Source organism: Rousettus aegyptiacus, unplaced genomic scaffold (assembly GCF_014176215.1).
Source record: "Rousettus aegyptiacus isolate mRouAeg1 unplaced genomic scaffold, mRouAeg1.p scaffold_m13_p_8, whole genome shotgun sequence".
NCBI lineage: Eukaryota > Metazoa > Chordata > Mammalia > Chiroptera > Pteropodidae > Rousettus > Rousettus aegyptiacus.
The window spans coordinates 33705838-33777926 of NW_023416311.1; the positions used below are offsets into that span (position 1 = coordinate 33705838).

The following is a 72089-nucleotide window of genomic DNA, read 5'->3' on the forward strand; positions in this document are numbered from 1 at the left end:
TGCTGGTACTGCTGGAGTTAAGAGTCTGTCAGCATCTCCTGTCTGACCTCTTTATTTGTGGATTTATAACTCAGCTGTTTAAATTTGCCCTGAGCCAGAACTTAATACAGAGTTAACCTGAGTAATATAAGCGTGCCTTTACATGTGTGTCAAAGTCATATATTTTTTTCCTCTTTACAATAAGTTCATTAAAAATACATGTGCATGACAACTTAGCTGTTTCAGAGCTCTGTCAAAAAAATTGGTAAATTCGTTCTGGAGCCGATTGACTTTCACCTGCATAAATAATAGAACTTAAAAAATCCTTTCCTTTAGAAAGGAAACTGTAACTCCAAAATCCAGGAAATTGGAGACTTTTTTAAAATAAAAAATAAATTTAAAAAAAAGAAAATGAAACATTGACTTCTTAGAACTTGAAAATGAGCTCTTATTCATCTAGTGTTTCACTATGTCTGTTTTCCAAAAGAACACTTTGAAATTTGGTGTAATGACATTAAATAACCACAATTGAGACAAACATTCTATAAGAGACTATTATGGGTTGCCTCTAATGTGGTAATAGATGTCATTTTAAAAATGCAACTGTATTGTCTGGATGAAAGACAGTGACTCTTAACACATTGGTTACAGACAATTGAATATTACAGCCGTCTTTCCTCCTGACTTGCTGTCAATTTATGGAATTCAACCAGTGTTGAGTTTGCATGGAATTCTTATGGGATCAAAAAAAAAAGAAAAAAAAAAGCTACTACCATTCAGGTAACTGTCATGCCCACTATGAAAAAGAAAATAAATAGGAGATAAATTTATATGATTAAAGATGTTTCTGTCCTCGGTGTGAGGAAGAAAAAAGAACCTTTATATGTAAGCATACTTCTGAAATCTGGCAGGTGTCTCTGAGCTCAAGACCATATTCAACTTCTCAAAGTCCCAGTGATATTTTCTGTAAAATGGGATTCTAATACCTTGCAGAGTAATTATGAAAGGCACGACTATAAAGATAATCAAAATTCATCCACTTCATCATTTATTTTCTGCCTCCAAGAAATATAATTCATTTGTCCAGAGTTAAGTTCTTAATTTGCACCCTGCACTGTTCTGGATGCTATAGAAGTAACAGTTTTATCCTGCAACCTGCTGAATGTAATTGCATTAAATCTACGTGTTAATGTAAGATGAGCCGATATATTTACATCATTAAGCAACACCACTCACTCCATTTGTGAGCTAAGTAAGGTTTGGCTCCCCATCTATTCAGGTTTTTTTTTATTTCTTAGAGTTTTGTCACTTTCTGTACAGAAGTTCCACATATTCTTAGAAAAACGATTCATGGAAAATTTATGGGTATTATTTTTATTATCAATGGAATTTCCTTTTTGTCACTATATTTTCTAATTACATAATGTTTATGTAATGGCCCTCTAGACATGGACATTTACCTTGTATTCGGGCACTAATGAGCCTTAAAAAATATAAAACTATTTCAGCTAATTATTTTGACATTTCTAGGTAATAATTATCTCTTATAGTAGTTGTACCATTTATTTTTATTTCATGTCTTATCATGTAGGTCAGAACTTCCAGAATATAACAAGAAATAGTGATAATGACCATTCTTGTAATAGTCCAGCTTAAAATAATGCTATTGGTTAGGAATAGATTCTTACGTTAAAGACAAATTCTAAAATCCTATTAGATTTGTGTCTAGACATTACCATTATATAACACGAGGTATTCCTGAATCTCAGAACACAGGCCCCTAAATACTTGCTATCCTAGAAGAAAAGTGGCTTCGCTACTTTCTCCTAAAAGGCCTTCCCATTTCCTGGCCAAGGTGAGAATTTTCAGTCTTTTGTGGGGAAACTCTAATCTCTGCTTCCATTGAGCAGATGAGATAGGCTTCCTCAGTCCCACATTTTCAAGCTCTGGGGTCTTCTATGTTGATTCACACCAGACATGGCACCCTGTCCCAGCAGGTCTCTACTGGCCCATCCAGGGTCCTTCTCACAGTCTCTCCTCTGGAAGAGCAAAGAGCTTACATTCCCTGCTGAAATACTGGGGCCTCACACACATCTTCCAAAGTCATTTTTGGATGAGTCCAGTCTAAATATATATTGTAAAAGAAAATAGTCTCTACTATAAAGATATACACACTTTGAAATACTAAAAATAACATTTCAAGGTTCATCTCTGCTTTCGGGTTGATGATGATGTCAAAGAACAGTGGGGGAATATATGTTATACGTTTACATGTATAATATGTCTTGTAGCTCTCTCTTTCCTCTTCCATCTACATGTTCTTCTTCCCCTGGCAAATATCACCATTTAATACACCACATAATTTATTTATTATAGCATTGTCTCTCTCTCCCATCTAGATTGTGATCTCTACCAGGATAGCAATTATATCTGTCTTGTTCCCAAGTATCTAGAAAAATTCTTGACATAAAATAGCCATTTAATACACATTTTTAAAATTAATGAATGAAAAAAAAATCATATTCTGATACTTTTGCTAAAGCAAAGAACTATTATAAAAAGAAATTAATGTTTTCATATTTAAAAGCAGAAAATTAATAGCAATTTTCAAATTATTCTCTCCAACTTTAAAAGGTAATATTTCACCTCTTCAGACATCTGTTGTCCTAATTTTAAAAAGTATGTCGTAGGTCATTAACCAGTAATACACAATGAGAGAAGTACTTAAAAAAAGAAGAAAAATCTAAGTAAAAAGACAGAAGTATCATCCCTAACCACCACATATTATGAGGAGATGGCCCTAGAGGCAGAAACCATTCATTTTTGGCACAGAATGATATCAGAAATGTAATGAATGCCTCATAAATGTTTACAAATACATGGGTGAGCAAATAAATGAACAAATAAATACGCAAATGAATAGCGTTTTAATGATTTAAAGCAGTCATCTATGAGAATGTTGATGCAAATCCTGGAGAGCCGATGTCTTCCCCCTAAGAAGTAAATCTTTTAAAGGTAGTTTAGGATTGGAGGTCAGGAGATAACTTTGATTAATGAAATCATTCTATGAAATTCAAATTACTCTGGAGTTATACTAATCATACTCTGAGCCTGCATCCTAATAATACCTAATAGAAGAAAGACACAAAACCAAACCCAGAGTTTCACACCCATCAAACATACCAGCCATTCCTACATGGCCAACATTTCCCTCTCCATCTCCCACTTCAGCACTCTTGAACTTGAATATAGGGTATGTGTGAATCAAGGAAAAACACAAGCATTAAAAATCTTCCAAATGTATTCATGTATATTCAAGAGCCTCTGTTCTTTTAGGCAAAGAATCCCACCTCTTTTGCTCAGTGCCCACCCTTACATTAAGGCATCAGATGAAGGCTGCTTTGTGATTGCGATTCTGGATTCCTGGCATTTACTACACAGTTAATTGTAGCTCCCAGTTATCTTTCCTGATAAAGAGATGCAGCAGTTCCTCACTGATGTGATCTTGTGCTGTGCGCAAATTGGTGTGTGGAAACAGATTATAGCTTTGCGCTGCTGTAGCATTTTATTAGATGAAAGCCAAAATTCAGAAGGAATTTTTTCAGCCCTGGTTTTTCTTAGTATTACTTCAACCTTAATTTTTCAACTTATCACAAATCAGTGCTTGCAGGGAAGGAGTATGAATCTTCAGTGATCTGCTCTTTTGGCTAATTTTCCGGGGACTATCCTAAAGGCTTTGATATTTCACAGGAATACACATTTCATCAGATGAAGTCTTTGTGTCCTACATACACATACATGGATTCTACAACAATTTTACAGCTTTTTCAGGAACCAGTTTCAAGGACATTTAAGGGGGAATCTGGGTTAAGAGAATATGAGCTTAACAAGAGGTTTCCTACTGCAATCTAATACCAAAACAGTGGTTTTTGGAGTAGGTCCTCAGAAAAGAAGCATCAGTATCACCTGGAAAATTGTTAAAAATGCAAATTCTCAGGCCCCACACCAGGCCTTCTGAGTCAGAAACTTGAAAAGTGGACTCAACAATCAATGTCTTAATAAGCCATCCAGGTGATTCTAAAACAAGGTCAAGTTTAAAAACCAAAGGTTCAACTAGGTCATTGAGATGTTGACTCTCAAACTTCAGTGCATCAGAATTTGTACCCTTTAAGAAAAACTGCAGAAAATTTAATCATATAATTCTTTGCACTCTGTTGTAGCATTACTCTAGTGTTATACTTTATATGTAAAACAAACAAAACATAATAGGATCTTTAAACTCAGTGGAGTTCCATGGTCTCAGAAATATTAAAATTATAAAACTAAATGGAAAACATCAAGAGTTTTAAAATGTCAGGCAGACCTGCTTCTGAAGCTCTACTTTGAAAGAAATTTTGGGTAAATTAGGTAATCTGGTAATCTTCTGTAAATTTGTATAAGACAAGACATAGATATGTACTTCCATTTTTTTGCCAGGCAGTTTGTATTGGAGAGGTTCATCTACCTCTGAATAGCAGAAAGGACTACAAAGAATACCATATTAGACAGAAATTGAAAAGAAAACCCTCATTGCCATTCTATCACTAACCTCCCCTGGAATCAGTTTCTCCTCTATAAAAATTTATTTAACAAATACGCATTGATTCAAACATGTGTAAAACACCGAACTATATGCTATTAGAGAGACATAGATGAATTAGACATCGTTTCTAAAGAACGACATGCATGCAAATAGCTAAAGTATATGGGAAAAGTGAGACCACCACTGAGAAAAGCACCATAAATACTATGAAATGATAGTTTCCGTCACTGTATCTTAATGATTCTTCCCTTTGACTGATCTTCCCTTTGAAATCTCTTTTAACATCCTTTATTATCCTATAGTCTGTGTCCTTCTCAACCCTCATCACTTTATTCCATAATTTCTACAGTAACCTCACACCATCCTAGAGGCCTGCTATCTTCTTTCTAAGACATCCCACAGTCTGTTACCAGACTCATCTTCCTAAAATGTTTTATCCTCCCGTCGCAAACTCGCCTCTCTTTAACAGTTCCTGCCTAAACTGTTCCACCTGGCACTCAGGCATCCTCATCTGCCTTTCTCTCCCATCCACCACGACCTGCCTTCCTCCCCAATGCTACCTCTCGGTGCTACTTGACCTGGCTCTTCTCTGTTTCACGACACACTCCTTGCATCAACACTAAGCCCTTACCAACATTCCACCAGCCTCTTTGAGGATTTTACTCTCCCTTCCACCCATCCACATTTGGTACATCACTCAAGACCACCTCCTAAGGGTTTCTCAGTTCTCTAATCACAGTGTTTTTTCTCTTGCTCTGAATTTCTACCACCTGTATCAACAAGTTAATCACAGAGTCCTTGTTTTTCAGTTTTTAGAGCCTACAGACGTCTCTCCTTTGAGGAAATGGATTAGGTCTTTTACTTTTGAATTTCTTTCTTCCTGCTGTGCCCCTTGCCCCACTCCCAGTCTCTCTCTCTCTCTCTCTCTCTCTCTCTCTCTCTCTCTCTCTCTCTCTCTCTCTCTCTCTCACACACACACACACACACACACACACACACACACTGTTGCTCATATACACAGTGCAGGGAATGCAGGAGAAACTCAGGAAATGTCTGATGAATGAGTAAAGTAAGGCAGTAGATATCTGTTGCTTTCTTTTTGCCAGACTGGCATGCATTCACCCTTCTGATTTTCATGCTCTCTTCCCTTGTGATTTTGGTGCTGCTAAGAAATGTAGTCCAGGCCTGGCTAACTGGAATTCTGAATCCCCTCATCAGCCATGATCATTCAAGGATGATTAAGTGGCTCAAGTCAGGTCAAGCAGAACCAATGAGATTCAGCTTGACGCCTTTGTATAACTACAGGATTTTTAAAAATTGCTATTCCTGAAGATAATTAGATATTTATCTGAAAATGCTGACAGGCATCTTAGCAGAGAAAGGCTGCCTCAGAAACATACCTAAAGGAAAGAAGAGTAAAGCTATGGAAAAAGACAGATTTCTAACACTATTGACCACCTGTGTTCAATTGTGTCTGTAGTCAGTGCCCTCGACTTTCCATAAGCCTATAAAAGCCTTGTTTTTCTTAAGCTAGTTTGATTTGGTTTTAATCATATACTGTCAATAGAGACTAATTTGAATAAAAATAATAAAAGCTGACACAAATTGAGAATATTCACATTACACTAAGTATTTACAGCAAAAAAAAAAATGTATTTTATCTTTTGATAAAGACCCTTTCTAAATAATTGTGGTGAGTCAATTGCAGTGGATGATTTTTTCTGGTTGAAATAAGATATTGACAGCAAACTTTATATACTAGACAGTACCACTGATCTCTCATTATAGATTTTCTAATCCTACAGTGTGGAAAAGTGTTGGAGAAGATGTCATAAACTACATCTGTAGCTACTGACCTACAGAGTGTATTATAGCACTTGTGTCTGCCAATCACAACATCTTTACTCCATGTAATAAAGCCATTTAATTCATAAAATATTTGTTTGAGTATGCCTTATGGAATATATGAATATCTCTATAGCTCAATTTTTCTGAATATAATTAATTAATTACACGGAAGTTAATACACTTATTTTTCTTTTTAAAATGTCACCAGAAATATTTTTTTTAAATAGAATTACAAAAGTTATACATTTTTTTCAGAATATAGTTGAAATAAGTCTGGATGTGAATATGATTTAGGATCATCTCATGTAAAAACCGGAGGCAAGCAGTTTCATAAAAGATTGACAACTAGAACTAGTACATGCACACGGATACAAATTTATAAAATTTATAGGGGGCATTTGGTTAACAGGGATGCTTGAATTCTTGCTACGTTTATTGCTGTAATTGCTTTTAGACTTAGGTTCTATTTATCTTTTAAAATGTGATTAGTTTATACATGCAGAAATGTAGCATAAGTGAGAAGTCACACTAAAAATGAAAGCAAATAAGGGCTATGAATTGGATTTTAAATTCACAAAATAAAGTATTTTTGCAGAGAAAAAAATCTTGGTAAAATGTCTTTAGTCCATGCTCAGTGAATTATTAGAGTTTTGGTTTTAACTCTTTTTAACCGAATGGCTTGCTAACTGAAAAAAAAAATTTCCTGTTTGTCTTATTAAAATTATTTTGTTTGTCCACTAAAAGTTTGTTGTCACATACACCATTAACTTTTAAACTCAGGGTCAGTGCACTTGTCCTTACTCAAGAAAAAACAGTTTCTGATTCTTGAGGAGGCCTAAACCTGGGTAACCCCAAATCAACATGTTAAATCAAAATTTCATCACAGGCAGACACCCATACACAGACTTGCAAAAGGACAAGGAAATAGAAAGAAAATAAAAACTAAAGCAAGAAGGGAATTTAAAAAAAAAAAAAAAAAAAAGAGGAGGAAGGGGAGAGATAAAGAACAGAGAACATCTTGCTATGAGAAGATAAAGAACCCATGCCTTGTCACATTCTTCCATGGGCTAAAAATGCAGTTCCTTTTCCTTGCCCATCTGTGTTTCTTTAGTTTCTTTGGTGTCCGGTTAAAACAAGTTTCATTCAAAACAATCACAATGACCTTTGAAAACCAGGCTGTTATATACTTTATGTTAACAAGCCTGAGGCCAAACATAAATTTAAATTCCTTCACCGTTAGAAAAGAAAAAGCACCTAGTTCTACTAGGGAAAGCTGAAAAACATTTGATCCCCAAATGTTTTCAAAAGGGCCAGATTTCTTCATTCCAGGCAGGCTGGGAAGAGACAATGGAATCTTTTCTGAATCATGATCATGCACTGGCTGTGAAATGTAATTTTAGCGCAAGCCACAAAGAAATAATTGAGGACGTGTTTGCAGTGAGGATCAGTGACTCTGAAATTTCTCAAAAACTTAAAATGCAAAATGACATTAGCCCATATGCAGTTCCAGACGTGGCGGGTCACTCAGAGGTGCTGAAGCAACAGAATTTGGACGTGCTAGCTGAGTACGTGGAGGAATCCAAAAGGACGGCTGTCATTTTGTCAAAGCCAGGAAAATAATGGCAGAAGAAAACCACAGCCACAGATCAGAGAAGAGCAGCGAAGGGAGGCAGGCACATGGGAGCCAGAGCCTACATCTGCCCTGAAGATCTGCTGCTGGAACATTAATGAATAGAACCAAGCAAATGTTTGGTCTACAGGATTGAACCATGAGGGTTATCTTGTTTAATGGTCCTCTAGCTGAAAAGTCAGGTGCCTTACATAGTACTGATCATAAGAATGGGAGCAAAGCAGTTATGCTTGAACTTCACTCAAGAGAAAAAAAATGTGTTTTATCTCTGAGCTCAGATAGAACTTACAAATATTTATTTGTATTGCATCATCTCTCTCAAATTCTCATTGTGCTAGAATAGAATAAATGTTAGCTGAGCGTAACCAGTCCATGAAATGTACACAGAGTTTATAGCACAGCAGATATGCAAAGTCTGGCTAAGGTGATGACTAAGATGTCCTTTGATTTTTCAAGCCAAAAAAAAGTTAGAATTAAAAACATCAAAGGATCTAATGTCAGTAACAGAACTTACAAATGGTTTCATTTAAATTTTACTGAATGTGTTTCGTGCTATGCTAGAAACTATGGGGGGCACGAGGAAATCAAAGAGCTTGATTTTTCTGGGGATGCAAGATACATATAAAAAGTAAACAGTGAAGCAATCATTCAAACCACAATTCGAATGATATCACAAAACTGAAATTAATGCCAAGTGTCTGTAAGTCATTGCCTTGGAGCTCCTGTCACTGTGCAGTCACCATACTCTACCGGATTCCTACCTACTTGGACATGTGACTCTTTATAAGCCTTGAAACTTCCTCAGTTTTGAGTTTGCATCTTAAAAATGGGCATTGGTCTTGAGATCCCCTCCTCTAAAATATCTATGGATCTTTGATGATTTCCAAGAGTCTGTATGGATACTTCTACATTCAATCGACCTTTTTTCCTCTCCAAATAGGAAAGCAACCAAAGCTAAAATATTGACAGCCAAGGGCAAACCAGTGTTGGTGGAGATAAAGGAGCAAAATGAACCTTCCTTTAATAGGATAACCTGTTTATGTCAGGTCAATCGATGTCTCTACTTTTACAAGTGAAAATTTCAATATGTAGAATATATAAAGTCTACCTCTAGCCTTTTAACCTCAGAATCTCTATAATTCATTAAAGTGATTAATACTTGAACTAGAATGTAAAGTCAAGAAATACAATTCCTGATTAAATAAAACAGAAAATATAGAAATTGTTTCAACTACAATGTAAAAAAAAAATAGTTTCTAATCTACTATACCCTTCAGGTTTCAAAATGTATGAATGATTATTGTCAGTGGCAACTATGTATATCTTGAACAAGACTCCATCATTTATAAACAGAAACTAGAGCACTATTATTCAGTAGTAATTCTGTTAGGTTAGTTTTTTTTATTTTTATTTCAGGACTAATCCTATGTCATTTCAAATTTAGACAGTATTTTTAAATCATCATATTGACTCCACTAGAGTAATCTCTCTCTTACATTAATTGCTTTCTATTTGACTTAATACATTTGGAGTGCCTATTTTCTTTTTCTCACTTGGGCTTATAATAATCATAATAATATTGCATGTGTAATGCTGTGAGATGAGATGCTCGCATTTATTTATATTGCACCTCCTCTCTTGAATTGCCTTTGTGCTTGGGCATAACCAGCCCATGAAATGTGCACAAGGACGTTTTATTTTGGAACAGAGTAGCACACTAAGGTTCAGAAAATTAAGGGGACATAACGAAGTGACTCAGCCAATCTTGTTTTCTAGGACATTGCTCTAAATATTGGAACATATTAACTTTGGGCTGACATAGCAAATTACCAGAATCTAATATCACATTTTAACTTTTTAAATACTTACTATTGGCAAATAATTTGCAGAAGAGGCATAGGACTTTAACCCTAAGACATAACTTTGTCTTTTCATACCAATTATTCACTTCTTAGTATAATTTGTCTTTAACCAGGGAGCATCTTCAGCTATAGTACTTTCATTGATAAAGCTGATTGCTAAATGTATTCCATATCCTGAAATACACCCTGGAATTTCCGCATGATATTGAAGAATTAGAATATGCACATAGCTACATTCGGTGAGCGCAGTTTTCACTTTAAAAGTTCATATCAAGAAAGAAAAGAAAGAAAAATAGCTAAAAGGGAGTTTGTGGTAAGAGGAAAAAAGGAATGAAGACAGGAAGAAAGGAAGGGAAAGGGGAAGGGAGAAAGGGAAGGAAAGTTCGCATCCAGGCAAAAAGAAATAGTATCTTAAATTCTTCACTTTCACCATAACTAACAGTCTTCAAAGTCATTAGATTACATTAGAACATCTTACAAAGCCTGCTGATTCTACCTTTTTATGTATCTTTCATTGTTTTATGCAATACCTGTAAGCATCTCTGGAGTAATTTTAAGTAGTACATGTGAACTATGTCATTGGGAATATATGAGTGATATATATAGGAGTCATTGAATTGTCTCCAGGAGATTTATAACAACTGTAAACTCACAAATGATCTACAAGATTTGGAATAGATATGGTTTTCAGTTGCTAGATTTCTAAAAGGTACAGCAAAACTCAAATATTCAGAATCAAAAGGCTTTGTTGTATATTTAGCCATCGAAATATGATGATTAATTTTATGTGTCAGCTTAATGAGGCCACAGGATGCCCAGATATCTGGTTAAACATTCTTTCTAGGTGTTGTGTCTGTGAGGGTGTTTCTGGATGAGGTTGGCATTTGAATTTGTGAACAGTATAAAGCAGATGGCCTTCTCCAGTGAGGATAGGGATCATCCATCCAATCTACTGAGAGCCTGCATAGAAGAGTAAGGCAGAGGAAGGATGAATTCATTCTCAGCTGACCATTTGACTTGGGATGTGGGTGGTCTCCTGGTTCTCAGGCCTTCCGACTGGAACTGGAATCTACACTGTCAGCTCTCTAGCTCTCAGGCCTTCCAGTCATACCACCAGCTTCCCTGGGTGTCCAGCTTGCAAATGGCAGATTGTGGTACTTCTCAACTTCTGGAGAACTCTAATATAAGACATAAGAGAAGTCTAGATAAATCAAAGCTATGTCATGGAGCTCCACTGTTTGCCCAGATGATGAAACCGGTCTTACAGGGTGGAAAGATATTCGCCTCCTAATAGCTAGGGACCTTCCCAACCAGGATGCATGTAATTTGTACATTTGGTAAACTCACTGTTGAGAAAATATTAAGCATTGTGCTAGCCACTAAGGATAACAAGAAAAAGGCAGGGAACCTTGCCATTTTCCCTCAAGGAACCTACTGTCTAAGATGACCCACTCTCTGCTTTAATCAAAGATAACGGAGGAAGTATTTATTTCATCATTTAAGAAGCAGTTATTAGATGCCAGCTATAGTAAAGGCTCTGTGCCCTATGTTGTACATAGAGTAGTGAATAAGGCAGACTTGGCTTTCGCTCTCATAGAGGTTACACTAAGGAAAAATAGACAAAAAATATTTAATCACTAATTGTTATATATGTTGAAAGGGAATAGAAGGGTACTAAAGGAGGATATGTAGAAAGATGGCGCCTTAATTGAGGAAGAGGGGAATGGCGAGCTATCTAAAGAACAAGTTAAAGTTGATTCAAGAAAGAAGAGAAGATATGAGAGAGAATATTCCAGCCAGAATGAAAAGCATTTGTAAAAGCTATGAGGCAGAAAGTGAAAGATCAAGGTGTTTGAACGAAAGAGAGGAAAAGGGGAATTACATGAGATAAAGATGGAGAGAGTAATGAGTCCAGACTATGCAGAGCCTCATGGGCCATGTTAAGGATTTCTGTCTTGATCCTAAGGATTTCTGTCTCTGAAGGATTTTAATCAGGAGACTGATGAGGCTAGATTTGTATTACTACAAAATTTCCCTGCTCATCTGTGAAGAATGAATTGGAGGTAAGAGGTACAAAGCTATTATAGAAGTCCAGGTAATAGTGATATGATGGAGGAGATGGCCAAAAAAAATTGACAAATTCAAGAGATATTTAGGAGGGAAAAATGGATAAAAATGAGTAAAAGGAGGTGAGGGAAAGTCTGGTACCAAGGATTACTTCCAGGCTCCTGGCTTGAACACAGAATGGTTGTTGGGCCCCTTCACTAATGGAGAGAAATAGGAGAAGACCAATATAGGAACAAAGTGAGTTACGGCAAGGCAGGGAGTGGGCGATATTGAAGATGACTTCAAAGTGTTAATGTGGGCAACTATTGAGCATTTAGTAGAAGTAAAGGCTTCATGAATGTGTGCTTATGCCTTTGGGGTGAGGGTGCATTTTCAATCATTGTCAAATATCACAATACTGTTTTAAATTTGTGCGTTTTCATTACTCTGGCATATATCAACAATCTATGATAAGTATAACCTAATTAGTAGCATGGCAATATTTGCCATTCTTGTTTACTCTCCCTTTTCACCTCTCCCTGATTTGCTTCCCAACAATTTGTGTCCTCACTTTATCTGGATGACAATATGGAAAGAGATAGACAATGAGATCCAACTCTGTGGTTCAAATCCTAGTGCCACCATTTGCTAGTTAAATGATTGTGACGAGTTGACTAAAATGTCTATATTCATTATATTACCTTATATTTATTATATTATAAATGTTAGTTATAGTATTATACATCTATAACAATACCTACTGCAGAAGTTTTTGTGACAGTTTAATAGGAAAATTATCTAAAAGTACCTAATCTATGTTAGATGCACAAAAAAAATTTTAAAGGCCACTACCCTATAGTGGCAGAGTGTCCTTGCCCCTATCCTAACACCCTCTCATCCGGCAAACCTAGATGGTAGATGTAGCTCTCCTGCCCTACCCTTTGGGGAGAATAGAAAAGACGTGCCATTCTAATTGGAGCTTCGCATGCATCTCACTCATAGAGAGGCCTCCCACTTCCTCCTCCCACTACCTGCCCTGTCCCCTCTCCAAAGAATATGGCATCCTCCCCCTCAGGACAACTACTGAGACCAAGAATTTTATCTTTATATCTTCTTTATTTCCACTTATTCTCCTTAAACTCAAAAAGAGGAGCTCTTTTTACACACAGAGAGACATAGTGCCAACAGGAGAGGCATATAAGAGTCTTCTCAGGTTCCATCTACATGAGTGGAAGGTAAGCCCCTTACTGTAATACTTTCATTTTCAGAAGTGTGCAGACCCGGAAATACTGTGCTGGCCTTGGGTGCCCCAAAATCTAGCTTTTGACTGAAACATTTGAGTAGTTGTTTCTAAGGACATAGCGTTAGCTTCAGCTGCCAATTTTAGAATTAAACGGCTTACATTACTACAAAATTTTAGCAGAACATGTTTTCCAAAATAAATGTCATTAAATCTACACTCCCACCAACTGATTAGAGACTTGAACTCAGAAAATATGGCAAAAACAGCAGAGCAGCAAAAGTAAGAAAAACACATGCTCACTTCATATGGTAAAAATGACTCTTCCCTTCCTCTCCAGAAAGCACATTGACTTGGCGAATGAGCAAAGTGAATTCTGTTTCCCCTGAATTCAAGAAAATCCAAAAAGGTATCCATTTGTTTCTAGTTTAAGTCGCATTAGATATTATTGAATTGACATTATTACAACTTAAGTTTACATGTTTAAATTAACAATGAGTGTCTCTTTATTTTTTATTAATATTTAAAAATAACATGATCTGAAATCTCAAAGAAGACAGCTTTGGCAAGTCAGGGCAGTAGTATGCCTTAAGTATCATCTTTTGGACCAAAGGGTCCTATCTATCTTCAGAGAGGTTATCGTTATACTTCTGAGAGTTAATGAGCCATGAAGTGATCATTTAAGAGCTTGTGTCACAGCAGTGGCCATATGAGTTTGTCATTATGATGACAAGTCATAGAAAATCATCTCAATTTGTTCCTTGTACTTTTAGAAGTGAGAGGAAAAAAACTTTATACCTATTCCTACCCATTATCTCCATCTGAGATACAAGCAGTATCTGATCAAACATATGGCACCTAAACAGTAATTTAATTAAATGTGAACAAAGCCTTTTCATGTACCATATTTAAATTTTGAAATGTAGCCCAGTTTTCCTTCTATTTAAAATACATGAAACAACATGCAAAAAAAAGTCACGTAGTTAATGACAGATGCGATTATGACAGGTAAAGTGCTCTTGCCACAAAATCTGGCCGGACTCCATCAATATAGGTAGGCTAATTTGAGTACACTCCACCTTGGCACTCTATTGTGTTAAGTATTTTTGTCCTGACCAACCTATCATTTTAATAAAATTGCAAGCACAGCTTCGCTGTGATTTCATCCAACTCTAGCATCTGAAATGGCTTGATTTAAATCATGCTAGGGTGTTTTAAGCCAAACCACAAACTAAGCAGGAAGTGTTTATTTAAACTTGTATGTTCTTAAGAGTTCCTGGGAAAATCAGGGAACAAATATAAGTTTAAAAAAAGATAAGTTTGTAGACACTGCCTATACAGAAATGTGAACCTTACTTAGCTAATTATGAGCATTCCTAAAACAAAATAGGAGAATTTGACTAAGGACTTATATAATAGTAATAGAAAAATTACCAGATATTTACTACTAAGATGGACAGAAAGATTAAAAATAACAGGATTATGAGAATCCTGAAATATTCACTTATTTTTCCTGATAGAAATAATCAGAATTCTACAAAGGTCCTAGCTGTCTTATCCTACACAAAGTAAAATGTCTGAGGCAGATAAATAATGTCTATAAAAGGTCATCTAGTAGTTTTATTTTTTGAAAGACCTTAAAATTTTAAACAATTTACTCTGTCTTTTATTCAAATTACCTATCTTTACTCAGGTATCAATGTCCTTAAAAAAGATATGGATTTCTCATGCCCTATCTCTGATTCTTATACAGTAAATTCAGATAAAAACTTGCTTAGAAAATTCTTTTAGTTATATAATTAGGCCAAACACTAAAAGACACGGTTTTCAGAATGGGAACTCTCAGACGGGATGTTCCTACCACTCCATCTAACAAAAGTGTCATGTGTTATATGCACATTTAAAGCTCATAATGGCTTTTGATTCAATCATCTTCATCATTCTTTAGTTTCCATCTTCTAGAGATCATAAGGAAAAAAAAGACCAATAAAATTTAAAACATGTTGTGCTGAGCATTTTTTTCCATTAATTTTTAAACCCATACATATGGCAGGGGAAATGAAATCCGTGTGTTTCTGACTCATTTACACTTAACTCACCAAAATGTTCTTTTTAAAAAGAGAAATGAAATCCAACAGTCTTCTGAACCTTTTTTTCTTTTGTATATTAGTCCCATCTTGTTGACTCACAGCTCCCAAGGTTCAAGGATGGTTCACGGCTTTGAACCCATATGCTAAGAATCAGCATGAAACTTCACAAAACAAACATGCTTTGCTCTGACCCCTCTATGAAAATAATTCCAGTCAAGCTTTAGGTGTGATATTTTATCACTCTGACACTGATTTAGAGTGGGAGTGAGTGAGGCAAGTGGAAAGGAAAAAAAAATCTTAAAAAGAAGAAAGGAATGAAAAAGGAAATGACTAATTTGCTCAAGATATGGTACATAGAAATAATGCTGGACCAGAAGTAAGGAGAAGCCCTACAGCTGCTCCTCCCAGCTCTGACACCAGCTAGGGTACAGCTAGGTTAAATATTACCCTTCTAGTCTGGGCAACGAAATTCACAATTATAAAAAAGAGAGCGTTAGAATTTACAACAAAGTCAAATGAGATGATTATGCTATTTCCTTCTACCCTGATACTCTATATTTTATGCATTGATCCCCAAACAATAAAGCAAGCCAAACCACTCAAAGAGCTCAGTGATCATAAGAAGGGCCCCAAACTGGCCCTTTTCTACCTCTAGTTCTATCTTTGCCTTACTCACTCCCCACAGTACCCAGCACCTTTCTCCACTTCACGGCTGCACCAGTCCCTTCGACTTCCTACAGATCCATTTCTATTTCATGTCCCTATTGAGTCATTTCTATTTTGTGTTTGTATTGAACCACTTCTCTGAATCTTGAATCTTCTGCTTCATTCTGAGGTCTGTTATTGGACATGAATTAGTTCCATTCGTACTTGCATGGGATTTGGCCCCAGAATACCTTCCATGGATTTCGGTCTCTGAATCCCTTCCTGTATTCAGTCACAAAAGGCCAGGTTCCTGCTCTAAAATTCTGAGTGTAAATGTCATAAGAATTGGTTCAGATTTAACTGAAGATTTACTCAGGTGTAAAACTAGATGATAAAACATTAATCCATGATAACTCCTTCTCAAGTATTCTGGTCTAAAAACATGTCTCATCTGAGGGGAAAGAAAAATTCTTTTCAGCCTACTTATATGAATATATAAGAGGTTTCTAACAAATATGCATTAAATACATTTTATTTAAAAGGAAAAAAGTCAAAGTTTGGGGTTTTTTTTGTTTGTTTGGTTGGTTTTTTTTGGTAGAAAAATTAGTCTATTAGCTTCTGCACAGTGTTTGGTGCACAAGGGCTAATGTGGGATGTTTATGTTGACCTTGAAGTTCTCTCATTTAAGAAACATTGAGTTAATATGACACATATTGCATGTCCCCTGACTAAACATCTTCACAGACTGGAGACTTCATTTATGCTTGTGATGATTTTGATTTTTTTGGTCATTTCTTGTATTTATCACTTTAAAGATTTTGTAACCATGTGTTTGGAAAGCAATTTGCCAAGTTTCAAACCCCTTGGAATTTACTTAGTTCTTGGTTTGGAATCAGACTTAAGCTCTTCCAGGTTGTGTTTACTGCTAGCTAATGATGACTTCCTTATCCAAATGCGGAAGGGACTTTTGAACATATATTAAAATGTGTGTATGATTTCTGAGACATCAAATAGCTAGACTAACAAGTCAACATTTTGATGAGTTAAGTGTAAATTAAGTAAAAACACATGAACTAAATTCTCCTTGAAGCACAGATGGTTGGAGAAATGTAAAAGTGCTTGGAAAAAATATGGCTTTTATTTTCATGAACCCCCAAAGTTTGGAAAAGTAGTTGAAGATTAATTCCCATCTCTTTCTAATTGTTGCTTTTGATTTTTAATAGATTATATCCTTTTTGTTTGTTTGTTTTTAATCTGGATCATCCAAGGAAGTTCTTTCATCTTCCTTCTTCTTTCTCCTCTTTCTTACTCAAAGATGAATGGGCATCAAGGGCAAGAAAACCATCTTCCAAGAGCAGAGAGCACTAATCTGATAAATATAAAGACTCCAGTCAGCCATGTCTTCTAGTGGATGAAATGCTAGAAATGCAAATAAAACCATATGGGATTGTGCTCCAGCCCTATTTCCTTTGTTTTGGCAGAGGCATCTTTTTGTACTACTAAAGTGCTAAGTCTTGATTGATCCTCTAGTGCAGACTTAAAAATGGCTTGTCTTCTACCTGCTTTAATTCTAGGATCAGTCCTCCACTGAATCAGGCAAAGGGAAGGTTATGGGTGGTGAGATGAGCTCAGGGGATGCCTCCCTGGTATTAAGTCTGATACCCAATTAGTAATAAAGTGATATCTTCCTTAGCCTTCTTTGAACATCTATCTCTTTCAGAGACCTTGTGGAAAGAAAGGATACTGAGATCAGGGCAAAATTCTAGACCTCTGGACAAAAAGAAAAGTCAACATATTACTGAGCATCATTTAACACCGCTCTATTAATATGATTTCTAATACTTAGAATATTGTACCAATGTTCAAAGTATCTGCTTTTTAAAATTAGACTTTATATGACATAGAAAGATATTTTCTATAAAACTTATTCATCCAATCATATATTTTTTCCACTTTAAGTGTTCTTCATTTACTTTTTTAAGTTATAAAAGTAATACATACTTGTTTACCATGACATATAAATTTTAAAGGAAAACATAAACACGTCGTCAGATTACATCACTATTAATAATCCTATCACTATTGATATAAGCAATTTTAATAGGCAGATTATAATTTCAAACCTGATTTTATGCATATGAGTAGTTTTTCATGCTTTTCTCAAAAAATAAATAAATAAATTCATACTGAACCCCATTATTACTCAACTTGCTATTTTCATTCAAAAGTCAGAAAATACATCAGTTCAGTAGTTATAGCTCAAACAGATCTTCTTAAATAACAGTTAAATATTCTAGATCATTGTTGCCTGTGATATGTTTAATCATCACGTAACTGATGGACCTTTGGGTAGTTTCTAGTTCCTGCCCCACTGAAGACTTTTGCTGTACAAATACTTGCACATATGTTCTTGTATTTGGGGGCTTTGATTAATGCAGTATTGATGTTCAAAAATGGGATTGCTCAGCCAAATATTTTGGATATGTTTAATTTATAAAAGGCAAAGCTACATTATTTCCAAAAAGTAATACAGAAAAGTGTGAGAATGTCGATTTCTCTACATTCTCCTCTTATTTTTGCACACGTGAATGAAAATAACTATTTGTTTTTCTGAGTTATTTCCTATTTCATTAATTTACTTTTGTGTTGTTAAATTTTGCTAAGAGTTTATTTCTATAATCTAAAATAATAATGATGATAAATTTTGTCAAGTAGACACAGCTAATACAAAATTTAACACACATCAGAAAAGAATGAGTTAGGCCATTCGTTGACATGGGATGATGTCCACCACAATAAGCAGTGAAATCAAGATGAAAAACAACAGAAATAATATTAATTTTACTATATAAAGCTTAACAAAATAAAAAATCTCCCTAGGTGAGTTCTGAACCAGTGCTTACCAGATGACAGTACTGCTTTTGGATATTTGCTTTGGAGGAGAAGTCTTTCACATTTTACTCTAAAGACACATTTGTACTGTGTAAATTTGAATGAGTGTATATTATTTTGTACCTAAAAAAAGGCATAAAAAAACACTAATTGATAAAAAGAAACTAATCGTAGTGTGGTTTGTAATGATAATGTTGTTTTCTCTAGGCAGAAAAACCTCCATTTTCTAACCTTGGTCACTATTAATATGTGTACTGAATTTGACCTTGTTTCCTAAAAGCTGTCAGATTCATGCTGGTATTCTCCAGATAGGATTCATCTGCCTGTGCTAAATTCTTCAGTACTTAGTCCCTGACTCCATATAATTAAGAGTGACTAGTTTAAGTCACATTATCCAGGTAGGAAAATCAACATTTTGTTCCTTCAACAACAGGAACACACTTCTGAGTGGATGGATTGTAAACAGTATTTCAATTACCAAGTTGCTGTTCTCTTAAAAACATCACTTTAGACATTGATATTTGTCAGACCACTCTGATGACTTTTGACATGAGCCATACTCAGTATTAAGCGATGACAAATATGTATGAGACTAATTTTCAATTTGGTTCTGTGGTATAATTTTATTCTTCAAGGATATTGCTGTCATTTGTAATTTTTCTTTCTGAGTGAAGTATAACTTGCACCAGTTAATTATGTTTTTTAATCGCTTCAGTTCAAAATGTAATATCATGAACAAAAAAAAAACAACATTATCCTTTTTTTAATTACTGAAATATTTAAAGTTATACTGTACTGGTAAATGAATATACAAACTGATCAATAAAATGAATAGAAATTTCAAAAATAAACATTTATTATGTAATAATATGTTTATCTTATTATATTATGAGTACATATTTCTATATTACATTATATATTATATCATAAAATTCACATTTTGAATAAAAGAAAACAATGAATTATTCAGTAAGTGGTGGTAATACAACTAGATAACCATCTAGAAAAAACGTGCAATTCCTCTTACATTGCACCAAAATAAATTCCAGATGAATCAAATATCTCAACATAAAAAATGAAACCATAGAAGTACTAATAGCTAGAGAGAGTTATTTTTATGGTCTCAGAGTAGACAATATAATAAGAAATTTCTGCATATCGAAATGTACCATACACAAGCTAAAAGACAAATAACTAATAAAAAATATTAAAATGGCATGTTCTGAATTAAGAGCCAATATTCTTAATTCATAAAGATCTCTTAAAAATCAATAAGACCAACAGATTGAAAGAAAAATGTAAAAAGCATAACAACTAATGAAAATTAAAAATCCTCTTAAAATTTACACAACGCTTAACCTTACTAGTAACAAGATGCAAATTAATACCTTAAGAAACCATCTTTTACTTCTCAGGAGTCAAAGATTAAGTTGATACAATCTGTTGGTAAAGGCAAAAAAGAAACAGACATTCATATTTACGTTGAAAAGACTATAAAGTCAGAACAACTCTATTGCAACTCCAAATATTTTTGATCCAGCAATTCTACTTCTAAGAATTTATTCTACAAATTAGCCTGCACATGTTCAAAATAAAACATATTGAAGGATATTCATTGCAGCATTGTTTACGAGGGGGGAAAAAACAGAAACAACTAAACTGAGGTGAGGTAGAGGGGCTATTTAAATAAATAATGTTACTTTCTTATATTTGCATACTATGCAGCCATGTAGAAGAATGAGACAGCTCTCCAGGTACTGATATGTACTGATAAAGATATATAAGTAAAACATGAAGATACAGAATAGTGTACAAATTGTTTTTAAAAGATAAAAAGTATATATACATACATGTATGGACATAGAATACCTCTGGGAGTATAGATATAAGACAGTAGAGATAGTGATTATCTCTGTGGAAAGGAGCTGAGTGCTTAAGGGACATGGGTAGGGTGAAGACTTATCTTTTACCACATAACCCTGTTACATTTTTAATTGTACCCTTTCCCTAGGGAAGTTTTCTGAAAAGAATCTTTGTTCCTATTCAAAGATACTCCCTCCGTTTCTACTTCTCAAGTTTGTAATTGGATGCAGAGAAGTAAGCTTTTCTAAATACTAAAATATTTTCCCTACATGTTAATTGCCAAAACCGGGAAACTGAGATCATAAAGTTTTATTGTCATTCATACCATGCAGACCATGGGAGAAGGTGAAGTAGGGAAAGTTCCTATAAGACAGGAAATAAAAGGAAAAAAAAAAAACTTTCTCGGGCTTGGGGAAGCACCAAGGAGAAGATGAGAATAAAGAGGAAAGTTAAGTTCAGAGTCTTGGGTCAAAACCAGAAGAGAAACATCCAGATATGATTGCAGAAAATTCCAGGGTTGATTTTCTTGTTTGTTTAGGTTTGGTATGGTTCAGTTCTTTGTGCATAGCCTGAGAAAATTTCATGCCTCTTAGATCCCATTTTCATTATAGTACCTGAATAACGGGACCTGTCTAAGCATGTTGGCTTAACATAGTGCCACCAATATTCCTTGGCCTGTTCATGGAATATTCTGGATCCAGGTCTTCCTACATGTTCTGGTGGGAGGACAGCTAATTGTAGAGTAAACTTGTGAACCCGAAGAGGATTGACAGTGCCCAGGAGCGAGTAGGAACCTTATGACCAGACTCAAGGCAAAGACCAGAAACTCAGAATTGGAGGCCAATGTCCTGCCAAAGGAACCCAGGTGGATTGGTCACCCGCAGAGAGCACCAACCAAGAACACCCTGCACAGGATCCGATCAACCGCTCTGCATGGGAACCAGTCAGGAGCCAGAAGACAGTTTCTAACAAAGACCTACTGCTGCTTTCATGAGAACAGTTGCCAAGCCCAGCTTTCAAGACTATTATTTTGCTGTAAATTGAAAAGTATATGATGACCCTGCATACTAAACTATGGCTTTTATGTTGTAGGTGGGATTTGTCCTCAACCTAACATAGTGAATGGCTTGATACAATGGATAGGAAGTCACAAGACATGCTTTATGAGGATTGTAAAATAGTTTAAAATACCATACCTCTTACATCGATATGTTTGTTTGTTGTAAATCACCTAAAGTTCCATTAGGCATAAATAAATACATGTATATACTTTGACTATAATGTTATAAAAGTCAATATTTTGTCAAGAGCTAATAAATATTGTATATTTGCAAGTGAGAATTATATTTCCCCTAAATATTTATTTGATAAGCAGCAATTGCAGAGGAAACATCAATACTTGCTATATGTCAAGATCTACCTCTATCTGACCTTGACCATGGAGGCAAGATTCTAATAAAATCTTCATTTTTACCTCCAACTTGTCTGAAAGCATCAACATGTCTTTTATCCAAAGTAAGGACAAAGTGTGTGTGTGTGTGTGTGTGCATGCTCATGCACATCATGCACACATACACGCATGTATGTGTGTATATAAAATTTACATACCCAATAGCCACAAAAAAGTCTGTAGGTAAGGTAGCAATCAACTATTTGTAGTGCTTTCAAGTCTATTTCCAAATGTATATTACTATGAATATTCTTGGAAACCCCCAAAGTATTTCTTGCCTTATATATTTATCAAAGTGCTGGAAAATTACACAAGAGCAATCAGATAAGGCAGTTAATATGGCTGGCACCAATGTGACTACTTTACTCCTCCTTCTATGATTAATTACAACTAAATTGATGTTACCAGCAATGATTAATTTACAACTTAGGTGCAAAGTAAATGAACTAAGCAAATTGGAATTGGCACTAACAATTTCTTAAGCCTCAGAAAAGCACCCAAATCATGCTAAGCTATTATGCATGGAATAATTTCTCCCTCAAAATGGTTAAAATGCATAGATGTAGATTTTATTTTTATACATTGTAGGTATTTTTCTTATATCTTCAGAAGTAAAGTTTAAGTATAAAAAATAAACTTAGATTTTTTTGCTTAGCTATGTAGCTTATATATGCATAGAAAGACAAATGTCTCAAATCTCATTTACTCAAAATAAATGCGAAGTGTTTTCCTTCATCCTGATCTTTTAGTGTTGGTTTTAAAACTTTAGATTGGGTTGTCTACAGACACAAACCCACACTTGGCCCAATTGTGCATATTCTGAGCCAGTTTTCTCTTACTAAAAATGAGGAGAATTATAACTATTCCACAGAGCTGTTAAACAAAATAATAGTCGAGACACCCTGGCACATAACAGGCTTCCTATAAAATAGCCTAGTATAGTTTCTAGTGGGTTCTTCTAAAGAGAAAGGAAAAGTCTAATAAAGGCTCTCATGCCCTCTGCCAGTGCACCTTCATATTTACTTATAGATCCAAGTAGACAAAAGAATAAAAGCCTGAGGGAGGCCATCATTTCTCCCAAATAAGTTGTGATAACAGGAAAATGTATTCATAATGACTGTGTACTCAGATGGCGTTGAGACAATAGCCTGCAAATGTGTAATCTTTTTGCAAGGGAAAGATAAAGTTTCAAGCAACTATTTTGAAGAAATGAAAGACATCATTATTGGAACCATTAAAATTCATATTGCTGTAATACCTGATTTTACTGTAGAAACCCTGGGAGAAATATGAAGTATGGAGGGGCGAGGTAGGGGCTAGAATTAGGCTCTGATTTGGAAAGTGTGCTCTTGTTTGTTTAGAATCAACAATGTGTGTAGCCTGCAGAATTTACAAAATTCCCAAATAATGCCATTCAACCTAGTTGAATGCCTTTTTCTATTTCAAACAATATTTCTTCAAAACACCTGATGGTTAAGAAAAATTAATTTTCAAAAAGAGAATATGACAACTATCTTTATCATTTTTAATTAAACTTTGACCACATTCTTTCACTATAAAGTCAAATGTACATCTTAATTAATGGACATTAAATATTATTAATGTCTACTATCTTTTTGGGGGGCACTTAAAATTCTTGCAGGTTCTTTTCAGGTAAAACCTTTTATGCATCTGAAATGATATATTTTGATCATTTTAAAGAAAATTACTAGGTTGGCTATAAACCTTAGGTTTGGTACTTTAACACCAGAAATGAGCTAGAGTAAGTGACTAAAATCGTTTTTAAGAAATTTATTACAATGGATGGGATTACTCAGTGGGAAAGTGAGCAAAAACAATAGAAAATAGAATCAACCGTAAAAGGTGAAATATTAATACATTAATTATCTTCTTTTACTAAAACAAATATAGTCTTAGGCAAGGATAGAATGATATCAAACCTAACATTTGCACTCTGCATGGCAGCTAGCTCTCTTCCCTCTTCCTTTAACACCTTGCTCTTTCTAAGGGGCTCCTCTACTACCCACCTTCTCACTTATGTTACTTTATTGGCCTGAGGTACTCTTTACCAGTTCTTTTTGAAAGTCCCATCTTTTTAAGTTCAAAGCAAATATATATATATATATATATATATATATATATATATATATATATATATATATAAACTTTACTTCAATAGCTGGGCTATACCTTTATATCAATATCTTGCTTCAGCTTAAAAAACAGTTTTCTGAAGAATGGTCTTATTCCTTTTATCTCATGTCAATGAGACTTGCTCCTAATTTAATTCTTTTTATGACCATATATGTGTGGCTGTCCTCAAAAAATAGGAGGAGGAACAAGAGTCAGTGAGTACCTTTAGGGAATTTAAAATCCGAGAAGAAACTTGGTAGATGATAGATGATAGATAGATAGATAGATAGATAGATAGATAGATAGATAGATAGATAGATAGACAGGCAGACAGAATAGGAAGATGTAACAGGTTCTGTATTAGATGCACAGTCAAGTTGGTCCTTTGTGCCATTCAGGTAGTAAATCAAGTTAACAGTCAGTCATAGATCACAAAATTTAATATCTAGGTCCTAATCTGGTATTTATTTTCAAAATGGTTTGAGAGCCTTCTTATTTAAGACTTATGCACATTATCATGTTTTTTACTATTTACACAGCATGATAGGTGACAGTTTTTTAAGAATAATGAGAAGGAACTAAAGAGAGAAAATATTACACAAATCAAATACTAAAAGTCGATGGCACATCTTAGACCATTTAAGTAGTGTGAGTAGAGGAGAGTGGATTCAATATTTTAAAACCTATATTATGGCCCGTGTGTGTACGTGTGTGTGTGTGTGTGTGTGTGTGTGCGCGCGTGTGTGTGTCTGTCTGTCTGTATGTATTAATGCGAAGCCTAAGTATTTTATTTTTAAGGTATTTTTTTCTAAGTCACTCATAAACTTTTGGGAAACAGGTAAAGCTGAAAATTAAGTAAACCACCTGATAAACTTTGTTTCTTTTCCTTGGATACTACTGTGATGTTATCCTTTGATGTGAAAGTAATTAACATTTAACTATCTTTTGCAATTCAGTGGTAGATGGTTTTTGTCAGGAAAAGGTCAAAGATCTTAGTCTTTTCAAGGCAATGAGATTGGCATGATTTTTCCTATTAAATCTATCATAATTTATGCATCTCCTATATCACTGCCAAGCTTAGGCGGACATTTTACAAAGTGTGCTTAGGAGCTTTCTGATACATTGGACCTCCAAGCCTAGTATTTAGAGATATTTCATTTCATTTTTCAGCCACTTCTGATTTTCAAATCTTTGAGTGCTTCTCCCTTTCCTGTGCTAAGCTTTAAACACCAGTCAAGAGCAAGCAGGGATTATTTATTTCACTTCCATAGCACGTTGAATGCCGACGTCGAGGACACTTAATGATCTCAAAAAGTCATAAAGTCATAATGGATTCATTCACAAAAATCACACAAAATCATCCTCTTTTCAATTACAATTAAAAGTTCCCTCTGGATCTAGGTACAAATGAAAGAGAAAAAATACATAATAAGGAAAAAAAAATATTTTCTACCATTCCTGTGGCACTAATAATGTCTCTTTAGAGCCCCCCGCCTTTTTGGGGGGATATTTAAAAGAAAAATATGTATTTGGTCATTCAAATAACCAAAAGATATACTTTTTTCTTACTACTAATGTTGTTCAGTAGTCAGTGTTTGTCCGTTTCCTGATCATTCATTAAGCTGGCCAGCATTCCAAGTACAAATTTTCCAAGTAATTGAACTGGCTAGAGCCTTTGACAGAGATGCCCCATGCCTTTTCTCAGAAGTATTCTCAATACTCCCAAGGCTTCTGACCTCAGCTATTATCTCAAGCAAGTTATTTTAAGCTATTTAATTAATGAAGTCATTATGAAGAATCATCATGCATATGTACACTATTTACTAAACTTAATATCACCAATTAGATTTAGTCCCTAAGATCAAAAAGAGCATAACATGTTCCTTTAGTCTTCCTAGCTACAATGAAGACCAAGATGGCAATAGATAGCTAAATCAGATTTCCTACCCCCAGGTATCAGGATGTTTGTGGGAAAACAAACACTATTATCTAAAAACAAAATATCTCATTACTTTAAAGATGAGAGTTTCATAAATGAATGACAAGCCAAAACAATAACAATAAAAATCACAATCACCAAATGAGACCATACTATTTATTTATTTTTTTATTTTGGATATACATAAAATATGGCAGGCTATTAAAAAAGAAAGAAAGAAAGAAAGAAATTTAGAGTCCAAAGGTTTTAGAGAACATTACTATGTTTTCCCATTAAGTATTACTTGAGCAATTTGTATGTTTGCTTTACTTTAGCTCTTTATTTTCTTAAAAAATCTATGATAAACTTGCTTATACTCATTTCACTTTGGTTATAAGGTCCCTGAGGTGTTTTATTTCATGTTGTAAAAGATGTTCTAGAACTCATACCCAAGTATGAGCTTTCAGGGCAAATTATCATTAGTTTGCCAAAATATTCTCTATAAACAGAATATAAAACTGTACACAGGTTTGTTTATTCATGGCACTTAATAATTTACCAGTTATCTATAGAAATTCAAACTGCTATATGATTTGTAAGTATATACTGGTCATTTCTTATAGTTCTAACATCTGTTCTTTTTTTATTTGCAATTGATTTTTATATAATCAACCTATTTACTATGATCATAGAGTCAGATTAATCTTTTTTTTTTCTTAATATAGTTGAGAACCTGGTGCTTTGAAATATGAAATAAAGAAGTGGTTTACTCTTCCTTTACTCTTCCTACTCTTCTATTAGTGACCTGCAAAAGAGTCTGTATTTAGGATCCTGGAACAATATTTTGGTTTTAACCACATAAAGATATGATGCTCGGGTTGCGTTTGTCCTGAATGGGCCATCTAGCCCTTCACATATAATAGTAAAGTGACCCCACATCCACCCATTAATGATCCACAGTGAATTTGACTCATTATTTTGAAGTCTTATCAGTAAACAATTATATTTTCCTTTGATGACAATGAATTCAATCAATCCTATCTTTCCATTCAGTCCAGAAGCTTTTTTGCTCTCCCATTCAAAGAGGCTTTCCTGGACAAGATTTTTTTTTTTTTTTTTTTTTTTTTTTAATACAAGACTATTTCTTCCCAATAGAACAAAAAAACATTCAAAACAGGATTCTGGATACTAGATTTCCAAAGTATAGTTACTTATTAATAAATTCACCGACATGCTGTCTTTTTTCTCAACTACTGCTCACAACTCTCCTAGAGAAGAAACAGCAACTTTAAAAGCCCTGATGCTGTAAAAAAAAAAAAGGCTATTTTTGCTTATATCCTGCACCTCAACCATGCGAAGGCAGAGGAAAGCTAATGTCCAATTACCTTTTTTCAGAATTGGCCCAGGAAAAATGTAAAGAAAATATGAATTAATATATGAACAAACTATATCACCTTGATCATTTAAGTGTATATTTGCTACTTACAAATGAAAAATTATTCACTAAGTAAAATATTATTGAAAATAACAAATGGCTGTTATCACCATGTCATTACCAGAGCCAAGTCTGATGAATAAGGTGGTGTTCAAGATGGGTAATTCAGTTTGGGATCCAAAATGAGCTGTAACTGTAGAGTAATTAAATTGACGTTATTAATGACTTGCAAGCTGGCTCCTAAATCAATTCCAAACCATGAAAATAACTATATAGCTACCCAAAACTACTATGATCAACAGCTTTTATTTGCATATAAAATTGCTGGTGACGTATTTCTTTTCAATAACATTAATATGCTGAAATTCATTATTCAACAAATATTTGTTGAATTCTCATGTGCCGGAAGCTGTTTTAGGTGCAAGGGATATCGTGGTGAAAAAAAACAAACAAAATAAAAAAGAACTGCTTGCCCACATGAAGTTTGTATTTTCATAAATGAAAACATACAATAAACAAAATAAATTACATATCATTTTGCATGGTGATAAGTACAATAGAGAAAAATAATTCAGAGGGAGGAGCAGGGGAGGAAGAGTAGGGACAGGGATGGAGTTTTAAATGTGGTATTCGGACAATGTCTCACCAAGGTGACATTTGTACAAAAACTTGAAAGAGGTGAGAATACAAACCATGAAGGAAGAATGTCTTAGGAAGAGATCAGTAAGAGTACACACGGAATGTTCAGGACAGCAAAAAAGGCCACGTGGCTGGTGTCAAGAAGGCTAGACAGAGAGTAGAAGGAAGAGCTAATAGAAGGTTGGTCACATAAGGCTTTACAGACCATAGTTAGGATTTGGGATTTTACTCTGGTGAGAGAGGAAGCATTTGTGGGAGTTAACATAATCTGATTTGTGTTTTAATAGAATCGTTATGGCTTCTATGTTGAAAATAGACTACTACATCATGTGAAAGGCAGGAATCAGAGTGACCAACTGGAAGTATAGTGCAATAATCCAAGAAAAAGGTGATAGTGTATGGGACCAACGTGTTAGCAGAGAGGGTGATGAGAACTGGTCAAATTCAGGATGAAATTAGAAAGTAGAATCCTGAAGACTTTGCTGCTACATTTGGTGTGAAATGAGATAGAAAGAGATAAGCCAAGGATGAACAATGGAAAAGATCAATAAGCCATTTAGATAAATAAACCACTCTTACTCATCTCAATGGGTAAAAGTAGAGATTAAATGAATTTGGGGCAAGACATTTGGGATTTCAATTCTGGATGTATTTACTTTGTAGACAGGCAAGTAGTACTAGTCTAAGGATGAGGGCTGTGGAAATAAAATGATTCTACAAAGTGTTAAGATTCAATTTAAGGTCCCAGAAGTTACATGCTAATTTACAGAATTTTGTTTGGTAGCAATACAAATAATTTCTGTCCAGTGGAAAATTATGGTTTTTTTTTTTTTTTAGTCTTGTAAGACATTAACCTGTTTTGTATTTAATTCTGAAACCTTATCTTAACATTCTGTAGTGTAATTCTAACACTACTACCTGAGTTATCACAGACTTCACAGGATGAGGGCTCAGTCCTTCACAAAACTTCCCTCACTTCAGATACAAGATACATGTTCCAGGGTTCCCAGGCCACTTAGACCAACTGGCTTAAAATATAGAAGTGCCCACTATCTCTTCATGTTTGATATTTCACTGGAGCAATGCACAAAACTCGAGGTAGCACTATACAAATCAAGACTAGCTAAATGAAGAGCCACATAAGGTGTCCCAAATACAAAGCTTTTTCATGTCCTGAGGATGATGACCCTTCCAGCGTATCACTAATCAGGGAAGCTCACCCAATTTGTTTTTAGAAATGTGATTACATAGGCATGATTGGCTGAACCATTGACCATGAACTCAATATTTTCCTTTCTCTCCCTGGAAGTCAGACTGTTATCTAGCTCAAATCCCCAACATCAGAATGGTCGACCCCCATCCTGGAACTATTTAGGGGCCCACCAAGAGTTACTTCATTAGCATAAACTCAGGTGTGGCCCCAGGGACTCACCATGAATAACAAAGACTCTCCTATCGCTCAGATTCCAAAGGTTAAAAGCTCCCTCTCAGAAACCTAGGACAATGACCAGACAAATTCTTTCTTATCCAACCAACCTATTCCTTTATTAAATTGCCAATGAATACATAGCTCCACAAATGCTCTTTGAACTAATTTTAATACCTTACTGACTCCCTCAGTAATTTATGAGTATAATAAAATATTGAACATGTATTCATTATATCTTTGCATTAAAGTCATGATTTTACCTTGTGAAAATTAAACTTTAACAATGGTATTAAATGAGATAACCAACAGAGTAAATCAAGAAAGAGCATCCCCAGAACAAAACTTAAGCACTCCATGTTAAGGTTTAGAAGCCATCAGCAAAGGATTCATAGGAATGCCTAATGACTCGAGAAGACAACCAGAAAAGCATGTTCTCCTGAAAGCCAAGTAAAGAAAGCCTTATGTGTCTACTATGTCATAAGTTGCTGATAAATCTATTTAAATGAAGACTGAAATTTCAGCATTAGACCTAGTATCTTGGTGTATACTGGTGACTTTAACAGGAGCAATTTGAAATGGTGAGATAAAGAACATTTGGAGTGGATTTTAGAGAATGATAGAAAAATGGAATATTATTCAGCAATAAATAGAAATGAAGTACTGATTCATGCTACAGTGTATGAATTCAATTTATGTCAAATGTCCAGAATAGGTAAATGTGTAGAGACAAAACACTAGAGGCTGGGGGAGGGGAAAATGGGAAGTAACTTGTAGACACATTAAGAAGTTGCTGATAAAAGTACTTTTAGAACTAGATAGAGTTGGTGCTTACACAAATTCTGAATGTTCTAATTACTACTGAACTGTTTACCTTAAAATGGTTAATTTTTTTTAAATTGTGCAACTTAATTTTCTTCAGGTTTCATTTCATTTTTCTACTTATATAATAAACTCTACAGTTTACATAAGGCCTATTTCTTCTTTTTTCCATCCTTTATGTTGTTTTCTTTGTTTTATTTTTTAATTACAGTTGACATACAATGTTATATTAATTTTAGGTATACAACATAGTGATTAGACATTTATATAACTTATAAAGTGTTTATCCTGATAAGTCTAGTTCCTACCTAACACCATACATAGATATTACAATATTATTGACTATGTCCCCTATGCTGTACTTTACATCCACCTACCTATTTTATAAATGCCAATTTGTATTTCTTAGTGTCTTCACCTTTTTTGCCCAGTCCCCTAAAACCCTTCCAATCTGGCAACCATTAATTTGTTTTCTGTATCTGAATTTGTTTCTGTTTTGTTTATTCACTTGTTTTGTTTTTTAGATTCCACATATAAGTAAAATTACATGGCATTTATCTTTCTCTGTATGACTTATTTCACTTAGCATAATATCCTCTAGGTCTATTCATGCTGTCACCAATGGCAAGATTGCATTCTTTTTTATGGCCAAGTAATAGTTCATTGCATATATTTACCACTTCTTTATCTAATCGTTTATCAATGGACACTTAGGTTGTTTCCATATCTTGGCTATTATAAATAATGCTGCAATGACCATAGGGGCACATATATCTTTTCAAAATACTGTTTTGGATTTCTTTGGATAAATACCCAAAAGTGGAATTGCTGGATCATATGGTAGTTCTATTTTTAATTTTTTCGAGGAAGCTCCATACTGTTTTCCATGGTGGCTGCACCAATTTGCAATCTCACCAACAGTGCACAAATGTTCTCTTGTCTTCACATTCTCATGAACATTGTTTGTTTGTTGACTTATTGATGATGATGATAGTCATTCTGACAGGTGTGAGGTGATAGCTCATTGTGGTTTTTATTTACATTTTCCTGGTGATTAGTGATTTGAGCCTATCGGCCATCTGTATGTTCTCTTTGGAGAAATGTCTATTCAAGTCCTCTGCCCATTTTCAAATCAGATCGTTTCGTTTTGTTTTGTTTTTGGCGGTAAGTTGTATGAGTTTCTTACATATTTTGGATATTAAACCCTTATTGAATCTGTCATTGGCAAATATCCTCTCCCATGCAGTAGGTTATCTTCTTTTTTTCTGATGGTTTCCTTTGCTGTGAAAAAACTTTTGAGTATAATATAGTCCCATTTGTTTGTTTATTTTTGTTTCCCTCAACTGAGAAAATATTTTTTAAATAATGTTGCTAAGAGCAATGTCAAAGAGTTTACCGTCTGTTTTCTTCCACGAATTTTATCGTTTCAGGTCTTATATTTAAATTTTTAATCCATTTTGAATTTATTCTGCATATGGTGTAAGAAAGTGATCCAGTTTCATTCTTTTGAATGTGTGTCCAGTTTGTCGAACACCATTTATTAAACAGACCATCTTTACTCCATTGTATATTCTTGCCTCTTTTGTCTATTCCATTGATTTCTATATCTATTTTAATGCTAATACAATAATGTCTTGGTATTATAGTCTTGTAGTATAGTTTGATATCAGATAGTATGATACCTCCATTTCTGTTCTTTCTCAAGATTGTTTTGGCTATTTGAGGTCTTTTGTAGTTTCGTATAAATTTTATGATTATTTGTTTTAGTTCGATGAAAAATGCTATTGGTATTTTGATAAGGATTGCATTGAATCCTTAGATTTCTTTGGGTATTATGGACATTTTTAATGATGTTAATTCTTCCTATCCGGGACCATGATATATGCTTTTATTTACTTGTATCTTCTTTAATTTCTTTCTTTAATGCCTTGTAATTTTCTGAGTAGATCTTTTACCTCATTAGTTAAATGGATTCCAAAGTATTTTTTGAAGCAATGGCAAATGGGATTGTTTTCTTAATTTCTCTTTCTTATAGCTTGTTGCTGGCATACATAAATGCAACCAACGTGAATACTGATTTTGTATCCTGCCACTTTATTGAAATCATTTATTAGGTCTAATAGTTTTTTAGTGGAATCCTTAGGGTTTTCTATATATAATATCATGTCATCTGCAAATAGTGGCAGTTTTACTTCTTTCCACTTATGATATCTTTTATTTCTTTTTCTTGTCTGATTGCTATGGCTAGGACAACAAATACTAAATTAAACAAAAGTGGTGAAAGTAGACATTATTGTGTTGTTCTTGATCTTAAAGCAAAAGCTTTCAGCTTTTTACTGTTGAGTATAATGTTAGCTATGGGTTTGTCATATATGGCCTTTGTTATGTTGAAGTATGTTCTCTCTGTTTCCCTACTTTGCTGAGAGGTTTTATCATAAATGGATGCATTTTGTCAAATGCTTCTTCTGCGTCTAATGACATGATCATAGAATTTTTATCCTTCTAAAATGTTTAATTTTCTGTTATGTAAATTTTGCCTTAATTAAAAAAAATAGAGAGAGAGAGAATGTGTGGAGAAAAGTTGCAGAGATTGAGTATATAGTAAATCTCTATAAGAGATTTGCTGTGAAGGAAAACAAAAAAATATGGCTATAGTCAAAGTTGAATGTTATGTCAGTTGAAATAAACTTTCTTTTTCATGAAAGAATTAAAAGTATATGTGTACGCAGATGTAAATTGCCCCATAGAAGGGGAAGAAATGGTTGATGTGGAAGAGAGGAGATAGAAGAGTCATTATATTTTCATTAAAATGCAGAAAGAAAAATAAAACTGTCTTTCGAAATCCACGTGTATAAATGTTAAACCAAATACTCCTGGTGCCTAATCCTAGCTCTGCCACATCTTGTTCTATGTCTTCACGACATCTCCTAAATATTCAAAACCTAAGTTTTATTATTTGTAAAACGAAAGACTGAATTAGATTATCCCTAAGTATCCTCTCGGTCCCAGAGTTCTAGGGTTTTCTGTTATTCACTGATTTATTTTATTCTGAAATCTAAGAATATCTTTAAGAAGTCCACTTTCTCCACATTCTTATCATTGGATCTCTGAAAATGTCCTTTTAAAAATTCAAAGCCATATTGATTTATAGCAGATTAAATGAATAGAACACACAAGATGAGCAAAGAATGTAAGACTAGCTATATGCAGTTAGAGACATCTGGGCGAATTTAACACCACAGTTTTAAAACATCTGGGTGATGTTAGTACTCCAGTTCTGGAAATCATACATTCCTAAATCTGACATTACTTTGGATGAGCAACTCGTATCCTTAGGCCGTAGATCTTCATTTTGTCAGGAAAGCCTGATAAGCACAGGAAAAAGCACAAAAGAAAATAAAAATCAGAACATTTCTAGCATGCGCTGGTGGACTATTTTAAAGCAAAATGTTAAAATCTAAATATAAATAATGTGGTTTCCATTTATAGGCTACAGATATTTGCTAAGCCATTGACACTTCAAAATCAATGTGCCTGGACCAAGAATTACACTTTCCACAATCCTGTTCTATATAATTTACCAGTTTTCACTGTTGCTCTCATCATTAGTCAGGTTCAAAACTTAGGAACCAAATTTAGCTCTTACTCTTTGTGCTCCTTTCCTACATCTAGTAATTGTTGAGGCCTGTAGGTTTCTATCTCTGTCTCATTCCTGGCTCCCTTCTCACAGTATCGCTGCTACTCTTACTATTCTCCAGTATTACTGCTGACTCCATGCTACTTGGAGCCTAGCCTGTTACAAGTCTTTTCTAGCCATTTTATCTGCTCCCCACATTCCAATTCATGTCACTTCACCAATTAATTCTTTTAGGAGGCAAGATCAACTTTTGTTAAGAGTGAACTGAAAAAGCCCCAATATCTGCCCCCAGTGAGATTCAAACCACTGCCTGAAAGACAAGTGTCTAAATATGATCACATTCTTATTTCTAGGATACCAGGATGAGCATCTTAACCTCCTGCCAAATGAGACTACTCATATCTTAGCATAATGATGATAATAGTTCTTAAAACATATTCTTGTTTTTTTTCCTTTTTCATGTCAATGTATTACCTATGCAAGCAGAAGCATCCTTAGCTATGGAGAAGAGTAGGATTACTACAGCAGAAATAGAAAGAGTGTCGCTGCTCAGTTTTGATTTCAAAACTGAGTCAGGAGAAAGACAGAGTGTAAAGACCTTAGAACCAGAACTCCACCAGAATTCCCCACTACTCACATGGTAAATGAAACTTAACAGAAAGACTCCTTTCAGGGCAAATGCTATGAGTTTTTAGAAGTAAGATTATCAGAAGACCCCGAGCAGGCAAGTAATGTGGACAAATGGGAGCTCTAGATACAGAGATATCAAATTTGCCTTTCAAGGAGGTTGGTTTGTTACCTGGGAGCTGTATGATTTTACTTTGTAGTATCTGCCCTGTAGAATCTCTACTAAATTACACATAGATAACTTATGCTTTTGAAGGATTTTGGCTTTTCTACAGGCATTTGAAAAGGTTCTGAAGGCAGTATCAATGTTGCCACACAGAGAAATCAGCGATATTATCTTCAGACAATCATATGATTAACTGGGTTACTGGAATTTGTCCTTGAAAGAAATAAAATGGCAGACTTCTAGCAGATCATATTGGGTACTAATATTGGTATATAATCTTGTGTTTCATTGTTTAGTATTGATTTGTAAGTTAGCTGGGAAAATTCTCAATGAAATGCTGAGGTTTAATAAATACTAATTGTTAGAAACAAACAAAAAAAAAGTTAGTCTCTAGTGAAACTGGTTAAAAAGTCCTTCATTGTTCAAATGTACATAAAAGAAATTGAAGGATTGCAGTGAGACAAACAGAAAAACAAGTTTATCATTCATAAAATACTATAAATTTAAGCCATTTTGCACTTAGTCAAATTGGCATTAAAAATTTTTTAATAGCAAAAGAGAATAGATATTAAACTATAAAAGTCTATGGTAGTAGGCAAACTGGATTTAGTCCTCTTGGCCTGTTTCTAGTAATTCAAGACAATTGAGTTAATTCGAGCTTGAAAAATTTTTTAAATTAAAAAATTAAACTGCAAGGCCTAAATTGTGCTTCTAACTCCCAACACCAACATACTACTTATTAAGTAAGAGTTTTAAAATATATTTGATCCTTAAAGGAACTCTGAGAATTAGCTAAGAAAGATATTTTCTGTCCCATATGATAAAGAAATTGAGAGCAAGAGGGAAGAACTTGGGGGTTGGGGGGTAGGTACCTCTGAAGGGGCAAAACTCATGAGGAGTAGAGCTTGAAATGAGAACACAAGGCTCCTGATCCATTTCTAGAAGTGAGTGATTGGATTTGATTATCTAGAATGATCAAATTCATCAAATAATTTCTTTTTCTTCACTACTGTTGTATAGAAGGCCAAGAAGATAAAATTTGGGAGAAATGTTTTTCAAGGGACTTTTACTTTCATTGTAATCTAATAAATAAATTTTCCATGTAAAATAACAAAATGTCTAAGAATTACTGATCATGTCAAGGGTGCTGATGGTTAATATGACAGGCAGCATCATTCAGGGCCATTAGGTGGTAGGGTTTTTTTCCCTTAGTTCAAAATTGTGGTGATAAGATGGATAAGGTCATTTAAAGATGGCGACATGCGATACCCGTTAACAAATGCTGGATTGTATTTAAAACATGCTGAGAGCAGCACAGAGGCAGAGACAGAATGTTCTTAGCTTTTCAAGCCTGGCATCTTTTCCACTGAGTAGATTTTCATCAATTAGTTTTATTAGGTAAATTATATCTGACCTTTATGTCTCAGTAAAGGTAAATGTAATTTAAGAGTTTGTTAGCATGGGAGTAGTGAGAAGGAAAAAATTCCACCATATAAAGGAGGAACTGTGAAATAATAACACAAACGGCTTCAAATAATTTCTTTAATGCACCCTGTATGTACTTCTGATCAATTCCACTGGAGTAGCCAAAGAAAGGACAAGTCTTATTCTTCATTGCTTTGGGGATTTTTCCTCTTTAAATTAAATCTCAGAGCTAAAATCTAATTTCTTTAGTTTGGTCCAAGTTCTCCCTAGGTCATCACTCATTTTTCTGATCAACATGTATTGATAACAGCACATGGGACAAGGCGTGGTGAAACAAGTATTCTCATATGTTGGTGGAGGTGTAGGTATAATCTTTCAGGAGGAAAGCTCCCTGTGTTTTTTCAACGGACTTGAAAATATTCTTAAACTTCATCTCAATGTTTCCACTTTAAATAATTTACCCCAAAGTAATAAGAAATGCACACAATGATTGCTCTAAAGCACTTGTTATAATAACAATTGGAAACAGTTAATGTCCCATAACAGGATAGTTAAATTATAATATACCTTTATAATGGAATAAAATGCAGCCATTACAATCAGGTTTTCCAGAATGCTCCCACTTTTAAACGAGATATATATCAGGATTGAGAGAGAGAAAGAGTATGAGATAGTCTCCAGAAGTTTAACAGGCTTAGATGAACAATGGAATTGCGGGTGATTTTCTAAACCTTTCAAAATAAATATCCATTATTATACTTCATATAAAAGTAATATTTTAAAAAGAATCTTTAGGGACCATATAATAGAATAAATAATGTTTAAGGTAATTTCAAATGGAAGAAGCATATCAAATAGTACATAAAGTATAATTATGTTTTCATAAAATATATATAAATATACACTTTAATATGAAAAGAGAACAAGGGCTGAAAAGAAACAAAAGGTAAATAGTGCCTATGTTAAACAATTATGAGTAATATTTATCACTTTATATTTTTCTATATTTTTAAAATTTCCTAGAACTAATTTTTAATTAAACGTCACACATAAAAACATCAAATAGTACAAAACTTCTTTTAAGCATTTCTGTATTTTATATTTTTGATGCTTACTCTACAGCTCTAAATAATAGGCTCACATTTCTTGTGTGTGGCAGCCAGCTCCCAAAATGAGCCTCAGTTATACTCATTTCTTTATATTCACACCCTTGCAAGATCTACTTCTAGAAAGAATAAACTGTGTGACCACCAGGATATGGCAAAAGTGACAGGTTGTCACTTCTGGGGCTAGGTAATAACTGGCATCTTGCGTGACTCAGGAGGAAGCAGCTATTATGCCATAAGGACACTAAAGCAGCCTTGTGGGGACAAACTGAGTCCTCCCACTATCAGCTGGAGGGCAAGACATTTGGGGAGTGAATCTTACAGCCCCAGTCTAGCCTTAGGATGACTGCAACCTCATGAAAAACTGAGCCAGAATACCCAACCAAGTCACTCCAAATTCCTGATGCATAGAAATAATAAATGTTTACTGTTTTAAACTGCAAGGTTATGGTGTAATTTGTTATTTCAGCAGTAAATAGCAGTGAAAAACATGCCTCTATTTTTTAGTTTACCAATTTTGAACATTTTTCTATAAATCCTCTACCATAACAGATGAGAATTAGCTCACTTTCACATCCCTCATTTTCAATCCTCTCTTTCTCTTTTCCCCAATTTTTGGTAATTGTTGCTTTTGGTGGGTGAGGGGAGTCTATCCATCAGAAATGAGAATAAAATAACATGCCTAAAACTCTGTATCTCTTCTTATCAACTCTCAGTGGTACCTCTTAATCTCGGTATGGAATACGAGGGTTCTATGACTACACCCTACACTATACTCCTGCTTCATATCCAGCTGCTCCCTTTCGTCAGCTATACTTTGCTTTAAGCACATAAAAGTTGATTACATTTATTCTTTGTTCCACATCTTAAGTAATTCCTTAATGCTCTATGTATAGTTTGATTCTGATATTTAAAACTATCACTAGTATTATAACAATGTAAACATTTATTTTCTCCAGGAAAGCTATGTTATGTGGTAGGATGATGTTTCTACTTCTATTGGTTCAATGCGACGAATCCTAGGGGAGCTGAGGAACACTTTTCTGTGATAAGATCAAATGGATTATCTTTTTTTGGGTTCCATTAATAGCTCCAAAATTATGACACTTTCAGTTTGCTTCACATTTGGCCATGTTTTCCTTTCACTACTTTTTCCTTTAATATCAGTGTTTTCCTATGTCTTATTCATTTTTTCAATAAGATCTTCTAGCTGTTTGCAGCAATAGAGGGAATCCATTCCATTCTTCCTGATGTCATTCTTGGAATATACTGCATTTTGGACTAGGTAGAACTCACCGCTTTCAGTGAGATGCAGCTAGCGTGCTGACATTTCTTTCCATTGTACTCTTAGGTTAGTCCTACCATTTCTTTTATTTCATGTCTTCTATTACTTTGTTTTTTACCCTCATTTCTCTAGAGCATACTGTTGAGTATATTTTTCACATTGACTATGTAAAAGGAAACTTTCTGTGACCATGCCTGAAATGTCTTCATTTACACCTCCTACTAAATCAAAATATTGGTTAGATATATGGTTCTAGCTTTAAAAAATCTTTTCTCTCAGAATTTTAAAGGTATTATTTATTTGTTGTTATCAAATTGCTTTGATATTAAACTTCACAAAATTTATTTCTTTTCTGGAAGCATTTGGAGTCTTATTATATTTGCTGTACTGAAATTTCATGACACGATGTCTAGATCATTTATCCACAATTGAATCCATTTAAAATGAAGACTCATATTTTCTCAACTATAGTAAATGTTCTTCCATTATTTTTTGATAATTCTCTCCTGGTCTTTTTTCCATATTCTCTAGTAATTAAATACTAAAACTTCCAAATTTATTTTAGGAGTTTTTGCCTTTGCTTTCATACTTTGTTTCTCTTTGAATTTTGTTGTATGTCCTGTTTCCTAAACTCTATTAGTATCATTTCTAAATATATAATTTTTAATTTTCTCAAACTTTAATTTGCTCTTGCATGTCACTGTATTTGATGAGGTATGAAGATGACAAGCTAATTATATCACAGTACAAAGTACAACTTCAAATTGAAAATACTGACTATTCTGTGTTCCAGGAAACTTCTTTCTTGGTGCCCCAAGTCAGGTGCTTTTCTCAAGTATAATAAGATGGGACAGAGATTGTATAGTGGGTCACATGCTACAGAATAGGGGCATTATGTGTAAGGAAGTCCTAGGTTTCCTGAGGTGAGCAAGAGACTGGAGGTAGGAATACACCCTATAGATTATCTTTCTCAATCTTCTCTTCCCTGAGTCCAGTCTCCCCTCTATTCTCTGGAAATGCCAGAAGAATATTAAAAATTTACCGTTACTTAAATATACAAAGTAATTTAACTCCCTTTATTCCAACTTCTCATTTAGGACCATTCTCTGACCCTTGCCTTTTATAACTTTTTACAGCCTTTTATAACAACATAAATCTCTAGTTTATTCAACCATTCAACAAACCTTAACACCCACGTGCTCAACGCACCCAAGGTTCCTGTTCTAAAAGCCAGAGATTCAACAGTAAAAACAGACAGAAAAAAAAAAATGCCTACCCTCAGAGAGCTTACACTCTAGTGGGAGAAACAGAGCATATGTAAAATAAATTAATATGTAGAATGTCCTGGAGAAAAATAAAGCAGAGAAAAGAGAGGACGGAGGGGTTGTAGTTTTTTATACAGTGATCAGAGAAAACTTCTATAAGAAACGGACCAGAAAGGGACCAAGAATGTCTAACCAGATGATTAAACCTTATGTTTCGGGCTTCTACATGTCGACTCAGATAGCTCTGGTCCAATTTAAACAGGTCTTTTCAGGAAGAGTCAGAGTTATTTAATGATCGAAAGTTCTTAAGGTGGTAATAAGAATCCGATAACAGAACTTTCCAGGAGACAACTGACCTATCCCAGGACCTCTGGTACTTGGGGATATCGAATCAAGTAAGATTTTTGTGGAAGAGGGTGGGACCTTTGATGTTTTAGTAACCATGTGCACTTTTGTAGGGATCTTCTGTCCTCTCTTTCTCGTGTTCTCATTGAACCATGACAGCTAAGTTCTTTGCCTTCTTACTAGGAATACTAACGTTGGTCCAATTTTCAGAGGAGAAATAAAAACTATACTTTCTTTTACATAAAATCATAGAAAAGAGCCATGTTTGTGAGTATAAACTGAACTTTGTGGCTCAAAGTTGATGTAATTGGCATAGGTACTTTGACTACTGACCTTTTCTTAATTCTCTCTTTTTTTTTTCACTCCATATTTATGAAGAGTGAAACCTAAGGTAAACTATGGACTTTAGGTGATTATGATGTGTCAATACAGGTTCATCAGTTAAAACAAATGTTTCACTCTAGTGGGAGATGTTGATAATGGGGGAGGCTGTGCATCTGTCGAGGCAAGAGGTTTGTCTGAAATTGCTGTACTTTCCTCTCAATTTTGCTATGATCCTTAAACTGCTCTAAAGACAATTAAATCTTAATTTAAAAAAATGAAATTGGGAGGGAAAGATCCACTCAATCGATCCTCTGAATTTGTTAAAATCTAATCTATGTGGAAATGTCCCTTTTTAAGACTGTTGATTTAAAGAGTCCTGCAAGTTTACCTGCCTCAAGTTGGAAACTCATGTTTTCACCACCAGAGTCTCTAGTGTAGAACGTGGCCAGATGCACCTGCTCCACTAGGATGCAGTGTCTAGCTTGATCATGGCACTCCCCACTTTTGCCAGGAACCACATGCTTACTTACCTACTTTTCCAACAAGCCTATGAAATCCTCTCATACAGGAACCAAATCTTAGCCTTTGCAAAGTGCCCAGCAGCTGATTAATAAATATTGACTGCATAGTGGATTTCCCATTTGAACTCATCACAAGAACAATAACATCAACTAGCATTTGCAGAGTACCTTCTATTCTAGGCAGCTGGCATCATTGTCTGCTCATAGCAGTCATCTTCGTAGCAATCAGAAAAGTTAGGTCCTGTGCCTGTTTTACAGATGAGAAAACTGAGGCTCAAAATTTAAGCGATTAGTTTACATGTACACAACTAGCAAAAATGGAAAGGCTAGGATCCTGCCCCAGGCATGTGTGACCCCAAATTACACTTTTGGTTAGACCCTCTGCATCTCCTGAAAATAAGTAGATGAGACATCTCAGAAGGAACCAGGAAGAGGCAGGTCCTTTGTCTCTATTTATTGTTTGCAGCAAGTCCAAGAGAACATAGTTGGGACGTCCTACTACATATGCAGTGATAAATGAGTGATTCATCTACCACCACAGCTCTGCAAACTTTTAAGACATCACAGGCAAAGCCCCACTGAACTTTCATTCCTATTTCTTATAATAAGACCCACAATCTCTTACTATCAGAGCATGTGAAAGGTCATATTCTTTCCATTTCCCTTTCAGAAAATTTTTATGGCAAGCAAACCAAATGCTGTGGCCAATGAGAATGTATTAAGGAAATATTTTGCTATTTTGCAGGACCTCATGCTGCTTGAATTTATAGGCATCTTATCAAGAGAGCATGTCCTGCAGAATGTGTCAGAATTTGGGGCGTTGAATTTTCAGGAACTCTTGGCTGCTGCTATCTGTGTTTTGAGTTTGACCGGGACAGGCCAAATGGAGTGCTGACGTGTGGTTTCCCCTACTTTGTTCAAGCTCTGGTGTGTTATCGCTTGGCAAGGAGAACAATCTTGTGGTTTATTTGGTGTGGGGTACATAAAGGGCCAGAGTTATGTAAGATTATTAAATCACAACTTGCCTAGACATCTTTGGAAGGCTGTTAGCCCAGTTTATTCTGGGCAAATACAATTAAGGTCCTGACTATTATTTACAGCAAATACCAGTGAAAATAATCTCAAGTTCCTGGGTTTATTAACACTGATGCTGAGGGAAGAGGGAGGATCAATGTGGAACGTGTTCAGTGTTGCAGCTTGCACTGATTAAAACCCAACTTGTCATATTCTATATCGTTGTACTGTAGTTATAGTAAATGTTCCTTGTAATGCATTTTCAAGTACAAAAATTGCTTCAGAAAAGAGCATTTAGAAAACTAATTCTATTGAAACCAATGAAGTGTTGACACATTGCCTGATGCAGATTTGTTTAAAGAGGCTTGTTTTAAGTTATAAAAGTACAGTCCTGGAGGCAAAATCAGTGACTCCTCAGTCTAGTGACTGAGAGAACAGTGAAGCAGTATGTTCAGCCAGCACCCCCTCATTAATCCTTTCCCATAATTCTACACTTAGTCACCTTCTCCCTTGCCTGACTCTATAGAATTTCAAACCTGCTGCCAGCCCAGAAACTCGCTCAGAACCATTCATTACTCAGGCAAGGCATTTATAATGTTTGCTGATGTGTCGGTGAATAGAAACACAGTGTAAATCTGGACTAAGGAGCGCTCTTTTTTGTCATCTAAATTGCTCCTATGCGATGTGTTCATGAGTGTTAGAAATTGCCAGGGATTTTGACACCCTCATCTTTCTAAAAGTAGCATTTCACTGTGCCCAACCCTGAAAAGAAAAAAGGATGGAAACTGCAGCTGAAGAGAGAGATACGGCATTAAGTAAAAAGCGTATTATTTACCTCAAACTAGGCCATTGGCTCCCACAGAAAATCTTCAATGCCTGCAGCCCCTGCCAAAACCAAATGTAAAAACAGGCATCTCTTGCGTTGTAAACAGGCCCTCAGTGTAACTAAATTCAGCAGCTTAGTGATGAGAGAACGTTAGTGAATGAAGGGAGTGGTCAGAAAAGAAAGCTGGTCTGGTCCAGTTTTTACATGATAAGCCATGTCTGGGAAAAACATACCACAGCCATTTTTACGTGGTGACTATTTTTCAGAGCTGCTTCACTCCACGATAGTATTTAAGGGTATCTGCGGATAAACACTGGAAACAGGGTGTCTGGTAAGGTGGAAAGAAGCATGCTTTCTTTTGTTCACTTGGGTGATAAGTTCATCAGATTTTCTATGGCTGTTGTATCCACAGTCACCTATCTGAAAACCTGATTGAGTAGTTCTTTTCCAAACTCTGTGCCTGGTGTAACCGGGACATCCAACAGAACTTAGATTTTTTTTTTTAATTGAGGTGAAATTCACATAACATAAAATTAATCACAGTGGCATTTAGTATACAAACACTGTTTTGCAACCACCACCACTATCTGGTACCAAAATATTTTCATCAACTCACAAGAAAATCCCAAACCCATTAAGTGGTTATTTTCCATTTTTGCCTCTCCCTAACCCCTAGTAACCAGTAATTGGCATTCTGTCTCTGCGGATTTACCTATTCTGGATATTTCTTATTCATGGAATCATATATGTGACCTATTATGCCTTGCTCCTTTCATTATTTATCCACTAATGAATATTCAGTTGTCTCTCCTTTTTTGGCTATTGTGAATAGTGCTACTATAAGTACATGTACACATGTATTTGCTTGAGTACCTGTTTTCAGTTCTCTGGGGTGTATACTTAGGAGTGGAATTGCTGAGTCATATGATAATTCTATATTTAGGATTTGAGAAAGCTTCAAATTGCTTTCCACAAAACTGATTCATTTTACATTCTCATTAGCAATGTGAGTGGGTTCCAATTTCCCCATTTTCAACACTTGTTATTATTCTGTTTTCTTTTTATTATAGCCGTTCCCATAGATGTGGAGTTGTACTTCACAGCAGTTTTGATTTTCATTTCCCTAGTGGCTAATGGTGCTGCGCATCTTTTCATGTACTTGTTGACCATTTGTATGTCTTAATTGGAAAAATATCTATTCAAGTTCTTTGTACAATTTTTAATTGGGTTGTTTGCCTTTTTGTTGTTGAGTTGTATACCATTAGGTTTTAGATCTTAAGCAGCATAAATAATCACATTCACTTGCCCTGAGGAATAAAAGGAAAAAAGTAATGGGAACGTGGGGTTATTAAGAATATTGAGTTATTAATTATAGACTAATATAAATGGTAGAATTTTAAAAAACGTTAGTTTTGGAGACTACTCTAATATAAATGGTAGAATAAAAAAAGCGTGTACATGATGCGCTCCACCACTTTCTGTCTGTGTGACCTTAAATAATATGACTTACCCTCTCTGAACCTCAATTTTCTTATCTGTAAAATGGGACCAAAATACCTACTTCAAAAGATGTTTGCGAAGATTAAATTAAGTAAACATAAAACTTGTTCTTAGAAGCCACTCTATAAATGTAATTTTTGTTCCTCTATAATTAATATGGCCACATGGAATCTTCCGTGAAAAGGAAAAGTCACAATTTAAATCTCTAAAAAGTTTGCTTCATATGAGGATTTTACGGAGAATCCAAACCTGCATAGAAGCATCCTTTTGTAATTAATCTTCTGGTTTTTCTGCTATGTAAATCCTTATTTTCGTGTTAAATACACATCAGCCAGTTTCTTGTTGTTGTTGTTGTTGTTGTCATTATAAGTCAATATTGAACTCAGAATTTGTTTTCCATTGGAGCAATTTAAATGTAGTTGTTAGTGTCCTAGGCTGGCCCACAAAGCCTCTGTAATATATAACAGTTTTCAGTATCGTCCTCATCTTGGATCCTGGCAGCAGGCCAGGAGGAAAAAGAGAGGACAGGGAAGATCCTGGGTAGAAAATTGAAAGAGTGTGGTTTTGGCATTCCCCATATTCATCTATAGGCCTTTTTCTTCGTGCCTTCATGCCCATCACACCCTGGAGCTGTGTTGCACACCCAACCTCCCCTCTTCATTCTCCCCTCTGAGCCAACCCTCTAGTCCTTCAAAATGCTCTAGTCCCTGAAGATAATGTATCTTCCAGTCAAAACTGTCAATTCCTAGGTGCCCTCACATAAGCAAATTCCAAAACGTGCCTTGAACTTTGAAGAGAGATATTTATTGTGGAAATGTGACATATGGTAACCCAAATAAATGACCAATTCATGGAATATCAGAGAAGAATTCTTTAGGACAAAAGAACTCCATCAGGAGTAGGCCATTTTTCTTAGTGTTTCTTGGATCTGTGTCCTCAAGCCACAACGACTCTGAGTTTCTTTACTTTCTTCTCCTCTAAGCCCAGATTCTCTAAGAAGCCTATGGTTTCTTCGTGAAGGTTCTCACAACAGTCCCAGTGCTGGTGGTGGAAGATTGTGGTGAGACAGGAATGGTAGAGCCATTGCATTGGGAATATTTTTTTTTATCTTCCAGGAGGCTATAAGCTCGGGACGACCTCTTATGTTTGGACGACCAAATCTCTTCTCACAAAGAAATGTGGGGGGTTATTTGTGGCTTATACCCCTTTGCCCATCTTTTGTAATTTTTAAAATCTTTGTTCTTTCTGTATTCACTCCCTTTCCAAGAGTTTAGAGATATTTATTACCATTCCTTGTTCCAAATAAGGAAACTGAGGCCTAAAAATCCTGAAGAACTTGTATAAGTGATATAGCTAATAAGTGGCAGAGTCGAAATTCCAACACAGATCTGTCTCCCCCGAGAGCCAGATCCCGTAGCCACTGTCCTGTGCTATCCTAGTCATCAGCTATCTCAGAAACTTAGCACTGGAGATCTTTAAGCCCACCGAGACCAGCTAATTCAGTTCTCAGATGCAAAAGTGTTGTGAGCTTTCATTATTTATATACCCTCTGTATTATTCAGGGCTTTTTAGAGAAACAGAAGCAGCAGGATGTGTATATATAGAAAAAGAGATTTCTTTTAAGGAATTGGCTCATATGATTGTGGAGGCTGGCAAGTCCAGAACCAGAGGGGGTGGTGCCAGCAGGCTAAAGAGTCAGGGAAGTGGTACCATTTGAGTCTAAAGGCCATCTGCTGGCGAAATTCCTTTTTCCTTCAGGAGGTCAGTCTTTATTTGTTAAAACCTTCAACTGAAACCTTCAACTGACTGGATGAGGGCTTTCTGCTTTCCTCAACATCCATGGATTTAAATTTTGATCTCATCTGAAAAACACCTTCAAGGAAACATCCGGGATAATGTTTGACCAACTATCTGGCCACTGTGGTATAGCCAACTTGACACACAAATTAGCTATTGCCTTTCTTTTCCATACCATTGTCCACACGCTCAGGATCACTCAAACTCTGATTTCTCTGAAGTGAATTCTGTGTTCTTTAGCATCACGTGTGTGCAAAATACGTTTCACTCATCTCTTTATTCGTTCGATAACTACTGATAGCAGCTCTGGAGTGACTTCTTTGGTGGAGACTTTAGTTTTACTCATGAATCCAACAATATTAGCTACATTACAGGAATCCTAGTCTCTCATGTGTGTCCACACAGTGGCCTGACCAATGAAACCCTCTCAGATTTCCTCTGAGGCAAAGAGGCAAATGCCTTGGTTAATTGGTGTGGTCAAGTCTCAGTTTGAGAGCGACATGTTTTCTTGGCCCAGAGTTTAGGGTTTCATGCTGATCTGGTTGACACAGTTCAGATCAGTTTGACCCACCGCTGCAGTAGTCATCCTTTGATCTGGAGTCTAGTTTGTAATGTGACCCATTCAGATGGCTTTCCTATAATAGTCAAGCAAGACAAAACCAAATCATCCCATTTATCTTAATGGGCTCCCCCCCCCCTTTTTTTCCTTTCCTGTTCTTTCTTCTTTTTTTTTTTTTTAATTTTTTTTTTTTTTTTTAGATGAGAGGCCTTGCAGATCTTTTGTTGAGAAGAAAAAAAGGATCTGTGTATCTGATGGGCTTTGAAATACCATCTGGTGTTTAATGTTATTGTGCTCTGTTCTCACAGTGGTGTGCTGAATCATATCTTAAAAGTTCAACAACCATTCAGTCAGTCACCATTCAATACACTGTGTCATTATCAAAGATTTGGATTTACAAAATGCTACCTGGAAACAAAGCCCACTTAACAGGCTGTTATCCCAGAGGCCAGCTCTGCTGCCTGAGATGGGTCTTCTAGTGTGAAGTCTGTTTGTCTGACATTTGTTACTGCTCTTTGGGTACCCTGCAGAACTTGTAACCCTGAAAATTGCTGGTTGAATTACATAATTTTATGTGACAAAGGAAACATGGCAGTGTTCTTACACTAAGATATAAGTCTGGGCATGCATTACTTTTCTTGTATAAACACCCATATATTGGCAATGAATGTGTGAACAGATAAACTACATTTTAATCGTTAAATGCGTGCCAAGAGAGTTGAATATTCACAGATTTGCTAAGTGTTAAGTGCAGTAGGAAAACCCATCCGTGAAATAAACCCTGTGGTGCATTGTTTCAGGAAAAAAAATTTTTTTAGTAAGAGAACACTTATTCCAGAATGCATTTGTTTGGCAGGAAAAAAAAATTCTGAAAGGAAGACACACCTGTATTTTGTACAGTTTCACAACCTTAAGCAGCATCATTAAATGCCTGGACCCAACTTGGGCTTACTGCTTTTAGAACAACAATGTGGCTTTCTCTTTTTGCTTAATAATGATCAGGATTACTTGTATGAAACACAGCAGTGTGGTGCTTTACGCAATAGTCATAAACAACCTCCCCTAAAATGCATTTTTGCTTTTATACCTCAGTGAACAGCTCTGTTTGAGTAAATGATCCATTCTTGAATTGTGTATACAAAGAGAAGATCAGCATTGGATTGTTGTTTTAATAAACTGGAAGTCTGCCAACATTCTCTGGGAGAGGACGAAGACATTAATGCTAGCATGCAATCTAGCCCGTGTTTGGATTTAAGACGGAATTTAATCTTCTTGCCTCTTTTCCTTCCCCCCTCCCCCTGCTTTCCTGTCCTTTCTTCCCTTAATACACAGTCTCTTTTCATGGAATTAACTCAAGCTATCTTACAGCATGAACTAATAAAAGGTGGCATTTTTAAAGGTGGAGGCATTCACAAATGTTGGAATGTGGAACATTTAAAATTCTTTCTATGTACTTAGTTTAAGAGGGTGGTGATTAATGAGTTTATGTTATCTAACAAAATGCTTCCATCATGCTGCTGATGTGACACAGGATTTATGGTAATGAAAAACCTGCAATCCATCCCTGGTATCTAAATCTATCAGCCCCACATTCATACAAAAAGCACTAAATGATATATTTGTAGCTATCTGAAAGCTAGATCATTTTTAAGAGATTATGTACTGCCAAAAGGGAACATTCTTAAAATGTAGGAAAAGAAACGATTTCCTTTTCAACCTATTGCTCTAGCAAGCATCATACTATGAATATCAATCTCCTATTGAACAAAATAATAATACCCAGCAGATGACAATCACATGATTAGGCTAGCAATACTCAGAGAATTTCCTGTCATTTTCTTGAAACTTCTTTCTAATACATTTGCAAAGGGTCTTACATACTTTCATTGAGAGAATTGGTAATTGCTCTTTGTGCTGTGCATCTTAGAAAGAAAAAAAAATCCACTAGTTTCTTGAATAAAACTCACTTGGTTCCATCTGTCAGAGAAGAATATTCTAAGTAGCCCAATAAAAAGCGTCATTCATTCTCAGTAATTGGAGAAAAACATGTACCATCCATCCCTCCCTCTTTGGTAGGCAGATATTTCTACTTCTACAAGATATGACAGAAAAAATGAAAATGTGTTTTCAAAAATTGCCTATAACATGCTTCCCAATGCCTTCTCAAAATGGTGCCAAAAATATGAACATAACGTGACCTGTTATCAAATAGGTGTATAAATGAATATATTAGAGCAGAGGATACTGGGTTGGGTCCCCAAGACAAGATCTCTCAACACGCTGAAGGGTGTTGATTAGAAGGGAGGTGTGCTAAAAAGAGTATTATTTCTGCAAATAGTAAAAATACTGAATGTTGCAACTGATTTACTTTTTTGAAAAATATGGACCAAATCAAGTGTATATTCATAAAAATTTCAGTCTCTGTTATTTAAACCCTGAAATGCTTTGATGAATGGGAAAAAAGGGGGAGGAATTACCCATAGAAGAAGCAGAGATTTTTATACAACCCTCCTAAATGTCATTGTGTGTTATGTATATGTCCTAGTGGGAAAGGTGGAAAAACCACCATAGTTTACATCACGAGGACCCCTCTATATTCTTACTTCGTGGACGGTCATTTCAGTCAGGGTCATCTATGTGTCAGGCATTTTGGTGCCTACATTTTAAGTCAATCCATTTTTTGTGTGTTTTGGAAAAGAGACAAAAATCCCTGTAGTGGAATATTTTTCTTGAGGCAAAATTTCTACCTCCGGAGTGTGGACACAGACTCAGTGTGTTCCAGAAACAGCACAGGCTTGTATTCCTTTGCCATTTTCCCGCTGCTTTTGCTACTTCTGCCTCGGAGAGATACAAAGGATTGAGAAACACAGCTAAAGAGAAAGGAATCCCAGAGGCCACAAGGCGAGTGGTAACAAGCGAGTGTGTGTGTTCTGTCCTACAGGACTGGGTTTGAAGGGAGTGGGGGAGTCTTGTTAAAATCACAAAAACTGCCTGTGCAGCAAATAGATTTTCCTCCCCCTCCTCCCACTACTAAGACTGCAGAAAATGCCATCTATCCAAATGCTCTTAAAAGCAGTCCCTCATGACGCTGGATTAAAAAGGCTATTATGGCAAAAGTGAGGTGGGGAGTAGCCTTTTTCCATTGACCTGTCTGTCAGACTGGGCATTAGGGACCCCTTAGATTAATTGGGTCATACCAGGAACCTGGGTGCCAATTGAGACATTCTCTTTCTGCACCCTTCCCCCAACCCACCTCCAAATGCCCTCAGGCTTGGCCCTTGGGGTCAAAGTCACGAGAGGGCAAATGTCATTTCCTATTGATTGTGCCCTGCTTGTCTTTTTTCTGGTCTCAGTGTTTCTGACCTCAGTGGTCTTATGGTGGCCCAATTCCAAACATCTGCTTCAATACTCTTAGATGGTCCACCCTTAGGAAAGATAAAATGTGCCATTTTCAAGTTTTAAACTACTTTCCTAGCCACACTAAGGTCGGTTTCACTTTTGAAGAAATAGTGTAATGTCAACATTATTATCTCAAACATGTTAGCTGCCTCACTGGCTCCTAATATTAAAATGTTATTAAATAGTTTTATTTGTTTGTTTCGTTTATTGCTAGCTTGATAATAAAACCATGAAATCTTTTCAAGGGCAGGCTAGTTTTTCTATTACCAGAGAGAAGGAGGGGGAAAGTCTTATTTGTTATATAATAATAAGAAAGAAAATCTCATAAGGAAACATCTTTAGTTGCTAAAATTTCATAAGACAAAGAGCATGAAGAAAGCAGACACACATCTCAAATAAAAACTACCATCAAACTTCTGCTCCCCAAGAAAAGTTACAAAGAATAGAAACGAGTCAGCCACAAAGATAACTAGAAGGAAAAAGATTTTATGCACTCAAATATCAGTATTTGGAAGCTTTCTCACTTCAGTCCCTGCCACCACAGGCGTTAAGAAGCCTTTGAGTGGCCTGACGGTAGAAAAAAAAAAAGAGTCCCACAATTGGTAACAATGTTATCTATACCCAGCCCTATTGGAGCCTCAGGCAAAGGGAAAAATCAGTAATAATGATTGTGTTTTCCTGTAAGTTTTTAATATTTTGTTCATTGTGGATATTTTGCATTAATTTTAATTTTACATACTGCATTAAAATATTATTTATCTTGATTATTAAATTTTTTTGATACCCCCTAAATTTTGTACCCAAGACAAGTAAGTACCTGACTGGCGCCATTCCCCTTGACCTCATCTTGGCCCAATTTTCAGAGAAAAATAAAATAAAACAGAAAATAGAGCCAATAACCTAGTTGATTTTCTTAAACTTAGCAAACTCAAGTGGACAAAAGAATTGAAGACTAGATTTTAATTGTTGAAATCACCAACACTTTGTGTTTTCTAAAAGCTGTGCCAAAGTTCTTAGGTGTCAGGAACTTTTAATGTAAATTAGGTGACCTATGTTGAGATGCTATCTGGAAATTTTTTTCCAACTCATGTTGCTAGTGGCACCCCACCTGTAAGTATGTGCCGGTCATTGCCTCACAGAGAGGACACATGCCCCCAAACAAAGAAGTGAATTCGGTAGCTGCATAGGTTTTGTAAATATACAGCAGAGAAAATCTAATAAGTGAGAGTGTTCAATTTCTAGAGTCAAATGTTTAGGGGAAGTTGGAGTTCTCGATCGCAATAGTTTGAATTTCAATATCAAAAAACAAAATCTTAACCACTCAGTCATAGTGTTTATGCCTTAAATCACACATAGGGAGAATGCGTGATGCTATAAGAACCTACCATTTAATAAAAATTAACTCACTCGATAGTAAAAGGAGAATCTTAGGGAATGTGACAGAAGTATAGCTATCAGTAGGGTCTGAGAAGGGTCCTATTCCTGCCCACTTCATGGATCAAAACCTTTCGGAAGTGCAGAAATGCCAAGTAGGTACTAGACTATCAGAAAAGAAGAGATTATTTTCTAATATACCATCTTGTAGCTTGAGAGACAACACATCACATACAGAACTTCACAATTCCAACAATTCACAAAATTCATTGTACAGAAATGGAAGTTCCTTTATTTCCCTGTAACTAAACTGAAATGAACTTTTATAGCCTCCATTTTTATGGTAGAAAACAAACTTGTCAGGGTCAACTCAGCCACATCTAACTTAGAGCATGTTTTAATTGTTATAAATTGTAAATTATATGTGTCGGTTCCATACTCTAAAACTGTTTTTCTACCATTTCTCCCAGGTGTAATAATATATTAACAGACACTTAATGTAGCACTTTTACCTGCCAAGTATAAATTAACTCATTTAATCTTTACGTCTACCCTCTGAGGATTACAGTATTATTATCTCTACTTCAGAGGGGTAGAAAATGAGGTAGAAAAAGCCAAATTGCCAAAGATCATACAGCTTGTAAGTGGCAAGGCTGAGATTCAAACCATGTTTTGATATGGCCCCTGAACAAAAGAAAAGCAATAACTGAGGGGATTTTTGGTGGATGGTTTGGAGGGAGACCTTCAGAGCTGTCTCGTCACACCAGCATGGAGCTCTGAATCCCTGTAGAGGGCTTCTGAAGTGGGTAGGCATTGGCAGATAGTCTCATAAGAGACTGGTGGTTGAACTGACAAAGACGGAGATGATGATATGGGACAAAACACCACAGTGGAAGCCAGAGGGAGGACTGGACTAAATCTAGGTCAGATGCATAGTCCCCAAGAGCATAGAGAGCTCAGAGAACTTAGAAAGTGGAGAAATGATAGAGCACAAATTAGGACCACCTACTCTGGAGACCCCAGGGTGGGAATCCCAGCTCTGGCACTTACTAGCTATGTGATTTGGGGCAACATATCTTCCCCGAGCCTTCATTTCCACACACATATATGCCATAATACTGCATACTTATAGGATTAAATAATTAAAGAGGTTAAAATATCACATGATAAGTACAATTTAAGTGTTTGCTATTATATTGTTACTCCTGAGAGGAATGAAAAACACAGTATGAGAATCTCAAACTAACTGAAATTTATAACAAAGGAAAATATATTTTAAGCCAGAATTGACTGGGTTTATTTTGACAAGTTTAAGATTTCCACAATTTAAAAAAAAAAAAAAAATGCCAAAGCTAGATTCAGTTTAATTACAGAGAAATAATTTAAAAACCCATCTTGTATATCTGTACACTGTATCCATTGTAAGACAGTTCTTGGTTCCCCACTATTTTTACACATTGTAGGAGTAGAGCCACCGACTACTTTTTTTCAGACTATATTTTCAAGGATGTTTGTACAACAGAAGGCCTTAGAAGATACAGTGTTTCCCTCCAAAGAGAGTAAGCATATTTGTTTATCGTCCTGTAAAATGAAGATAGTATTCTCTCCAGTTCAGGCATGCTTACTACCCATTATAATATAATCCTGTTCCCTAAACTCAGAGTTCCTCTCCTGCAATACAGCCCTCTGTAAGTGCAGCATCATCTGTATTTCATTGTATAGTTCTGTAGGGATTGGGCCATAGGGAACTGGGGCAAATGCTGTACTCTGGCTACTGTTACTGCTGTGAATAATAATGGTTCATTGTCTCTGACCCAAGAGTTTCATGTTTTCTGCCAAAATCCATGACATTGGCAGGCTAACTTGTTACCTCTCAGTAGGATAAAATCTCAAAACCCTCACAGCCTATTTAGTATTTTATCAGTATCTTAAATAAATCAAATTATTTTATATTATGTAATGTGATTTAATATTGTCATAAGAACACTAACTTTTTTACTTTTATAAGTTTTTCACTGTTTTGTTCTCGGGACACTTAAATATATATGCTTATTTTATTCTTTACCCACAATATGTTCTTGAAAAATGAAAAATACTCATCTATATTTAAGCAGTAATTAAAGGTTTATGCTAGTGACTAGAGATGTCCAAATGTGGTACCTTCTTGAAAACACACACAATTTAGGGGTATATCATTACCAAAGCCAAGAACACTGCAGAATACAGATTGTCAAGGAGTACAAATTCCATTTCTCCATCTGCCACATTCAAATGAAGTATGACCTCATGGAATCAAAATGCATTAACATTTCAAATTCAAGTTCAAGATAGTACCTTGAAGAGAGTACCTACAGCAAATACTGAATTCAAGACAATTATCCATTATTTTATTATCTCTGATCGAAAAGATCGGATCACATTTTTAAGCTTTTATTTAAAGAAACAGAGAACAAATCAGCCGTTGGTTCTTCTAAAATCATACAATGAAATCACCAAAGCAAACATACAAGATATGTATTCACACCACACACATCGAAGAAGGGAGTGAACGTTTTTCTCTAGCTCTACCCAAGCCTGGTCATTCTGGAATAACATGTTTCTGCCATCTGCCCGTTTGTGAATGACTTGTAGAAACTGACATCTAAAATAACTTGATGGGGATAATTAAACCTAACCAGTCTTGGCTACTTTCTCAAATGTCATAATAAAAGAATGAAATTATATACTAGACATAGTTGTTTCCAAAGTGGGAAACATAAAAATTTAGGGTGATGAATTATAATGTTATGAGAGTAGTATTTTTACTGAGTAGACCAATGAATGTGGTGTTGCTGAGACAATTCTCCCCTTGCCCTGCTGCTGGGAGTTGCCCCTTCTCTCTGCTTTATTCCTCCTCCACTTTCCCTACTCAGTCATTATCAAATACACTCATCTTGTTTAAATAACACGGCACTTAACCTCCGTTTGATGTTGGGAATGTAGGGCTGCTGAAATTACAACCAGAAGGTTGTGAGAGAGTGTAAGAGAAACAGGCAGAAAGGAAAATAGAAAAAAATTTCATGTTTAAACCTCATGACCAAAAAATATTTTAAGTTCAAAGTGTGACATCTATTTCTGGAAGGAGTTAGCCAGACTGACAGTAGATATTTTAACCTGGTAAAATTGGAGACATGGATAGCTGTTTAGAGGTTGACCATTTATTTTAAGATTTTAGCATAGTTATATATTAATATAGTCCACTGACCACCCACCAATATCTAATGTCTGTCTAAACGACCCTCATACAATCTAGAAGTTGAAAGAAAATACAGTAAAATGAATCTTAAACAGAATGCATTTTGTACTTATGTGTGGAGTTTTCAGACTCCACTATACCAAAATTCTGTCTTTAAAAAGGTTTGTGGTAACTCGGGTGGTCCCCTTGAGAATCACTGATTTCAGTTGTATACTTTGGGTTTTTTTGTAGTTGCCCAGAAGAGATATGTAAGGATACCTTCAAACTGGAGGATTATTAAAAGAACACATAAGGAATGCCATCTTTTGCAGTCTTTCTAAGTACAGAGCTTTGAGGACTGGAATATACTGGGCTTCATGGAAAAACAGAGCAATAGCTCAAAGTGTTCATGGAAAGAACCTGAACTCAGTTGACCTACTTCTTTTGTTTATCTAGAATCTATTTTTCCACAGTGAAAGTAGGGCCAGCGTTCTGCCATTCAGTGAAAAATACTTCTCTTAGCCAGGAATTGATGCTAGGCCACTTCACATGCCTCCCCAGTTTTCAGCCCATGTGTGAATAACTTTGGATTAAATTCCATTAATTAATTTAATTGGCGCTCTTTTAATTACAAATAAAAGCGTGATATATCTAGTTTATGCCATAAGAGGCCTTTGTTTAACATATCCCAGTCACACAGTAAAGGTGATGATATGAGGCCCAGAGTTAACAGGAACTAGTACTCAGATGAAGTAGGATTTTCTAGGTTTCTCTTTTTTGTGGTTCTCTGCATGCAGAATTTTTCCTCAAGGCTGAAACCATGACTACCAATATCTTACATCTTCCCTGCTCTGCCATCAGAAAGAAAAGTACTCCTTCCTCCAGTTTTAAATTAAAAAATTAAATAAAATAATTTCAAGGAAAGATTCCTATTTGTTGGCCTGGGTTATATGACCATTCTCATGGCCAGACAGTCCAGGAACTAAAAGTGTCAAGTCCAATGAGACCTTCATGATTAGAGTAAGGATAAAAAGAAGTTCCTCAAACAGAAAGGAGAGAATGCTAAGCAGGTAAACAGTAGCTATCTACCACCCTGGTGACAGGTGTGGTTTTACTAAATATAATGTGTATAAACTGCAGCAGTCTGTGTAAGCAAGAACCCCCCAGCCCCCCGTGGCTGCTTTATATGGTAGCTGTGGGTGAGGCAGGCAGCTGAGTCTTATGGATTTATGATACACCCCATCCAGCATTTACTTCAAATTCCCCTCATTTGACAGATGGGGAGGTAGAGCTTAAAGACGTGAAAGGTAATCTATGCACATGAATCTTGCAAATAACAGTTCAAGTTGCTACAACAAAAATACCATAGACTGGGTAGCTTAAACAACAAACATTTATTTTTCACAGTTTGGAAAGCTGAGAAGTAGAAAGGCAATGCTTCCTTGTTCATAGATAGCTTTCTTCTTTTTGTATCCACATGGCACAAGGCATGAGAGGATGCTCTGAGGTCTCTTTTATAAGGTCACTAATCCCATTCATGAGGGCTCCATCTTTATGATCTAATTACCTACCAAAGCCCCCCTACTAATACCACCTCATTGGGAATTAGGTTTCAACATACGAATTTTGAGGGAGACACAAACATTCAGTCGATACAGTTAACAATAAATCCAATTGCTTCCAACACACATTGTAGGATGAACTGACATCCTAACATGCTCACAGGATTTAGGAGGGATGGCTTGGAGTTGAGGTCTGACAATGCCAGTTAAGTGCTTTTTGACCTAATCCAGAGCAGAGATAAGCCCAGGGGTTTTTTGGCTGGGACTACTTCACAATCAGAGTTTAAGCCTTATGACATTATAGTGTGTGTAATGCAAACTTTTGACGGGAGAAGCAGCCACAACCCTAAATGAAAGTCCCTCAGAGTTCACCCACCACCTTCACCCCCACATCACACTAATCAGGCCGCCCATTCTCTCCCCACTTCCTGGAAGACAACGACAGGCTCAAGCAGCCTTTCTGACCCCCCTCTTTTAGAACACTGAACCACTTATATATGTATATAGAGATTTAAATTTACAATAATTTAAATGGATGGGCAGGAATCTTACCTCCTTTATGACCATCTAACTGAAATTAGTTCACTGGAATCTAACCTCGAATTGAGAAAATAAAGTTTTTCTGCTAATGTGTGAAAAGAGAGATTTCTGAGCTAAATTTATTTCAATTGATGGAGAAAAAGAAAACAATCTAATCTCTTCTGGGTAATAGCTGATCAAATTCAAGGCTATTCTCTCCCCAGTCTTCTCTCTCTTTCTCCCTAAGCCAGGGTAATTTCCAGTGTCTGGTTCTCAGACCACCTGCTGTCCCTCCAGCCTCTGTTGCATGTTGCCCGTCTGAGCATGGGCTACCCATTGCACTCAACTGTTCTCTTGTCCTCACACAACCACAGTCCTGTCCTCTCAGCACTTTTAGACCCCATGAACCCTCTCTGGGGCCATAGGATTTGATGGGACTGTCCTTAGGCCTCCCTTCCTAGGTGCCTGCCTTAGTCATTGCCTGGCTATCACACTAATGCCACCTGCTTGAGGGCCAGACCATCCCTGAGGCTTCTGTAAGAGGCCTACACTCTGAGAGCTAAGGCACAAAGTCTGCAGCTCTAATTCCCTCAGATTACCTAGGGGTTTCTCTCTCTCTCCCTCCCCCAACATTTCTCTGTCTCTCTCTCTGTCTCTCTCTCTGTCTCTCTCTCTGTCTCTCTCTCTGTCTCTCTCTCTCTCTCTCTCTCTCTCTCTCTCTCTCTCTCTCTCTCTCTCTCACACACACACACACACACACACACACACACACACACTCCAATTCTCAGGATCCCATCAAGCTCTAATCTGGTCTCCTCTGATTCTTCACCTTCCCACCTCTTGTTAAGACCCCTTTGGGGAATAAAAGCTAATGCTTTAGTTTCCCCTATGCTATGTCTCATGGTTTGATATGTATATTTGAGAATACTAAACAAATACTCTATGTCTCAGGCACTCAGCTATTTCACATTAGAAAAACTTGTTCTTTCAGACGATGGACTATAAATTAATCAATATTAGAGGACGCGGAGAGATAAATTTATTATTTTAAAAGTGGTGAATAAAAGTAAAAAATCAGTATTTATCTTACCTTCTTATGTGATGTGTGCCACAATAGCCAAGTGATGAGGGAAATGTTTTTTTCTAAAAATATTCCAGCTTATAAATGAAAAAGAAATATTAGAATTACAATATTATCGGTTTGCAATCTCTGTAACGAAAGATATAACAGCCACAAATATTGCAAAAAGAGAGATAGCTAAATAGTGTGTACCTATTGGTGGAAAAAGACACCACCAACTATAAAATATTCTTGTCAAAACGAAATGAATGGATGAATCCAATTAAGCTATTGAGCCAATTTACAGGAATGCAGAAGATAGAGAGACATGTAAAACTACCCATCAAGGATTTAACCAGCAAAATCTGCATAGGGGAGACTAAAGAACAAATAACCCAGTTTCCTCAACTAATACACTGCAAAGAAAAAAGAAAAGAGAAGGAGAAACCTATAAGAGATTTAAAGACATATAAACAGATTATAATGTTTGGATCATATTTGTGTCTAGGATTAAGAAAAAAATATTTTAAAAAGGACATAAATTTCCAGAAAAATGTTTGACTGGATATGGATGATATTAAGAAATGATTGCTATTTTGGGGGTGTAATGATAGCATCGTAGTTGCATTGAAAAGAATCTTTGTCTTTTAGAGACGTGTAGTAAAATGTTTGCAGGTGAAACCATTTAACATCTGGCATAGGCTTTAAAATAATATGAGACTGAACTCAATGTGGTATCTTGAGTTGAACTCTGGAACAGAAAAAGAACATTAGTGGAAAAACTGGTGAAATCTAAATAAAGTCTGGAATTAATTAATAATTATATACCAATATTAATTATTCATTTTGACTAATGGACCATGGTAACATGTTAACAACAGGGAAAACTAGGTAAAAAGTATTCAGAGATTCTCTGTGCTATCTTTGCAACTTTTCTAAAAGCCTAAAATTATTCCAAAAGTAAAAGTTTATTTAAAAAGTAATGAGAAGGGGGACGTGGGTGGAGGTATAGATGAGACAAGACTCATGGACTAATGGTTGTTGAGACTGGGTGATGAGTCCTCTGCCTACTTTTGAGTAAGTTATAAATTCTCCATAACAAAACATTGAGTAATTTAAAAATCTGTATTATGGTCTCTTTGATAGATTCTTAAAAGTCTACATAAACCTGAAAAAGCCAGGAATTTGACACTTCGTTCTCTCTACATCATTCACTTACCATCAGAACAGTATTGTTTAAATGACAGGGCAAAGAGTAGGAGTAGAGAAAATTGGAAAATGTCAGAGTTAAATATTATTCCATTACATAATTTACATATTTTCTTTTGTTATTAGACCTCAAATTATTTCTTCTTTCTTTATATTTTTAAAAATCTTTTTTCACCTCCACTTTAACCACTCTTTAGATCTCATCTGACCATGTGCCCATACATCACTTGGCTTAAGGTCCAATTACAATATAACAAAATATCCAAATGATAATAGCTTGAACAAGATAGAAGCTTATGTCTCTGACACATAAAATAAGTCTGGAGATCAGCAGTCCAGGACTGTCATGGCAGCTCCACAGAGTTTTCAATGACTCAGGCTCCTTGCTGTCTGCTGCTCAATTCCTAGCATATTGCCCTTGTCATCAGGCTTACAAAGTAGCTTCTAGAGCTCTAGCCGTCACACCCACATTCCAGACAGGTCAAGCCACTTCCCTTTAAGGAAACATCTTAAAAGTCCCACAGAATACTTTTGTAACCTTTCATTGACCAAAACTTACAGCCACTCCTAGCTGCAAGGCTGTGGAAAACGGTCTTTTAATTGTACCCTGGCTGTCCTCTATAAAACCAGAGTCCTAAGACTAAAGGATGAGAGAGTGGATATTCGGTAGGCAGTTAGCAGCCTCTGCCCCAGTCAGCCATGGTAAAAATCTGAACAAGCAGTGGCAGAGCACTCCAACCATGACTTATGCCCAAATTAATTACTCGGCTAGTGCAAGCAGCAAAGATCTAGAAGTATCTGTCATCCCACATACACTGCTTTCTGGTTTATGTTATTTGGTTTGACTGAAAGTTAAAACTAAAAAACTAGAAAACTGCCTGTAGATTCGCCCTTCACAGCAAGATACCATCCATCTACATAGAAGCCGTTATGTGTGCATTTGTGTCAGCATTGTATAGAGTGTGAGATATGCCTGTTGTGACTATAATGTCCTTTAAACCTAAGATGAAAGCATTATAGATTCCTCCTGGCAGCCTTCTTGACCCTCTGGGAGAACTTCTGGCCTCCTGGCCAGTCTCCAGAGAGATTCCTGTCTATCTGCCTGCAAGGAGACACATTCTGGGCTCCCAGCCCACGTGCTAACCTGCTGATCACCCGGGTAGAGAGCTATATCTATTTGGGTCAGTCTTGAATGATTGTTCTGTTGCCTTTAAGTAAGTTCACTTGAATTCCCCACACATACTGACTGTGTACACTGCACATTCACACGTCAGGTGCTCAGTAAAAGCAATGAGGGATGATAGAAAGGGCATCTGAAACCTGAGACTGATGATTAAGGCTGAGCAATTCTTGGTCCCAATGCTGTGACTTAGGAAATTCACTGAGGGTCTCTAAGCCTTGGGATCCTGTGCCAAGCAGGGATATTGCTACCTCCTTCACTTTCCATGCAAGCTGATTGTGAAGTCACAGTGAGACAGTACATGTTAAAGTACTATACTTTGTCCCCTCCAAAAAAACTGGTTATTATTATTATTATTGATCTAATGAAAATGTGAGTCATTGAGAAAAGAAAAAGAAAACAAAACATAGTGATAATAGGATTGAAGTCCATTTGATTGTGGCTAAGAAAAACTATATAGTGGCTAGTGCCAAGTCTGCAGCATAAAAGGATGAGACAAAAGAATTAGTGAAATTGTACCTGTCCTGGAAGTGATAGGCACTAAATGACTTGTTCCATGGAGCAAACTCATAATATTCTAACCATCATTTCTATTTCTTATTAGTTCTTTCTTCCATGGAACACCAGTCCAAAGAGTAAACCTTTTATTAAAGATTCTGCTCTGCCCTGACTGGAAAGGTAGACTAGGTTTCATTTATTTTAACTAAGTCACCTTTAAAATACAACTAGACTTCTATCTCAAAAGAAAAAACCCAAAACACGCACATAGAATTTCCCTGCTCAGTACAATCAACTAGGACCCAGTTCTATGCATAAATATAAGCCTTTGGGTACAATGTGTAAGTAGTTGTATGTTCATAAATTCAAATTAGGTATAGGTGAGTTTTGTAAGTTTGAATGTATTTTTAAATATAACTGTATATTGGAGCCTGCATAAGGTTTACAGTTTTATAGAGTTATCAATAAGGGGAAATTCTAATTTTAGTTTTTTTTGAAAGAACTAATTTTATGTTGCATAAAATTAGCATCACTTTTACTGGCTACCACTTTAATATCTACATTTTTATCTAGAGTTAGATCCAAAGCTCAACTGCTGTGATTTGACATAGTAAATTGCTCCCCATTTGTGAACCAAACATCACTTGGGCTCCATTGGGCAGTTAGGGATTTTTGCTCTGATCTAACATTAGCGGGTGGTTTCCGTTGGGGGCTGAAGAATAGCAGTCTTTCACTTGAATGCAGATGTCATAAAAGTCAATAAGAAGATCCACTGACCATTTGTGAACTTTTCATGTGACATCTGGAGCCCAGGACCTCTTAACTATGAGATTAAAATTTCATCACTTCAACTTTTCTAAACCTAGAATTTCCCTTGCAGAGAAAACACCACACACATCACGAAAGGAATTCACTCCAGATGTGCAAGAGGCCTTGCATGATAGTGTCTGGCTTTGATGGTTACAAAAGGACATTTTGGCAGGTGGCCACAATGGTATTTTGTCCCTCTCAAACTTGATACCATCAAATCATACTGTAAAATTCACCTGGTTTATAGCTGTGTGATTTCTCCCTAACAAAGAAAGGAAAATAAGAGAATTAGCTGAATGCTCACCAGATCACAAGGCTAGAATGTGTGGTTTCTCAAACACAGGTATAGGTGACTTCCTCTGTAAGAATTTTGTTAATTCTGACTGTTCCCAGTCCTATTCCATGCTGTGTGGAAGGAAGAAGGGTAGGAGGTATTGTCTCAAGTCTTGAGAATTTAAAATGCCTGAAGAGTGACAAAGCTAATGAGAATGAAACTGCATAAAACATCTTTGTGCAGCGCATGCTGGGTTGCAATAATCCACTTGTGTGACAGACGTCACCCACCACACTGGGACCCTCCCAGAATAAGAACCATGGCAGATCTTTCTTAAAAACACAGAGCCCAGAGCACAGTCCAAAGCATATTTGATAAATGCTAACTCAGGGAATCAAGGAAACAACAGTAGAACAGGTTAAAAGGATGTTAGTCCCATAGTGATTCGAAATGGAATACAATCCGAAAAATTCCAACTTGAAAAACTCTAGAGGACAAATAAGATGCTGCCTTCAACAAAGAAATTTCAAGAAAAAAATAGCAAAGAGAGAGAAGGGGTATCTGTAGATTAAAAGATTCCTAAGAGGCACATCAACCTTGCAATGTTTGAATTATATTTGGGTTCTGATTTGGGCAATCTCACTATGAAAAATATATTCATCAGACAATAGGGAATTTTGAACACTCTGGATATCTGATAATATTAAAGAATTATTGTTAAATTTCTTAAGTGCAATGAGTATTGTGTTTGTGATTTTGTAAATCTTTTAGAAGTAGAATCTGAAAAATTTTGTACAAAATAATATGTGATCTGAGATTTGCATCAAAAACAATCCTGGGATGGGAGATATCAATGACAAATATTGGCCATAGTATGATAAGGTAGTTGCGTGAGGGTTTGTTACACTAGTCTCTTCAATTTTGTATTTTTTGAGATTTTCCAAACCAGAAGTTTTTAAAATTCAGTTTGGAGAGTAAGAAATGGGGCAAATAAATTCTTACAAACTTGGAGAATAAAGTTTGAAAAGTGATGAGAGGAAGGAATTTCGAGAAGCAGGGGGTAAAAACAGCATAGATACAACAGAGAAATTAAAGCGTGTGAAAACCAGGAAAAGGAGAAAAATTGCAGTGGACTTTTGAGAGAGGAAAACAGATAGCGGAGACTTCAAGGCGTGGTGCCTGGTGAAGAAATGCATAACCATCTCTCATTTGAGAAAGATAGTTATGAAAAGAGATGGTGGCAGGAGGTCACGTGAAGGTTTATCAAAGAGAGTAGTGCTACGGACTGCATTGTACCTCTGCAAAAGTCATAAGTTAAAGCCCTAACCCTCACGTGACTATTGGAGAGCGAACCTTTAAGGAGGTGATTGTAGTTAAATGAGGTTGTGTGGTGGAGCTCTGATCCAGTAGAACTGGTGCCTTTATGTGAAGAGGAAGAAAGAGATGGCACTCTCTCCCGTGTGGAGACACAGCAAAAAAGGCAGCTGTCTGCACACCAGGAAGAGAACCAGAACCTAACCTTGCTCACACACTGATCTCAGACTTCCGGCCTCCAGAACTGTGGAAAATTAGATTTCTGTTGTTTAAGCCTCCCAGTCTATGGTATTTTGTTAAGGAAGCCTGAGCTAAGACAGGTAAACTTCATTAGCTTTTTACTTTAGCATTTATCATGTTTTTTTATTATATTGAAATTAGACATGGAAAAATAAGTGTCACTGAAGGTATTGGTCTGTGTTCTTTTGTATGGCCAGTTAGTTGTGGCCACAAGAGAAAAGTAGGAAAACTCAGTTCCTAGAGAAAGAGTCAGTGTTCGTAGAGTGGGCCATGTGGGAGGAGCACCAAGGAAGAGGGTTCAACCAAGCAGGTGGGAGCGGAGCTTGAGTGAGCACCTGTGGGCAAGCGCCTTTATTGGGGCCAGGGTGGAGTACACAAGGCTGGAGGGGGTTGCATTGGGGCATTTGAATCTTAGTAGGTCATGGTCAAGGAAGTACAGAGTGAACTGTGGCAGGAGCCAGATTTATCACACTGGTGCACCTGGCCACCTAAGAAGGATGCTCGCAACCTGTAGGCGAGGTAGGGATATCGAGGCAGCAGAAAATAAAATGAAGTTTTAAAATTTTACAGTACAAGCATAAAGGCTCAATAATGGCTTCTTTCAAATTTTATTTTCGTGACTTGTTTTTTTCACTGTGTTCACCTTTTATTTCTTTAAATGAAAGTAGAAAACACCAGCTTTCAGTTTCCATCGGAATCAGAAAGTTTGGATAAACAATGTCAATTAAAATTTCTCACTTATGACTTTCAAAGGCATATAGACCCACTTCAGCTATTAAAAATATACTAATTCAAGATTTCCTGGTTTTTCTGACTGGACTAGTCTTAAATTTTTCTCATTCTTATTATGTCAGGGGTCCCTAAAACCACCCCCAGGTTTGATGATTCAGTCAGAGGATTCACAGGACCCAGCATATAGTCACAGCTATGATTTATTACAGCAAAAGGATACAAAGCAAAATCAACACACACATGAAACGTTGTCCACTGGGGAAGTTCATTACATTCTTAGCACCCAAAATTTGTACTGGAGGCTGGTCACATTGTCATCCTCTGCCTAGTAGCAAAATTCCAGACTCCCAGAAGAAACGCGGGTGTTTAGTGTAAACCACATAGCACAGTGGACCACTATATCATCATTTAGGGAATGGGGAAACTCTTCCTAAAATTTAAGATCCCTAATGCCAGCCTAGACCATCTTTGGAAACAGGCCTTTCTAAGGATAGCAGCCTCAAGTCTACTATGTGAACTCGTTTTTATACACTTACATGAAAATCTGCTGTTATTCAGCATCCTTGCCCACTTTGACCTCTTTGTGGCCTTTAATAATCTGACTACACCTGCTTTCTAGAACCCTTTTATCAGTCTCAGACTATGCTACACATGAAACTATTTCTTTTTGTTACAGAAAAAGGAATTAAAGAGAAGTCCCCTGGTTAGAGACTAAGGTAGATGGGGGACCCCAAGCTGTAACTCTTTTTTACCCCAAACAAACCTTATACCAATCACAACTAACCATCCCCAAATTGAAACTCCTCAGAAGGCCAATTAAGCCAGTCTATATGAGATATTCAATATCCTCTCCATGACGCATCTTCCCCCCATCCCTCGTTATACGATATCTTCAAACTTCGACTAAAGTGGCATATGCCCGAACCCACTTCTGACTTCTTTAAAAAGCATGTGATACACCTCTACTCCTCAGTTTCTCACCTGGCCAGAGGGAGGGAAGGGAAGATTTACCACACTCCTTCTATCGGTTCCACTTCCCCAGTATTTCACATTCACCTACTTTATATTCTCAAAGCCATCACGCTATTGCAGCCTCCATCCCTCCTGCTTAAATTACTTCTCTAATCCCGTAATTAGCCTGCTCCTTCCATTGCATGAGTCTTACTAATATGTAACATATTACTATCCCTAACCACAGCTGTCACTTTTGAATCATTCCTAATTTAAAACTTCCGATGTCGTCAATTGATTATTGAATAAAATTTATTCTCCTTGGCCTAGTATTAAGATCTTTTATGATCTGGCTACAGTCACTTTTTCTAGTTCTATGTTTCCCTTACAGCTATTACCATACTCATGTCTGAGGTAAACAAGGAAACCATTTAATAATGTTTTGCAAGATATATTAGTCAAACTATATTAAAAGGGCCAATTTTTTTAACATACCTTTTCTTCAGGAAAATGTTCCTCTTCAGGCTGTGCTAAGGGAGAATAAAATCAAGGGCCTTATTTGTAATTAATTACCAGCTACAGCCAAGTTCATCACATTGATGACACATTAGAATCACCTGGGAAGTGTTAAAAAAAAAAAACTGATGCCTCCTGAATTTCTGATTCAGTTGGTATGGGATATGGCTGGTAGTTGGGGTGTTTAAAAGTTCTTTAATATTTTTTATTCTCATCCCCCTATTTCTCTCCCCATTAGCAGCCATCTGCTTGTTCTCTATTTTGTTTATTCATTTGTTTTACTTTTTTAGATTCCACATATAAGTGAAATCATATGGCACTTGTCTCTGTCCGACTTATTTTACTTAGCATAATGCCCTTTAGGTGCACTCATGTTGTCACAAATGGCAAGGTTTCATTCTTTTTTATTGTTGAATAATATTACATTGTTTATACCACCCCTTTATCCACCCATCTATTGATAGACGTATAGGTCGATTCCATTTCTTGGTTATTACTACTAATGCTGCAACAAACATAGGGGTGCATATCTTTTCAAATCACTGTTTTTGTTTTCTTCAGATAAATACCCAGAAACAGAACTACTAGATTGAATGGCAGCTGTATTTTTAATTTTTTAACTAATTGATTAATTTAATTTAAAAAAAAAAAAAAAAACATAAAAAACCAGAATCTCCATACTGTTTTCCATAGTGGCTGCACTAATTTACAATCCCGCCAACAGTGTATGAGGGTTCCCTTTGCTCTACATCTTCACCAGCACTTGTTATTTGTTGATGTATTGATGAGAGCTATTCTAACAGATGCAAGGTGACAATCTCATTGCAGTTTTAGTTTGCATTTCCCTGATAAGTGGTGATGTTGAGCATCTTTTCATATGTCTATTGGCCATCAGTTTGTCCTCTTTGGAGAAATGTCTATTCAGGTCTTCTGCCCATTTTTTAATTGGATCATTTGGTTATTTTTTGGTGTTAAGTTGTATGAGTTCCTTATCTATTTTGATTATTAAGCCCTTATTGGATGTATCGTTTGCAAATATCGTCTCCATTTCGGTAAGTTGTCTTTTCATTTTTTGGATGGTTTTCCTCACTGTCAAAATGTTTCTAGTTTGATGTAGTCCCATTTGTTTATTTTTTCTTTTGTTTCCCTTGCCTGAGGAGACATATTCAAAAAGATGTTGCTTAGAGTGATATCAAAGGGTTCTTTGCCTATGTTTTTTTCTAGGAGTTTTACAGTTTGGGGTCTTACATTTAAGTCTTTAATCCATTTTGCGTTGATTTTTATGTATGGTCTAAAAAAGTAGTCAAATTGTTGCTTCTTCTTTTTTTTTTTTTTCATGTATCTATGCAGTTTTTTCAACACCTATTTTTGAATAGACTGTCTTTGCCCCATTGCACATCCGTGTCTGCTTTGCCATAGATTAATTGACCGTGTAAGTAAGGGTTTACTTCCATTTATCTCTATATATATATCTGTTTTTATGCCAGTACCATATTGTCTTGATTATTGTACCCTTGTAGTATAGTTTGATATCAGGGAGCGTGATGTGATGCCTCACACTTTGTTCTTTCACAAAATTTCTTTGGTTATTTGGGGTCTGTTGTGATTCCATATAAATTTTAGGATTAGTTGTTCTGAGAAGAATGCCATTGGTATTTTAATAGTGATTGCATTGAATCCATATATTAGTTTAGCTAGCAAATATATTTTAACAATATTAATCCTTCCAATCTATGAACAAAGTATATCCTTCCATTTATTTGTATCTTCTTCAATTTCTTTCTTCAGTGTCTTATATTTTTTAGAGTACAGGTCTTTCGCGTCTTTGGTTAAGTTTATTTCTAGATAGTTTATGCTTTTTGATGCAATTGTAAATGAGATTGTTTTCTTAATTTTTCCTGATTGTTCATTATTGTTGTATAGAAATGCAACAGACTTCCGTATAATGATTTTGTGTCCTGCAACTTCACTGAATTCATTTATTAGTTCTAATAATTTTTTTGGTGGAGTCTTTAAGGTTTTCTGTATAAATATCACATCATCTGAAAATAATGTACAGCCAGGATTGAGAAATACTAACATATCCACCTGCCTCTTTATCAGTATTTTGTCCAAAAAAGACTATGCAACATTTATAATATGCAGTCCATGCATCTTCTTTTTATTTCTTCATTACTCATCTGCAAACACTATTCTCCCCCTCAGTCTCCATTTCTCATCCTTAAAGTCTAACTCAAATGCTATTTCTTAAGAAACTTTGCCTGATCTCTGATGGAGAGCATTCTCACCATTCTCTGAATAAAGAAAAATTTTACTCATACTCCTTGTAATGCTGCTCATCACTCTCAGCCTCTTAGTATATTTATGTATTCTTGTTGCCATTCTTTTTTCCAATGCCTTTCTAAGCACCCTCCTACGGTTTATAATAAAATTTTTGACTTGTAATAAAAATTTGTGTTTTGATGTTACATGAGAATTTGAAAAATCAAAATATGACTTTTTACTTTTACGAGTGTTGTATAAGGCATTTAACCAGAAATTCACCCAGCAAGTTAAGTAGAAGTAATTTTCTAATACTTCCCAAGTCATGATTTGCTCTGAAGGCAAACTCTTACCTTAATATTTTAAGATCTGAATCAACTGTATGAGTATATATTTGCTTTATTTCTCACTGACAATTTGTCACTTTCAGGTTTACCTCACCAAATCCAAATTGTATATACGGGATCTCATAATAGCAACAACAAAAAGTCCCCTTTGCCATACTGTCTCCTGAAATATACATATATTACTGGGTTTACTTCCCAGCCTATATTTAGGACAGAAAATATTTAGTACCAAAAAAAAAAAAAATAAGAATTAACATGCATCATTAATTGGCAATAGCTTGGGCTTTCTATTCTCGATTGCTTCAGGGCTGACAGCTCACTTGCATTTTGAAACAGACACCTGTTCATTCAACTTTCTGCCCTTTAATCTCACCTTTCCACCTACACCATTTTAATTACCCTACAATTAATACTGTCCTGGTTTCACCACCCCGCCCCCCCCCCCCCCGCCACACACACACACAGAATGGTAGAATGGGAGGAGGCTGAGGAGAGGAGTTAGCCTGATTGTAATTCACGATTCAGTTACCCCATCATTTGTCTCTGTGTGAGAATCTCTAATCCTGATTCATTCTAATAACAGGTCTCGAAGCACTCTCCCCGACCCCGACACACACACACAAATGAAATGTCGTCTCCTTGAATATAATCATGAGTTCTCATTTTCCCTAAAAATGTATGTCTCTGGCTCCTGCTCCCCGCAACATCATTGCACAAATCTGAGGACCCCATCTCTAAGTGGGAAAAGAACATGACATAGATTAGCAACCTTAGAAAGTGACAAGGAGAACAAAAGTCGCTGAAGTAGTTGCGAGAGGGGGAAAAAATGCGGGGGAGGGGGGACAAATAAACAGAGACTTTTGTCTTTGCCCTTTGATGCTCTCCACAAACCTTCAATTAATTTTAAATTCTCAGTGGAGGAAGCCAAAGGCCCCAGCCTGTCCCAGCTCTGTTGTTTTCTTCACTAACATAAGCTTATTATTGCCAAATGGATCCTCTTCCCAAATGAAAATTAAGTTCTGTGTCATCCGAGGTAGGCGTGGAGCCTCTTCTGCAGTATCTTCCACCCACCTGCCCTACCTCCCTGGAAATGACTTTCAGCTGTGGGTGGCATCCGCTGCCGTTTATAAGCAGTCCTGTGGGTGAGTATTTGCCCGGCAGACTGAGTGGGAGTTGGACTTTGGCCATCTATAGCTCAGGCTGCCTACTGGGGCCGTGGTCTCTCACTCCTGCTTTCATGGGGATGGGGCTTCATAGAAAGATTCCATGGCTTGACAACATTTTTTTCTGTATGTCCTGGAAACTACTGAATTTTTAAACAGATATTTTAGCATCCTACGGGGTATCTTTTGCCCCTTTCACTCCCCTAATGCAGCAGCCTTGTCCTAATCCTGGCAGAGAATTAAAATGCCAAGCTTTTGTTATTAGTGAGATTGACTATTGACCTTGTTCTAAGGACTTCACATTTTGTTTCAATGGTGTTCACTTCAATGAATCTCGGGTATTGGTACTTTCATCCTCAATTTATAGATGAGGACGCTGAGACACAATGTGTCACCCAACTTCAGATGCAAGTTCTTCCTACTTTCTACTAAGTCATACAGTTCCTCGCTCGGTACTCAGTAAGGGCTTCAAGTGGCATGTCTGATACATCATTTAAACTGAGACAATAGGGAGGCAGGAGATTTATCCAGAGGAGCCACTCCGTTTGAGACAAACTGACGAAATGAAAACAGGCTATGTTCGCGCCTCCCTAGAAAGTAAAGGGACAAACAACATCTTTCTAAACTACAGCTCCTCTTCCAGAGTGATTAGGGTATGCCCAGGGCTCTGGCAGTTTGTGATCAAAAAGACAAGGCAGTACAGCAAGAACCGTGGCCTGTAGAATCAGGACCTCACTGCTGCTGCAAGGGCCACGGATGTAGCCGTGAGCTTGCCTCTTTGTTAAATCCTAATTGTCTGTTAACCTGGGAATATATACATTACATTTTATTTAGTTTCCACTTACATTTTATACTTTAAATTCTATAGGGCTTCTCTGTTTGAAAAATTCCTTCGCATGTCTCCTAATTATCATTTTCTTGATTCTTAATCCCATTTTACAGATGAGGCTGCGAACTCTGACTTAAGACTCAAATCCAATGTTTTTTTCCACTATTTCATATGATGTGTGCTTTTTAAATCCAAGGATGAGGTTAATGCTCATATGAGAGTTCCAACACCTGGTACCAGTGAATGGGAACTTATGTGAAAATAGGATCTTTGCAGACGTAATTAAGATGTAAGTTAAAATGAGGTCATATTGGAGTTAGGGTGAACACTTACTCCAATATGACTGGTGTCCTACTAAGAAGAGACAGAGACAAATGCACAGAGAGAACACAGTGTAATAATGGGCAGGGACTGAGTGGTACATCTACAAGCCAAAAAAACCAACAAACAAACAAACAAAAAACAAACAAACAAAAAAGAAAACAAAGATTGCCGGTGACCACCAGAAGCAAGAAGAAAAGCATGCAACAGTTTCTCTCTTAGAGCTTACAGAGGAAGCATGGCTCTGCCAACACCTGAACTTCAGATGCCTAGCCTCCAGAACTGTGAGAGAATAAATTTCTGTTCTTTTAAGCCACAGTTTGTGACACCTTCTTACAGCAGCCCTTAGAAATGGGTACAGGTAACATCTAAATACAGATATTACAAATCTAGGCCAACAGCAGGGGTGGGGGTGGCAATATTTTCCAGGTTTAGGTAGACGCTGGCTGTTTCGATTTTATAAAACAGTTTATTACCAGTTATTTATCTTTCTATAAGCATAATAAAGTTTCTTAAATATCCTTTGAGTTTTTAGTGTGGTAGGAAAGTCTCCATGTTCAATGCCCTTTTCCCAAAGGACTGTTAGACAGCCAGCCTTTGCCAACCTCCATTCTCCAGGCCCTGCTGGAGCCTTCTGCTATGTGACATTTCCCAGGTATTGTCCTACAATACTGCTTCTCAAACTTTGTTGCTCTTTGAAAAATCTCCGTGCCCAGATCATACCCCCAGACCAATTCTATCTGAATCCCTGAACTTTGGCAGGGGACCCAGGCATCCTTTTTTTTTTTTTTTTTTTAAAGTTTTCAGGTGATTCCAGTGATTTGTCCAATCGAGTCCAATATCCTAAAAATTACGTTTGGGGTTTTATTTCATCAGAGAATAAACTTAAGTTAATCTCCTGCCCTATTACAAGTATCTAGGACAGAGTACAGCACCAGCCCACAGCCTGTTTGGTAAATAAAGTTTTATTAGAACAGAGCCATGTTGATTTACATGTACTTTGGCTGCAATAGCAGCATTGAGTATTATGACAGAGACTATACAGCCCACAAAGCCAAAAATACTTACTCTCTATCTGTCCCTTAAAAAAGTTTGCAGGCGACTAAAATTTACCTAATTCATCTTTCCTTCCCACAGTGAGGATCCAGCAAAGGGCTTTGCACTTAGTAGGGACTCAGATGACTCAAACCGAAGTTAAGTGAACTGAAATGAACTGAATTAAATTGAATCTTCTTCAACATATTATCTAAAAAGACTCCAAGGTGTTATGCCTCCCAGAGGTATCTGCATTTTAATAAGTGACTTGTAAAGCCCCAAAGCCTTTATTTGAAGACAAAAAGGAATACCTAACTGCTGAAATTGCAAGCATCTGTTATCATGAATATGCCATTTCATCAGAGTGAGAAATCTCCCCCCTA

The 72089-nt window shown here is 36.1% G+C and overlaps 1 long non-coding RNA gene across 1 annotated transcript; it reads right to left on the reverse strand.

The window, feature by feature from the left end:
- Positions 1–33616: 33616 nt before the first annotated feature.
- On the reverse strand, positions 33617–43138 carry LOC118606808. The gene is made up of 3 exons (XR_004952637.1): positions 43051–43138; positions 41370–41448; positions 33617–33865 (listed from the first exon to the last, which is right to left on the reverse strand). It is a non-coding gene; the product is annotated as an uncharacterized LOC118606808 (long non-coding RNA).
- Between the last annotated feature and the right edge of the window lie 28951 nt (positions 43139–72089).